At 40.5% G+C, this 63,598-nt stretch overlaps 1 long non-coding RNA gene across 1 annotated transcript; it reads left to right on the top strand.

Annotated features, from left to right (window-relative positions):
• Positions 1–40,244: 40,244 nt before the first annotated feature.
• Positions 40,245–60,995, top strand: LOC123453774. Its single transcript, XR_006632969.1, has 3 exons — positions 40,245–40,314; positions 47,619–47,714; positions 60,803–60,995. It is a non-coding gene; the product is annotated as an uncharacterized LOC123453774 (long non-coding RNA).
• Positions 60,996–63,598: the final 2,603 nt, after the last annotated feature.

The raw sequence follows: 63,598 nt of genomic DNA, 5'->3' as shown, positions 1-63,598 counted from the left end.
TTGAGCAGACATTACATGTCCTTTTTGTTTAATATTCACTGTTAATGTCAGTCTTGGTTTGATTAATTGTCCAAATCTAACTTAACCCCTTTACTTTCCTTGCTTTTAAGTTTTGAAATTTGCAACCTTGATGAGTTATTGGATTGTTTTCCTGGCATAATGAATCTCTTTCCTTTTGAGCACTATTCATTACATGACCTAATTGCACAAAGGCAGAAACACCACAGAGACATTTGTTTCCTCAGACATTTGTTTTTATCCTCCTAGCTGTGGTAAACCTTCTGAATATTCTCTTTTTGGTCTGGAACTGGCCATTTGCTCACTTTGTTTTTGAAAGCTTTCCTTGCTACCGCTTCCATCCAAGAGATCAATGCTGTCTGTCTTATAATCTTTGCTCCTAAATTCTCCCACTACACTCACTCTCATTGATACAAGAATGGAGTGCGTAAAAACGCCTTCCTAATTCTGGCTACATATGAACTCACCTCAAGGCCAGCTCCTACCTGTCAGAGAATCTGATTATATTGCCTAGGTAGAGGCTTGGACCATGGTTGTTTTCATAGCCTCAAGCGAGTCTTCACAGTCAGATTTGAGTCTGAGGAGACCTCCCTTGCTCTTTTCTTAGAACTCACATTTTCATGGGATTTAATGCCCTGCTAAAGCTATGTGTTAAAGGCTTAGTTGCCAGCCTGATGTTATTGGGAGCTGGTACGCCTTTAACACGTGGGGGTCTCATGGGAGAAGATTTGGTTTGGGTTTGTTTGGATTTTTGGCATCTCTCTCACTCTCTCTCTTTCTCTTCTTCCCCTCCCTCTCTATGCTCCTCTCTGCTTGCCTCCTGTCCTCCACGCAGGAGTTGCTTTCCTTCACCATGCATCCCCAGCCATGCAGTCATGACCTCATCTCAGGCCCAGAGCAGCAGAGCCAAGAGACTGTTGACTGAAACCTCTGAAACCATGAGCCAAAATACACCTTTCTGTTGTAAGTTATTTATCTCAGGCATTTCCTCACAGTGATGGGAAGCTGATAACGTACACCTCGAAGAGGGCAACATTCCATCAATTTTCCTTGTTCTCTCATCCTTCTGTTTCCTTTAGACTAAAAATTTGTGCAAATACTTCACTCAAGCAGAACCATGTTCCCACATCACCCTTCTCTTCTTGGAGCCACTGTTTCATCTCTGTCATTCCTTTTCTTGTTCAAGTAAAAGAAATACATCCTCACCACCACCTACTGACTCGGCTTACGAAGTACTTCACACTGGCATAGTAAACACCCTCCCTCAGGGTTTCTGAACACCATTTTAATAATCTTGGATGAACTGTTTTTTTCCTTAATCCTTATTCATATCTGAAATCTTCTGAACCTTGTATTAAACATTCTTCCTTGATTTCTTTATTCATTCTGACTTCATTCATTTCATTTTGTACCTTTATCTTACAAAATGAGTTCACTCAAGACCTGCTACCAATAGCTATGGTGAAAATCTCCTGGAATAATCCAATAGCAATACTTATACTTCAGCCTCAGTGGGAAAGAAAACTCTGGTTCTAAGGAGCAATCAATACTCTTGAGAGGTGGCTTTGCCAAGAAGCCAAATCTTTGTTCCCTGTAATTACTTTCCATCTAGAGGAAGCCATCTCTTCTCTCAGATGCAAATGAGGGAATCTAAATCAAATTAGCTGAGAGCAGTAATGAGTTTGTTGAACCATGTGAGTTAAAAGTCAAGGTGTGCAATAATTTTAGACATAGGTAGAGTCGGGGATGCAGTCAGGGAATATGAGTGGCTATCAGCAGAGGCACTCCTCGGCTGTGCCAGCTCAGCCGCCCAGGAGAACTGAGAGTGGCTCTCCATAAATACCAGTCCACATTCCACACATGATTCTTACTGCTGTGGCCTAGGGTCTTTTTCCCACTTGAGCCACATGAAGGACTATTTGCAAAGGGAGAACTCTGATTGCCTCTAACAAGATAAAATGGACAGGAGAGAGAGAGAGAGGGAGAGGAAGAAAACATACACACAACAGATATAGCTAAACCACAGTGGGTAGCAAGGCTTCACAGGTGAGATGTGTATGCAGACTGGCAAAAGCCCCCAACTGTCTTCAGCTATTTGGCCTTAGTATGATGAAACATTTGTCTTATTTGGACATGATCTGATCACTTAGCTGCCTGAATTATACTGTGTGTGATTGGTTGAAACCTGTGTATTTGTTCCAGGAAATGTCCTGGTTAGGTTTGTGGTTATTTATGTACGGATGTTCAGTTTGTTGAAAAATAAAATAAAATAAAAGAAACCCCTAATAATAAAGTAGGGAAAAGCCTTGAGTTAATGGCCATCTTATTAATTCAGTTTAAAATACTTACTGAAGACATGTAAAAGAGACCTTCTAACCCATAAATCATCAGATGTAAGGGCTAAAGAAAATGAGAAAGCCAATTAGCAAAGGAACCAAATGGAAAACCGTAAGTAAAATGAAATGTTCCGTAGAAGCTGGATTCACTGGATAATTAAATTAATCCTCCAAATCCTTGACACATGAACACATGTAATAGTAATTTGTAGTTATTCTCCCTTCATATGTATCTTTTAACCTGGTTAAGTGTATCTAGTTTTCCTTTCAAGTACAACCCACCACAAAATAGACCTTTGGACCATAAGCACTATCTATTAGAGTAAAATGAGCACCAGCTTACGTGCCATCAACACTGAATATTGCCACACCATATTAAAAGATTTCTAATTCTGCTGATCTCCGACAGCTTACCATGTCTGTCTTACTGTTTTATTTGTGTGTGTGTGTGTGTGTGTGTGTGTGTGTGTGTGTGTGCATGCTTATATCCGTGGGGAGCATGCATCTGTGCAGGTGACTGTGCACATTTGTGCAGTGCATGTAGAGCCTACAGAGTGACGTTTGGCATGTTTTTCAATCTTCCACTTTATTTTGGGCATCTCACTCAACCTGGAGCACACCAATTCAGCTAGAGTAGCTGGCCAACAAGCTCTGGGGTCCTCCTAGCTCCGTTTTCTCAGTGCTGGGATTACAGGAGTGAACCACCACACCCAGCGTTGTATGTCTCACTGCTTAGTAATATGGCCATCTTGTCACATTGTAATAGTGATGGGTAGCTATTCCTTCATGAGTGTCTTTTAATCTCATCTCGATTTTCTTCATATGTAGAAACTTTCTAGAATCTAGGTAAAACGTTTTACTCTATCGCTGTGCATGTTGCAAATGTTTCCTCTCCTTCTGTGGTCTTCATGTAGTATGTCATTAGTTATGACATTTTTCTTTTTGTGATGATATGAGGCTCTTCATACTAAAAGCTTTTCCCCTTTTATCCTTCCCTTCTCTTCTTCCCTTCCTCCCTCCTTCCCATCCCCTTCTCCTTCCTCCCTCCCTCCCTCCCTCCCTCCCTCCCTCCCTCCCTCCCTCCCTCCCTTCCTTCCTTCCTTCCTTCCTTCTTTGTCTCATGTAGCCCAGGATGGCCTCACACTTAACTATGTGGCCAAGAATGACTTTGAACTGATCTTCCTGCATCCCTTCCTCAGTGCTAGGGTTCTATACATGTCCCACTCTGCCCATGTCTGTGCCATGCTGGACATCAGACCCAGAGCCTCATGCCTGGTAGGCAAGCACTCTAACCACTGAGCTATATCTCCAGCCCTCCATGCTCTAGCTTGGAGATCTGACCTTCATTGTAAAGTAAGTTCTCATCTATACACACGTCAGTTTTGGAACTTTATTCCATACCACTGATCTGTTTATCTGTCCCTCAGAAGACACCACATTTCATTATTATTAAATCCACACAAAGTATGCTATTGGGTAGGGCAAGTGCCACAATTTTTACTTTTTCAAAATGACATCTTACCTGTTCTCTCATGTCATTCTCACGCCTGCATTTTATAGTCAACTTGGTGAGTTCCTGGAACAACTTTAGGGATTTGGATCTATTAAACCTATAATTAGCAGAAAATGAACACTATAATATTAAATCATACCATTCATGGTATATTTTTTCTCCTTCTCTTTCTTCCTCCTCTTCCTTCTTTTAGTAAACGTTTACAATTTTTTCCACAAAGATGTACATGTCTGTCCGTTTTTTCCCTAGATATTATATACTCTTTTTACTGTTGGGATTGACACTTAAAAACCTGTTTTATTTCCAGATGGGCTCAAGGCTTCATTTTGATGTTGGCTTATATTCTGTCTCATCTGTAGCTAACAGCTGTTCTAGTTCTGCAGTTTCACATCGTAGGTGAGCAGATCTGAATGCTTAAGCTACTGGACACTTCTACTCTATCAACTTTGGCCAAAGGCATTGTAGATTACTATTTAATTTTGAAATGTGCAAAACAGACACATAATAAGTTTCCATTTGTGGACTATGAATGTTAACAATGTATAAACTAGCATATTCATAGAAAATAATTTGAATGAGTGAATATATCAAACTGTTCACAGTAACCATCTCTGGGGATATGGAAAACTTTGAGTTTATAAAGTATGGATTCCAGGGGCTTGTGAAATGGCTTAGTGATTAAGACATTTGCCTGTGAAGCCTAAGAACCCTGGTTCAACTCCCCAGGACCCACGTAAGCCAGATGCACAAGGGGGCTCATGTGTCTGGAGTTCATTTGCAGTGGCTAAAGGCTCCAGCGTACCCATTCTCTCTTTCTCTCTATCTGCCTCTCTCTCTCTTTCTCTTTTAAATAAATAAATAAATAAATAAATAAATAAATAAATAAATAAAATAGTTTAAAAAAAACAAATAAAGTATGTATTCCAGGATTGGAATGTCTACTTTTCTTGAAAACACTATTATACATAATTAAAAAGTAAATTAAATATGAAAGCTATCAATAAAAAGTTAAATATTTTATGTTTTAACAAACTTAGTATATGGTTGGAATTAATTAGAATGTTCACATTGTGAGTATACAATCTAACACTGGGCATTTCAAATATTGTTATCACCACTAAAACTTTTGTGGACCTTTATAATTCCTTCCTCTCATTTCTCCCACCTGGTCCAATTCCTAATTGAACAATTTTTTTAAATTCATTTTTTTGTTTTAATTTATTTGATATAGAGAAAAAAAATTGTATATGCCAAAGCCTTGAGTCACTGTAAAAGAACTCCAGATGAGCCACCTTGTGCATCTGGCTTATGTGGGTGCTGGGGAATAGAACCTTGGTCCTTTGGCTTTGCAGGAAAACACCTTAACTGCTAAGCCATTTCTCCAGCTCCCAATTTCTGTTTCTATTTCTGCTTTCTAATTCTACTTACATTAGCTTGAACTTTGTAGAATTTTGTATAAATGGAGTCCAGTGGAAACCAGCATTATGAGCTCTTCTGTTCTCTGGCTTCTTTCATTCACCCAAGTTATTTTGAGATTGAGCAATGTGGTGTGTATACAAGCAGTTTGCCACTTTTTAGTTATTAAGTAGTATTCCATTACCTAGATGTACCAGAACTTTCCTGTTACTCCACATTCTCCTACTTGGTTGTTTCCAGTTTGGACCTAAAGTTACTTTGGAATCTCAGTCTGTGGGTTATTCTTTCATTTCTTTGTAGTAAATTTCTGTGAGTGGCACAACATTATTGGTTCATGTTCCATTCAATAACATTTTATTTATTTATGTATTTGAGAGAGAGAGAGTAAAATGGATGGGAGAGAGAGAGAATGGATGTGCCAGAGACTCTAGCCACTGCAAACAAACTCCAGACACATGTACCGCCTTCTGCATCTGGCTAACGTGGGTACTGGGGAATTGAACTTGGGGTCCCTAGGTTTCACAGGCAAGCATCTTACTGCTAAGCTACCTATACAGTCCATGTTCCTTTGTTCGTTTTGTTTTTGTTTTTGTTTTTCTTTGTTTTGTTTTGTTTTACAAGATAGCATCTCACTCTAGTTCAGGGTGACCTGGAATTCACTATGTAGTCTCAGGGTGGCCTCAAACTCATGGCAATCCTTCTACCTCTGCCTCCTGTGTGCTGGGATGAATGGCGTGTGCCATCACGCCCAGCCTTATGTTCCATTTTTTCAAGCACTGTCAGACGACTTCCAAAATGACTGTACCATATTCCTACTGGAAGGCGTACAACAGTTGCAGTGGCACCACCTGCTTGGCACAGTAAGTTCAGCCAGTCTTATGAACATTAAGAACCTAAGTATCGTGCTGTTCCCTACTATGACCTTTGTCATTTTTAACCTCATGACTGCTTTGATCTCTGGTTTTTCACTTCAAGATTGTGTTAATACAAAAGTTTAAATATGGGCTGGAGAGATGGCTTAGTGGTTAAGCGCTTGCCTGTGAAGCCTAAGGACTCTGGATCGAGGCTTGATTCCCCAGGTCCCACGTTAGCCAGATGAACGAGGGGGCGCACGCGTCTGGAGTTCGTTTGCAGTGGCTGGAGGCCCTAGCGTGCCCATTCTCTCTCTCTCTCTCTCTATCTCTTTCTCTGTGCCTCTTTATCTCGCTGTGTCTGTTGCATGACCCATATACATCAACAAGGAGGGGCCATTGGGAGGGGGTAGGTCACGGATGAGCCTAATAATGGTACCAAACTGCCTGTATTTGCTGAATAGAAAACTAATAATAAATAAATAAATAAAATTAAAAGAAAAAACTGTTACTCAAAAAAAGTTTAAATACTTAGCATGAATACTATTGACACATATTTGTAAGTAAAGTGTTCTTTGAAACAAACCATTAGATTATTTAAAATATGTACTACAGATCAAACATATACATAAATAGCATATGAATTTATTTTATTTTGTTGAAATTATTTTCACTGCTATCAATTCTTTCTCTTTTCTATCTTACAATGGGTTTATCTATTCATTACTTTTTGGTCACACAAAGTCTTTAAGCTTCTACTGTAGCAATTTCTTAGGTAACTTGAAAAGAAAGAGAAAAAGACAAAGGGGAGGAGATCAGGACTGATGTACTCTAGGAGGAAATGAGGTAGGTCCAACAGAAACAAGGAAAACAGAATGGCCAGAAGACGGCGTGCAGCTGGTCTGACGCATTGACCATGAACATTTAAATGCACAGTGGACATGGCATTAAAGTCTTAAATCAGCAGGTGTTTCTCTGGAGAGCCCAACAGACAAGGTCAGCTGGAGAAGGAACCAAAGAGTAGAGAGACTAGTAGTGTTGAAACAAGAAAGGAATTTATTTCAGCATGGCCAATTCCAGGAACGACATAAGTGTAGGAATGCAAGCCTTCTCCCTGACGTGCTATGGCTCCAATATTACCTGGGAGAAAGGGCCAGAGCTAAGAAGTGTCTGTGGTTAGCAGGAAGGTCATGTCATGGTTGAGTTGATCATTATCTCAGATCTGGTCATGTGGAGTCCAGGGTGGCGTCAGGGAAGTTGTTACTCTCTGGAAGAAACTTTGTTTTTCTTCATGGGATATCTACTTGAAAAGCTCATTGTTTTCTGGAATTTGAGATAAGCTAGGGAGGAGAAGTAACTCGAGAAGAGATTAGAAGCACTGAATTGAGTTTGTTGTGGCAATGAATGGCCCTCTTTGAAGGTGTGGCTTTGGTTTAGCAAAAGGCTTAGAGGTGGATAGCCAAAGCATTTCAGGTCCTCATACACATCAGTCTTTAGGAGCGGACCTGCTCTCCATCTAGACCCCAGCAATCGTCCCTTGTAATCTGTTGTGCAATGATGGGATTCCATAACATTTTATAAGGTGCATTTGTGTCTGCACAGGGAGTAATTTCTCTTATAAAAGTCTGTAGTTGAGCTGGAGAGATGGCTTAGCCGTTCAAGCTCTTGGCTATGAAGCCTAATGACCCAGGTTTGATTATCCAGGCTCCACGTAAGCCACATGCACAAGGTGGCATATGCGTCTGGAGTTTGTTTGCAGTGGCTAGAGGCCTTGGTGCACCCATTTTCTCTCTCTCTCTCTCTCTCTCTCTCTCTCTCCCTCTCACTCTTGTCTCAAATAAATAAATAAATAAATATATTTTTTTTAAAGGCTATGATTGAGCACAATCACAGATTTATACTGCCAATAAAATCGTGTGATACTGGTTCAGAAAAACAGTGGCTACACCCAAGACAGAAGGTGCTGAAAGACAAACCCAGGACTGAATGAAGTGAAATGCATTAAGGACTTACAGACAGAAGTATATATTGTGTGGCAGAATGACAAGCGGGGTAAGGAGTTAGCATGATAAATGACACAAATATACTCTGTGCCCAACCCTAACAGTATATGCCTAGATTTCTCAAAAACTATAACATATCAAGCATCAGTCAGAAATAAAGCATAGTAAGAAAGAACTGGTTGATTATTTTAATTGTTTTGCTAATCTTACGGAGATTGGGATATGTACCAGGGTCACTTGGCAGGTAAAAAGGTAGCCACAAACAAGATGTCTGTAGTCATGTCTGGCTGGATGCCTACAGAAACTATGATCTTGAAGATATATAGTAAGCCTAAAGAAATGCGAAAGTGCTATCTAAGGTTATGCATGGTGGGACTGTGGGTATTTCCATTTTTATTCTTTAGTTTTGTTTTTATTTTTATTTTTATTTTTGAGGTAGGGTCTCACTCTAGCTTGGACAGACCTGGAATTTATTATGTCATCTCAGGGCAGCCTTGAACTCAGTGATCCGCTTACCCCTGCCTACCAAGTGCTGGGATTAAAGTCATGTGCCGTCATACTCAGCTTTTCACTCTGTTTTTTTTTTTTTTTTTGTTTTGTTTTTTGTTTTTTGTAAACGAAAACTTCCATATTTACAGGCAATAAACCATGATAATTCCTTCCCCTCCCCCACCTTTCCCTTCACAACTCCACTCTCCATCATGTCCCCTCTCCCTCTCTATTAGTTTCTCTTTTATTTTAATGTCATCATCTTTTCCTCTTATTATGAGGGTCTTGTGAAGTTAGTGCTAGGCACTGTAAGGTCATGGATATTGAGGACAATTTCTGTCTGGAAGATTGCATTGTAAGCAGTCCTACTTTTCCTTTGGTTCTTACATTCTTTCCACCATCTCTTCCACAACGGACCCTGAGCCTTGGAGGCTGTGATAGAGATGCTTCAATGCTGAAAACTCCTCCATCACTTTTTCTCACCATTATGGTTATCCATATTTTTGACACTTTTGCATCATCCCATTGGTCACTACCATCTAAAAAGAGAAGCTTCCCTAACCAAAAGCAATTGTTTGTATTTTCAAAAATGATTTCTATTACCTTGTTAGTTAATAAATGCATGAGAAAATAGTATTCAATGAACACACACACACATACACACACACATTTATTTAGGAAAATGACTGTAAGTAAACAAAACAATGTGCTAACAGTAGTTTTTAATTATACTAGGCATATGGGCCATTAATTTCATCAATAATGTGTATTTCATCATGATAAATAATAATGTATAGCTCTCCCTTGCTTTCAGAGATGGTTCAGTGATCTGAACCTGGTCTTCAAGCTCTTCCATGGCTACTCTGCATGACACTGTCCTTCCGTCCTCTTGGGCACCCTTACATTGTTGCCCATCTGACCAACTAGGCACTTCTTGTCAGCAACCATGGTGGAGTGGAGATTGTTGGATCATTTCTTATGTTCTTTCCATCTAGAATGCTCCTTCCTTCTCACCTCTGCATTTTTTGAAGAAAATCCCAAGATCAGGTTGGTATCATGGGCTCAAAGCCCCAATCATCTAAGCCCATAGCTGGTCCTTCTGGGTCCTACAGACGCTTCTCATTCCCATGATCTCAGGAATGAACCAAGGTGCTCATGAAAAAGAGACACATCTGTTGCTGAGAATATTATGAGGTGTGGCAGCTGGTTTAAAAGTTCCATACCAGGAACCTGGGACAAAGACCAAACCCCAGCTCAGATGCCTTCCCCCCATCTGACATTCCCAAGGCACCCCCTCAGGTTTCATGGTGTCCTCCTGTGTGCCGCAATCTGTCTGTTGTATGGTAGCTCCTGTACTTTCCCTTGTTCCCCAGAAGCCTCTAGCTCTTGGAGGACAGAAGATAAAACTTAGTAAGCATTCTAGTCCCCTCAACGAGAGCATAGTTGGACAGTTTTTTTGTAATGAATTCGATGAGTGGCTTTATTTCTCACAGAAATGTTTCCTTCTCTTTGAAACCAATGTTATGACCTCATATGCAGATTCACATGTCTAGTGGTGGAGCGACCAACAGATTATCCCATCCCCTTCACTTACTTGAGGACTCCCTGGGAACAGAACCATTTTAAATCATAGTATATTGGCTATTAAATTAGGTATGCATCAAGAGCTGTAATCCAGTGTAGCTGAGGTGGTTCTTTTGTTTCTCTCTGAAGGAATCAGCTTCACAATAGTACCATTCCCATTTCAATGCCTTTTGAGGTTTTCTTGATTCTTCCATTTTGGGTAGCCGATTATTTAAGACTCTTGGCTGAATTCCTGGACTTCTTGTAAAGAATCACAGGGGAAGAAAAAAAAAATAATATTCTATATAATGTGTACCCATTCTGCCATCATTTCTTTGTTTCACTAAAAATCAAATAAGATATTGCTTCTAGAATAACAAACTTGAGCTTTGAGGTGTCTCCAAGGAAACTGCATTCCATGTCTTCTCCCATTTCCTGTGAGGTGATGTCAGTGGGTAGAAGACAGTGGGCTCAGTAACAGTAGAACTAAAATGGAGTGGGGTGTTTGAACTCTGGCCCCCACTTTCATTTAACTTTAAGATCTCGGGGGCTCAGTTAACACTACTAGTTGTGCAGCACAGCACACACATGTCATCTCAGTGCTGGGAAGGCAGAGACAGGGGTCCTAGGACTTATGGATCATTGGTCTAGCTCAATCAGTCAGCTTTAGGTTTGATGTAAGATACTAGCTCAAAAATAAGGTGAGAGTGACGTGCATCCTCACACCCATGCAGGCATGCATACACACTTGTGCACATGCCACATGTATGTGCATAGGCAAATATGCATATATATATATGATTATGTGCCAGGAAAGTAGGGGCAGAACACAATGTTACACCCCCACGTTGAGGTCTGCTTCTTCCCTTCCTACTCAGGCTGTGGGGAAGCAGGAAGGGGGAAGGAGGAGGCTTTCACTGTACTTAGGCCTCATCATTGGCATTTCTTCATCTACAAGAACTTGTCACATGTGATGAAAACGTAGAAATCCCTGTGCTTGCAACCAGATTGATTTTTATGCTCAAGACAGGATGAGTCAATGTGACTTGCTGGAAGGGCAGGAAGTAATGTGGATGACAGGTAACGCCCAGGGTAGGACGGCGGAGGGTGGTGGGCTGGGGAGGAGGTGATGCTCTGTATCTAGTGAAGAGCACTCCCACACCTCACCTTCCCTTCACTGGAGCACATGGGAAGAAATGCCCAGCCTGGCTTCATCTTCTTATACTTCAAAAGTGTTCAAATTCAGATGAGGGGTAAATTTTTGAATTTTTAAAGATCCTGTGTGGGCTAAACTAAAAGTCTGGAGGCAGAACTGACCTCAGTTTCTAACCTTGGATTTTAGCCTCATCTCTTCATCTTTGATAAAACTTGTGAAGCTGATCATAATTTAAATGTTTAAATAGACTCTAGTGTGAAATCTTGTAAGATATTTTTTACAAACTTGAATATATTAAGTGTACTCTTCTCCCATTGTCCTCAATATAGCTTTTAAAATTCTAAAGAGATGAAATTATCTTTATAGAAACAATATTTAGTAGCGTATACAGCTTTAGATTTTTTAATTAATTAATTAACTAATTTTTATTTGAGACAGAGAGAAAGAGAGAGAGAATGAATAAGTGCCAGGGCCTTTAGTCATTGCAAACAAACTCCAGACACATGCGTCACCTTGTGCATGTGGCTTACATGGGACCTGGAGAAATGAACCTGGGTCACGAGACTTTGCAGGCAAGAGCCTTAACTGTTAAGCAATCTCTCCAACCCTCTTGATGTTTTAAAGATTTTTTTTTTTTTAAAGAGCTCTCTGCTTCTTCTTTTTTTTTTTTTAATTTTACTTATTTATTTATTTGAGAGTGACAGACACAGAGAGAAAGACAGATAGAGGGAGAGAGAGAGAATGGGCGCGCCAGGGCTTCCAACCTCTGCAAACGAACTCCATACGCGTGCGCCCCCTTGTGCATCTGGCTAACGAACGGAGCCTCGAACCGGGGTCCTTAGGCTTCACAGGCAAGCGCTTAACCGCTAAGCCATCTCTCCAGCCCAGTTTTAAAGATTTTTAAAAGGATGTGACCTCCCCTGAGTAGCAACCTGTTAATAATAAGATTATATTTCCCACGAATAGCACACATGTAACAGAGAGAGGTTATCTAAGAAGGTGTGAGACATGCTCACAAGCATTCTTACCCCAGCATGATGGATTATGAGTTATATAAGGGGCAGGTAGTGGAAGGGAGTGCCTGGGATGACCGGTCATTTCATGAGATTTAATGAAGTCAAGGGTTTTTTAGACTTCATAGCACTAGTAGATGTTTCGTGGGCCATTGCTCAATCTACGGTTCCACAACTCAAGGCTGCAAACCATTCTGTGTAACCAAGATAACCAGGTTCTAACCAAGATAACCAGGTTCCCTGCTGAGAGTCTTCGGAAAAGGAACCGATTCTTGTGAGTTTGGCAGAGGAAATAATGTGCTCCATCCGGTTTTCTTTAATGTTAGTCAGAGAGGAAAATGGCTCAAGCTTCTTATGAGTGTAAACAAATATTTTATTTTCTGTCCTTTTCTTCCCCTTCTTCCTTTCCTTCCTGATTTACTTCCTTGTTTTCTTCCTACCTCCTACCTTCTTTCTTCCCCTCCTCTCTCTCCCTCCTTCCCTCCCTTTCTCCCTCTCTTTGTGTGGTTGAAAATCCAGTCTAGGGATTTTCAAATGCTAGGCGAATGTTCTACAACTGAGCTACATTCCTATTCCCTAAATGTATTCATTCTTTATGGAGGCTTGGTTATTAGCCAAGGAAAGGTCTAGAAACTTTCAGTATAAAAGGCTGTATAATACAAATATGGTTGTAGAGATATTTGAATGTCATTTTACCCAATTGGCTAATGAAAATGAATAGCTATGAATCAATGTCTAATGGGAGGTGTCTGAGTTATAGCGACATATTCTATGATCATCCCACTTAAAAATTATAGGCCCATAAATAACTGTTTTCAATATTTTTCATATGTGATTAAGAGTATGAAAATCATTTGGTGCAAGTCATTTAAATTTTTAGCCAAGAAACTTCAAGTCCCAAGGGGGAGAACTGGTTTATCAACATAGCACCATGCACTGCTAAGATCAGAGCTGAAATCAGACTAGAATCCATGCTTCCTTTCCCCTTATACATACATTTTTATACAACAAAGTTTGTATAAAATAACCTGTCATTAATAATTTTATGAAGCTGATAGATATGATAACTTGAATCCTTCACTGAATATTCTAACCCTATATTATTTCATCTAAGATTTTATATTCAAATGGAAGATGTTAGGATTTCCTTATTCCATAGTCTAGGAATTAGGAATATGAGGAAGTGTAGGCCCTGGTAATTCCCCAGCCTTTTCTGCTCTGAAAATCAGTTAAGAGAAAGCAGGTACTTCTTTTAATAGAATGATGTCAGTGTTCCTAAGTCAAGATTCTTTTCGTTGCCAGCTCTTCCAGTACCCAGAATGGATTTCATGTAGTGCTTTCAGCTTATTTTGCACTGTCATACTGCCCTTGGCGAGTGGTGATGTGGACCTGAACTGGTGGCTTCAAGGGCACTGTGACATGAAAGAGAAACCCACAGGTTGATTCAGAGGCACTGAGTGGAATGCCAGCCAAGACCCTCCTTTGTCCTAGATAATTGCTAGTTTCATGAGGTAACGTCAGAGGGGACGAAATGTAAATGTGTAAAAATCGTATTTGTTGAGATGCACAATTTCCTTAAGGGTGCCTGAGATATTGGAAAGCAGAGTCTCTGCAAGTGTGACATAAAAAATGTTTAAGGGCAATTGCAAACAGGGAGTTGGGTTTCAGTTTTCTTTATTGGGTAGATATAATCCATATGCTTCATATGTTTCAGTTCCTCTACCTCTCAAGCCCACTTTCCAGCATGCAACATTGCACTTTCATTTTTCTGTCACCTGTGGTAAATGAAAAAAAGAGTCAAAGCGACATTGCATTGGTTCAGGGCGTGTCAGCAGAGGTGAGAGGCCACTGGTAATCCGATCAAAGCTTCTATGGCTGAAGCGCTGAATGGGCTGCCGATGGGACCCGCACCCTACCAAACACCGCTCATGATAGCTGACCATTAGGCTAAGCCAAGTCACACATCACTGAAAAATGGTTAATCTCTGTTTGGTACACTGAAACCCTTCCCTAAAACTAAAAAAATAAATAAATAAATAAAAATAAATAAATCTGGGCCCTTTCCCGGCACCAGTCATAATTCCTAACAAATGATGTAATTTCTAACCCCTTGTGGATTAAAGCTATAAATGCAGCTACCATTGTTGTATAATCTTTCAAACTCTTTTTAGAGCTGGAGATATAGATTAGTGGCAGAGTAATTGCTTAGTATATGCAAAGCCACAGGTTCAATTCCTGAGCATTACAAAACAAAATACACTTAACCCCAGTGCAAGGGAATTTCCCTTGTTTTTGACTAGGATTTTATTTCCAGTAAACAATCTCAAAATTCGTGTATAGGATTCAAGCTTTATACCTAATTTAGTTTCTTAGAGTCTCTATTCTTTCCTCAATGTGGCTATTCATGTGTGAGTGGGTGCACAAGTGTATGCAGGTGCACACGCATGTGTGTGTGTGTGTGTGTGTATATACATGTGGATACCACAGGACAACCTCAGACGTGAGTTTCATCCTCAGGAACAATACTTTATATCCATAGTGAGACTGGGTCTCTCATTGGCTGGGATCTCATCAACTGGACTAGCTTAGCTCCAGGGATCCTTCCATCTCCGCCACGCTGATACTAGAATTATAGGCATACATCATCACAGCAGAATTTTTATGTGGATACTGGGAATTGAATTCATGTCTTCATACTGTGAGTCAAGCGCTTTACCAACTGACTTAGTTCCCCAGCACCCCAGGGATCTATGTTCTAATAGAACTGCAGGTACACATGGCGTTCAGAATGGCTTTGAGAGGGACATGACCTTTCTCTTGGCAGCAGTGTGACTTGATCTGTGTGGTGGTTTGATTCAGGTGTCCCCCATAAACTTAGGTGTTGTGAATGCTAGCTTCCCAGCTGATGGAGATTTGGGAATTAATGCCTCCTGGAGTGAGTGTATTGTTGGGGGCGGGCTTATGGGCTTTATAGCCAGTTTCCCCAAGCTAGTGTTTGGCACACTCTCCTGTTGCTATGGTCCACCTTATGTTGGCCAGCGGGTGATGTCCACCCTCTGCTCATGTCATCGTTTTCCCCTGCCATCGTGGAGCTTCCCCTCAAGCCTGTAAGCCAAAATAAAACTCTTTTGCCCAGAAGCTGCTCTTGGTTGGGTGATTTCTACCAGCAATGTGAACCGGACTGCAACAATCTGTGTTTTAACTTATGAAGTGACTTTTCTTGCCTGACCCTGAGCTTTCCCAGTGATACTCTGCCTCACATCACACTTATAGTAAGGCAGCCAAACAATCATGGATGAAATCCTTTGAAACCAGGTTGTTTATCACATATATATTTGCCACAGAGATCGAGTGCTCACTAACAAGGCTATTTACTAGCTCTCTGATCCGTCCAGACTATGTCTCAGGACTTTTCCATGTCTCAGTTTCCACATGTGTAAAGTGTCTATAATTAGAGCATATATTTAACATGACCATTGTAAGGAATGGCTTGGTTTCTGTTTGTAATGTGCTGAGAATAGTGCTAACCACGAAGAAAGGATGTATAGAAACTTATTAAGAAGCAGAAAACAGCTGGGCATGGTGGCACAAGCCTTTAATCCCAGCACTCAGGAGGCAGAGGTAGGAGAATTGCTGTGAGTTCGAGGCCACCTTTAGACTACATAGTGAATTCCAGGACAGCCTGAGCTACAGCAAGATCATACCTCAAAAAAACAAAAAGAATCAAAAAGCATTTCCAAAGTCTCAGTCAGAACATTATTATTATTTTTTTGGAAAAATAGTAATTTCAACCTTTCTGTTACCCTCATACCAGAGGTTTGCACATTGTAAATTAGAACTCAGATTCTGTCAATTTAAGAGACCAAGGTCAGGTCCCTGTTGCCTATAAAAAGCCATGTGTGCTGATAAGGTACATTAGGTTATGTTAGTTCCTCTGTGTTTTGATAAGACCTAGGACTTCCCTAGCAGGACATATATTCTGCACTGATATTAGCTGCTCACTTTCCCATGGCTTCTACTGTTCTATCAGAAAAATGCATCAATTCCCAGTGCCTAGAAAGGTATACAGCCTATTCAGCCAATCCATAAATATTTCCTGAGCGAACTAATATATCATCAGCTCAGCAATAACTTATGTGTATCTTCTATAGACTAATATATACTTATTATGTCATGTCCAATTACTGCTAGGAATGTTGTAACTAAATATAATAAGAATTAAAAAAAAACTAGTATAGATGGAAACTTGAAGAACTTTATTAGTTATGACTAATACATTCTGTTGCCATAAAAAAAGAAAAAGAAACACAGTAACCTAATCCAACTTGACTAGTGGCAGGGAAGGTGGTAGTTCACTGGGTCATGTACCCGAGCAGCCCATTGATGGCTGAAGCGAGGCCCCAGAACCCAGCTGCTGTGCGTCTCTGAATGATGTTTACTGCTTCAAGGACTTCTCTGTTCAGGATTAATGTGCTATTTCCAGCAGCAGAAGAATCACGCCCTCCTTGTACCAGCTAAAAAGAACAAATTACTCTTGTCTGTAGACTCAGTGAACAGATAGATGATAGGTAGGGAACGGATAGATCGAAAACAGATGGATTGATGATAGATAAATAGATGACAGGTACACTCATTAGTCGTTGATAGCTACCTCTGCTTCAGTCATGTATCACCCCTGCACTAATAACCATAGCTAGGAAGATGGGATGTTCCTACTAAAAAGTGGAGTATTACACACACACACACACACACACAAAGCTGCTTGCTTATTAGCCAACCCAGAACACTCACCCACCAGCAAGTTCTGTTTCTCAGGGCTTGCCTGTGGTTCCTGCTTACTAGCCTCCACATGATAACTAGGATTCAGGCCTGGGCTAGTGACCCTGGCTAAGTTCCCCACAGTTAACCTTCTCATGATGTCTCTGACCTAATATTGAGGAGAGTCTCTTCTATGTTCGTTCTTCCTTGAGACATTCTCTCAAAGCCTCAATATATCTTTAGAGTTTTCTTTTGTGTCTTCTTAGTAGTTAATCTCCATCCCATTAACAGTTAATTTTTAAAGTCATTCTAAAATGTATACATGGGAGTAAGTTAATTTAAAAATTAAAACCAAAAGTATTGTGTCCTATAATAGATTGAAATACATTTTATTGTTGTTTATTTTTATTTATTTATTTGAAAATGACAGAGAAAGAGGCAGAGAGAGAGAGAGAGAGAATGGGTGTGCCAGGGCCTCCAGCCATTGCAAATGAAATCCAGATGCGTGTGCCCCTCGTGCATCTGGCTAATGTGGGTCCTGAGGAATCAAGCCTTGTACTGAGGTCCTTAGGCTTCACAGGCAAGCGCTTAACTGCTAAACCATCTCTCCAGCCCCTGAGATACATTTTAAAGCAATGACAAGGAAACCAGGTTTCATACTGGAATAAAAAACATGAAAATATCAATCCAATAAAATAGAACAGTGAGGAAATTGTATATGGAAAAAACTTGCTTTGTGATAAAAAGAAGTTGCCACAAGCTAATGAGAAATAGATAGATTATTATTTGGTATTACTGTAGAAAACAGAGCTTGTTTCAAACAATAAAATTTGATTATTTTACACCATATGTAATAGGCAATTTCAAGATGGATGATAATAAACCATTGAAGAATGGTTTTATTATTTAAGGGCATGGTATATATTTCAAAAATAGGACTGAAAATCAAAAAAAAAAACATGAAAAAATAATTAATTTGATTGCATCAAGGAAAATAAAAAGGATTTTCATTCCAGGGTTGATGGCATAGACAACAGCTTGAGGAAAGATTATTTCTCGTTCTAAAACTTAAAATAATACTTATAATACAGAAGTAATTCTTACAAACCAAAAAACGTGGTTGTAGAGCACCTTGCCTGGCATGCACGAGGCCCGAGGTTCAAGCCCCACAGCAACCTTGTAGTAAGCAGAGTAAGCAGAGACTCCAGGAGATAAATCGTCAAGATAGCTGAATAGTCAGTTTACAAGAGGAAGAAGAGGAGAGAAGGAAAAGGGAGGAGGGGGAGGGGAGGAGGAAGGGGAAGGGAGGAGGAGGGGGAGGGGAGGAGGAGGAGGGGAGGAGGAGGAGATGACAACGTTAGCAGCAGCAGCTTGGGTTATTATTGCCTCCATTAGAAGACATTCAAACCAGTTGGCAACTAGAGAAATGTGAAATTAAATAATAAAATGTCACTTTGTAGCTGGAGAGATTTCTCAGGGGTTAAGGACACTTACTTGCAAAGCCTGATGGCCTGGGTTTCATGCCTTAGCACCCACATAAAACCAGCTCTACAAAGTGGCATGTGCATCTGGAGTTTGAAGTGGCAGGAGGGTCTGGCATGCCCATACTTTCTCTCTGTGTGCCTGCCTCTTTCTCTCTTGCTCTTGTAAATAAACAAACAAATAAAAATTAAAACATTACTCTGTACCTATCAGCGATAATATAATAAATAAATTAAATAAAAAAATCTTAATTTGTAAAAATGCAAAGAAGCAAGAATCTCCGTGTGCTTTTGCAGAGTCTTGCTTGATGCAATGTCCTGGAGAACAACCTGGATAAAGTTAGTCACATCAAGTCCTTTACATCCTGTGCCTTAGGATTCCCAGCATGGGTCTTACCCACAGACCTTTCAAAGATGGCTGCAAAGAAACTGTAGGAGGGACTTGTTCTATCATTTAGCTTGCACTGGAGGCAAACAACCTCTTATCTACAAATGTGGGTCAATGAAGATGAAAAAGTATAACGGCCTAGAACGTGCACGCTGGAGGCATATGCAACAAGTAGAAACAAGACAGCATTTAGCAAGACTAAAGTTGTTACCATAGCATTGATAAACTGAAACATGGAACAAAGTCCAAGTGAACAGTGTCTCTTGAATAAGACAGGACAGAGAACAGAATTTAAATGAATGCTATGCACACACACCTAATAGCATGTATATTACAAGGACATGTCAAAAGCCTTAGAGTGATGGTCTATAAAAGCTAAGGAAGGGGGGCTGGAGAGATGGCTTAGCGGTTAAGCGCTTGCCTGTGAAGCCTAAGGACCCTGGTTCGAGACTCGGTTCCCCAGGTCCCACGTTAACCAGATGCACAAGGGGGAGCACGCGTCTGGAGTTCGTTTGCAGAGGCTGGAAGCCCTGGCGTGCCCATTCTTTCTCTCCCTCTATCTGACTTTCTCTCTGTGTCTGTCGCTCTCAAATAAATAAATTTAAAAAAAAAAAAAAAAGCTAAGGAAGGGGATGGAATTAATGAGCAAAAAAAATAAATTAGTATGAAAGTTTGGGGTCATACATGGATCAAAGATGTTTGCAAATTATTAGTTAAGTAAAATTAATTCAACATGAGAATTTTTAGAAAGTGACCCTTTTTGTCTTCATTTATCTATAACTCAATATGTCTTCCTTTTTAGTTAAGATTAATTTAAAAGCAGCATTCCCCATTATTCCAGTTGCTCTTTAAAGCTGGTCATTTGTCATTGGTGGTAGCTGAGAAGTTTAGTGTTTGTAGAATTGATTTTTGCCCTGGATGTAAACAAATCTAAAATATTTGCTGAATTGAGACTTGTGCTTCATCCCCTGGAGCATACCTCTCCTTCTGCCCAAGAACCCTAAATGGCCCTACTCTTCCCGCGTGGTGTTTGCCCTCAGAGTCTCCTACATCTGACTGTGTAACGAAAAATAATGAGCCATAGTGAAAACGCAATGTCATGGGAAGAGCACTAAAACTGACATGTTTGTATTTTTTAATATCCAGGATCCAAAACATGTAAGTGTGTGTGTGCATGCATGCATGTATGTGCATATGTGTATGCATATGTATGGAGGTACATGAATGTGTGCATGTGTGTTTGCATATTCATGCATGTGTGCATGTGTGCGTGTATGTGTGTGCATGGGTTCACATGTGTATGTGTGTGTGTGTGAATGTGTACATGTGTGCATGTGTGAAAGCATGCATGTGTGTACGTAAATGCACGCATGTGTGTGTGTTCATGTGGCTGAAGTTGATCATGACTGCCCTTACTTTCATTTTGTTGTAAAATCAACTATGTTCCTTTACTCTTTGCCTGCCCATTATTGTATGTTCTTCGCCGACGAAGCCTTCCTAAGATGGCCGGGATGAGCTTTGCACGGAGTGATGGATGTGTTTCTTATAAGTCCTTCTTTCCTCCGGTCTCCTGTGACTTGATGTACTGATTTTCTTCTACCTGACTTCATCTGTGAATTAATCCTATGACTCCAGCATAGCTGACCAGAAATCATCTTTTAGTTCTCTAGTTGTTCATGCCAGTCGACAACAATACCTATATTCCTGTGAAATTTTCAAGGTTTGGATAAATCAGTGTGGACTTGCAGTTTAAATTCTTTTAAATAATGAACGAATTTTCTTAATTCAAAGTTGTTAAAATTTGAGTCTTAGTTTTTCATCATTTAAATTTTCAATTTATTTGTGAGCAGACACAGAGAAGGAGGGAGGGAGACAGAAGAGAGGGGAGGAAAAGAAAGAGGGCCTCTTGTTACTAAAAAGGAACTCCAGATGAATGTACCCATTTTTGCACCAAACCTGGGCCGGCAGGCTTTGCCAACACCTTTTACCACTGCATCATCTCACCAGCCCCACCAGTATCATAAAACAGAAAATCCAGACTTCTTGCATGGAATGAGTTATTTCAGTTAGCTCCTCGTTTCTGGGCAAACACCTGACCAAAAGCAGATTGTGAGACGGAAGGGTTTACTTTAGCTTACAGGCTTGAAGGGAAACTCCAAGATGACCCAGGAAAATGTGGCATGAGCAGAGGTTGGAAATCTACCTGGCCAACATCAGGGGCCAACACTAGGACTAGAGTGTGCCAGACGCTGGCAAGGGCGTTGGCTACACACCACATGAGTGCTCCAATCACAAACCTCCTCCAGGGGCCTGTGACTTCCAAATTGCAACCAGCTGGAGACCCAGCGCTCAAAGCACACGATTATATGGGGGACACCTAATTCAAATCAACTACAGGATAATGTGGATTACACCCATGAGTTTCTCACTGGAGTTTTTTTTTTTTTTTTAATTTAAGGTAACTATCTTAGAAATCTAATTGTAATTATTTCTCAGAGGAGAAATTCTTCCACTTTGTTATGTGAATAATCTGGATTCTACATTACCAAATATATTGCAAATTAGCTTTATCAAAATGATATTAATATTTTCATATTTTGTAGTTTCGATTAGGTATTTTTTTTAAATTTATTTGAGAGAAAGAACAAGAGGCAGATAGACAGAGAGAAAATGGACATGCCAGGGCCTTCAGCAACTGCAAATGAATTCCAGATGCCTGCACCATCTTGTACATCTGGCTTACATGGGTCCTGGGGAATTGAACCTGGGTCCTTTGGCTTTGCAGGCAAGCACCTTAACTGCTAAGCCATCTCTCCAACCTTCTGTTAAGTACTTATGCATAAATATTTATCAGTTTATGGGCCAGATAATTCTAGTTTCAATACTAAAGGAAAAAACATTAATTATTTTATAATACATATATGCACACATTCAAATATATAGTGTGTGTTTACAAAATTAAATTATTTTCTCAGAGAAATTTTGTTTGTTTATATTTTAAAGGCTTGCTATCATCATACCACAAATTTATGAAATAACTAGTAATCTCATTTATTGTATTTTGAATTTATTTGTTTATTTAATTTGACAGAGAAAGGAGACAGATATAGGAAGATAGATAGATAGATAGATAGATAGATAGATAGATAGATAGATAGATAGGGACAGAAAGAGAGAGAGAGAATGAGTGCATCAGGGCTTCTAGCCCATGCAAATGAACTCCAGATGTATGCTCTGCCTAGTGCATCTGGCTTACTTGGGTCCTGGGGAATTGAATCTGGGTCCTTTGGCTTCACAGGCAAATGTCTTAATGGCTTAGCCATCTGTCCTGCCCTAAGTTTTTTATATTTGAACTCGCTTTGGTATTATAACCCATTTGACTTGGGCTATTAAGTCCACTGTGCCTTCTGCCATAAGCTTATCAGCATCTGCTTTGTAAGCTTGGGGCTGTATGGTCCTAGAAGTTGGAGATGGAGGATGGCTGGAGGTGGTTTTTTAGAGGGGATCAGAAGATCAAATCACTAGCTTCAAGAAGCCATGGGCTACTTGAATTTGCCTAAGTGAAACAAGAAAGATATTCTGGTGGTTTGAATTAAAAAAAAAAAAAAGTCCCCCATAGAACATGTGTTTTTGATTAAGCCTCATCCTTAATACCCAGTTGATGAAGTCTTTGGGAGGTAGAACCTTGCTGGAGGAGGTACGTTACTGGGACAGGCTTTGGGATTTTATACTCTAGCCCCACTTGCCAGTGCTTGGAGCTCGGTGCTTGGAGCTTGCTCACTCTCTCCTTCCTCCTCCCTGATGTGGTGAAATGATGATCAGCTCTCAGCTTGTTCCATACTTTCCTTGCACTGATGAAACTCCCCTTCGAAACTGTAAGCCAGAAGTAAACATACTCCATAATATGCTTCTGGTTGAGTGTTTTGTCCCAGCACCAAGAAGGTAACAGCCATAGAAGTCCTGAATGATCATCTGGGTATTGGTAGTAGGATTTTCTTCATGAGGCCGTGTTAGATTCAGGGACAAATGAGGGGTGTTCTAGTAGTAAATCAATGAACCATGTGATGAAGCTGGATTATTAAGTATTCCTAACCAAGGGTAGTTGTACATTTTTTTTTTTTTTTGAGGTTGGGTCTCACTGTAGCTCAGGATGACTTGGAGTTCACTCTGTAGCCCCAGATTGGCCTTGAATTCACATCTTTCTTTGTACCTCAGCCTCCCAAGTGCTAGGATTAAAGGTATGAACCACCATACCTTGCCTAATTGTACTTTGATGTCAAATGGCCTCATTCTGAGAATGATGTGAAGCCAACTCGATAACTCTGCAGATCAGCCTCACAGCTTCCAAACCTTGGACGCATCATATAGTCATCATACCCTTGCTTCCTAGGTAATAGCAGATTTGAAGGCTTGTAACATCCACTCTATGAATGTTATGGGTAGGTAGTAGAAGGTTTACCATGGTTCCCATGGTGACAAGTGGGTGCTTTTGTTACCATACTTTCTTCTAATATCCACATCCCTGTCAGGTTACATGACTGGTGGACAGATTATTTTTTAAATATTTTTATTTATTTATTTGCAAGTAGAGAGAGATGGAGAGATGAGACATAGAAAAAAAAGAGAGAGAGAGAGACAGAATTAGTACTCCATGGGATTGAGCCACTGTAAACAAATGTCAGATGCATGTGCTACCTTGTGCATCTGGCCTTATGTGGGTACTGGGGAATAAAACCCAGGTCATAAAACTGTGCAGACAAGCACCTTAGTCACTGAGACGTCTTTTGAGCCCCAGATTCCTAATAATCACTACTCAGGGCCCTGGCCTCCTGGTGTGGATCTTGGACCAGAAAACACAAGCTGATCTGGTTAGCTGCCTGTTTTACTCCCATGGTTATCTTGGTTAGCTACTCATTTTGCCTACATGTTTTCCCCCTCTCCCAACTTCCATTTCTTTCTCCTTCCTCTTCAATCTCTTTTTAGTCTAGGTAATGGAAATGTGCAGGAGAACACATTAAATAGAAGCATCTGGATGGCAGGATATTTGTGATTTTGTGTTCCTTAGTGCTGACACAATGGTGGAACTTCAGAAAGCGAATACTTAGCTTATTTAACAAGCACCTGCGGAGGAGTGTCTTTGGAGGTGACATTGAGAAGAAGCATTGATTTGGAAATGTACTGAGAACACGTGGAATCCAAGTGAAGGCATCATAGTAATGGTGATTTGTGGTATGAGTCCAGGAAACAAATTTATCAAATAGTGCTTTTGGGGGCCTAGGAAGATGGCCCAGTTAGTGAAGTATTTGCCATGCATCTATGAGGACCTGAGTTTGAATCCCCAGGATATAAAAGCTGGGCATGGTTGTGAGTACTAGTAATCCCAGTGCTGGGGAGGCAGAAGATCCCTGGGGCTTACTGGGCTGAACTGGTGAGCTTCAGGTTTGTCTCAAAAAAAAAAAAAAAAAAAAAGATGGTGTGAAGGAAGATTGAAGAATCAGATTGAGGACAACTCTTTTAACCTCTGGCCAACACACACACACACACACACACACACACACACAAACCACTACAAATATACCCCCATGCATATGTATGTATACCACATATATAAACACACACAAAAAAAGCCCACCATACTTTCTTAGGCTGTTGTGAGAACTTTGAGTGTAAAAAATTAGGTGTGAGCGTGACTGTCTGGATATTTAGCTGAACTGTGTCCTGGATATTGCTATGAAATTTTGAATGAGTTTTACATTTCAATTGGTGGACCTTAAATAAATTGGATTACCCTCCACGGAGTGGGTGGGCCTCATCAACCAAGGCTGATCAGGACAAAAATGACACAGCAAAAGAGAATTTCTAGTCTGCATTCAGACTTACCCAGAAACAATGGTTCTTCTTGGTTCTATTGCAAACTGCCTTTGAATTTGAACTGTAATATTTGTTCACTTGAGTCTCCACCCAGAAGATTTCAGCATTATCAGCCTTGACAATTATATTAGCAAATTTCTCATGATAAATCTCAATCTCTCTCTCTCTCTCTCTCTCTCTCTCTCTCCATATATATATATATATATATATATATATATATATATATATGTATATGTATGTATATATATAAATTTATAATAATAACCTTATCCATGTTTCACAGATAAGGAAAATGAGGCAATAGAAAGGACACCTCTAGTCTGACCATTCATTTAGTTTTATCTTCAGTTTCTAGAGAAAAAGAAGCAGAAGAAAAAGAAAAGTCCACAATTATGAGAACAATAAATCCTGTCATTGAGTTCTAACTTCCAGTGGCTTTGACATCTCTGTCACGTCTCACAATGTCCCTTTGTCCTTACTTTCAGTTAAGAGACATTGGAGAATTACGGCTTTGGCATGGACAGGCACAACAGAGTGTCGCAGACCATCCAATCCTACCCTCCCTGGCAATGGGTGAAGGGCTGCAGCCTGGAAAGAAGCTACCTCCACTTCGTTTCGGGAACACAGCAGACATCACTGCCAGGCGTCTCGGCCGCTTGTGTGGTCGCTGCATGGTGATCAGCTTAACAGCGTCTTTAGCTTTCGAGTGGAGGCATTTGACATACCCAGTTTGTCAGACTAATAAATTCAACTCTGAGTCACAAAGCCCTGCAAGAGGACTGGAGCTCTGGAGTCTTATTTTTAAACATTTCATCTGTAGCCTTGAAAGGAAAAGCCCTTTCCACCCCCTCGAGGGTAAGATATCTCATCGTGCTGATTCACATTCATCCTTCAAAATACAAGTTCTCATAGTTCTTTTCCTGTTGCAAGTGGGCGTTTTTTAAAAAATCTTAAATCTGAACAATACCTTCATATCTTCAGTGTCTGACTGTTTCTAGAAACCTATTTAATTTCACAAAACAAGTTACCAAAGCATGCAGACTTGTATAATTCTCATTTTAATATCTCTACCTGAAGTTTGGATTTAGATAAATATAATCCAAAGCTTAGAATATTATGAATTTTTAACACTATTCTTGTGGAAGGAATATCTATTTGACCAAAATACTTTTTAAAAGAAATTCAGGCTTATTTTTGAGAATATGAAGGGGAAGCATAAATCTTGAAAATTACCCACTTACCCAATGCCTTGGGTCTGTTTAGAAAAAAAATAGATGAACAAGAACACAAATTACCTAAGCTAAAGAAACAAGGAAGCCAGACATGGTGGCGCATGCCTTTAATCCCAGCACTAAGGGAGGCAGAGGTAGGAGGATTGCCCAGAGTTCAAGGCTACCCTGAGACTACAGAGTTAATTCCAGGTTAGCCTGAGCTAGAGTGAGATCTTACCTCGAAAAATCAAAAAAAGAAAAAAGAAACAAGAAGTTCATTTTTGGTGAAGATTTATGAGCCCAGCGAACACTCGCGGAAGTTGCTGAAGACCATCAGTCACCTCTGGGTCTGGGGTTTTTCTCCTTCCACAGCCGCTTGGCTTACAGTTCTGATGAGTTACATCTTCACCCCAACCACATGTGCTTCGGGATTTAGTTCTTCATTTCCTTACAGAAAACGAGGCACTGTTGCTGGTAGGTAAGCTCTTTTACTTTGCTAGGGAGTTGTTTATTCCCTGGTTTCAAAGGAGGGTGGGATTTGTACTCAGTTCAGTGGCTGAGCAACTTCAGGCTTCGTTCTTGTTCAGAAGCACAACAGCAGCTCCCATGCAGACCAGAAAGAATTAATAAATTGGTACCTGCAAAGTACTTAGTCCAATACCTGACATAAGAAGAAAGGAACTTAATACTCTGGAAAACTTTGATGCGCATCACCCCACTTTACATCTCCAGCATCCCCGTAACTGCCTTCTGCCAATCTTCCCTCCCGCTCCTCCCTCCCGCCCTCCCGCCCCGTCTCAAAGTTCAAGGTGGGAGTTTAATGCAGGAGGGCTGTGAGAAAATATTGACAGCAAGCTGCACTTTTCATCGCACCATTTGAATTACCAATAAAACCTGTGCACTGAATTTACCCTTCTGTAAATACAAACATGGAATAAATAGACAATATAGCCAATACAAGTACAAAGGTTAGAGGCTTTATTGCCATAGTAAACAAAGAGTGATTTTGTTAGAAGCAGCTGTAAACCCCAAGGCAAAATCACAATATATTTGTGCAGATTCTGATATGATTGGTCCTTCTTAGTTTATTTCTGTGAGTTATCTCTTTCTGAGTACTTTAATGAGGGCAGGGTTTGGGTCCACTGAAGGAAAAATTATCATGTTTTTATTCTCATTATCCAAAGAAGAAATTGGCTTTATCCATAGAGGGAAACACCAACAGACAGGAGTTAATTATGAAATGGAGCTAGCTTCAAAGGTCTTAAATGTTCATTCATCTTGGGTTTTCCCCGGGATTTCACCCATAACCAGCTAAATTTTACTTTTCAGCTTTCTTTCCTCAGATTGTTTCTGTGCCCACATTTTTCTGTGTCTCCTTTTGTGTGTAGGTTTAAATCTCCATGAAAATAAATTTTCTGTAACTCTTCTGTTCCCCCCCCCCCTTTTTTAATGAAGCACGTTCTCATGTATCCCAGGCAGGCCTTAGACTTTGTGGTCAGTGATGACCTTGGATTCCTGATCCTCTTGCTGCCACCTCCCAAATTCTCCTCGTTTTTTTGGTCTGTCTTTGATACAAAAAATAGACTAAAAAGTATTCATGAACTAAGCAATGGGTGGATTGATAATTTTTAAGATCAAGAAGGCAATAAGGAGAAGATTTGGGAAAGGGAAAATGTAATGAGAGATGGGACACTTGTGCTCGGGGTGACTAAAATCTAGTTATAGTCCTTCCATTCCCTTGTAGTTTGGTGACTGGGATCAGTCCCAAAAAACCTAAAGTCATGAAGTCATGTTTGGTCCTTTATTAAATAAACTAGTCATTCCTAGATTGGGCCAAGGAAACATGAAGCATAGTTGTGTCCATGAGGACTTTACCATTTAGATAGAACAGTATCTTGAAATGGCAGGTAAGAGAATTAAAAGTGGTTCCAGCCTCCAAAGAATTTGAGGATCAATGAATGACTCAATTTAATGAACACACGCTGGGTGTACATTACATGAGAGAGGTGTTTGAGGGTATTGAGGAAGCTAGATGGCCTTCAGAATCCTAATTTTATTTATTTTTGAGGGGAGACAACATGCTCAAGAAGGGTAACGTGGTGAAACAAACAGCACAAGGCCAGGGGAACCTTTCCAAGACAGAAGCCACAGCTGCTCCAGATGTGAGAGTAAAGAATGAACATGCAGCCCCTTAAACTGGTGTTTTCTGGGGAGAATCATTAGTGTGGTTCTTTTAAAAATGTGAGTGTCATGCAACAGGCCTTCAGAAAAAGATATGGCAAGCATGTAAACGGCAACTCTATAAGTTCTGCTTTTCAAAAAATATAGCCTTTTGGGGATTGGGGAAATGGCCTAGCTGTTATGGCATTTGCCTGTGAAGCCTCAGGACCCAGGTTTGATTCCCCAGGACCCACATAAGCCAGATGCACAAGGTGTGTCTGGAGTTCCTATGCAGTGGCTGGAGGCCCTGGTGTGCCCATTCTCTCTTTTTCTCTATCTGTCTCTTTATCTCTCATAAATACATAAATTAAATACTTTTTTTAAAAGTAGCCTTTTGGCAGATATTGGTATTCTGGGAAATCAGATTGACAATTTGCCTGGTAACTGAACATTTCTTGAAGAATAGGGTACAGAACTTAAATTCCAAATCTGTAATTAAAATAAATGACATTTGCATTCTTGATTGGGGAGTTTCTTTAATGGCAAATGCTAGAAAGGGACCTCAAAGACCCCAAAAGATGAAACGGGGAATATGCGTTGGTGATTCAGACACAGCCAGGCCTGAAGGTCCCTGGAGAAGGAATTGTTCGGTTACACAAGGGCTGATGTTCAAAGCACCTGTGATTTTGCCCTGCAGAACTGAGAATGAGCAAGAGACTGTGAACCAAAATGCAATTATACCCTTTGGGCTCCTTGCAGCCCATGACTGCCACCTGGGTAGAGAACTGAGTTCCCGTGAAGAGACCTAGCAGTTGCCGGGTACACGTGACCTTAAAGATGTCGTATCTTTCTATGAACCTCTCTTTCTTCATTTTAGAATGCATACAGCACTTTAGCCCTTATTCACTTACTGGAATTATTTCATTTACTTTTTGATATATGCCCAAAAATGGGACTGTCAGAGCTGGTAGTCCTATTTAAATGATTCTTTGCATATGTACGTGTGTGTGTGATGTACATATGTGTTTGCATGTATGCCTGTGTACAGGCATTCATGTGGTCACACACATGTATGCAGGTGCTCCTGACCCATGTATGCATGAGGGTGGAGGCCATAGTTTAAGGTTGGGTGCCTTTTTTGATTGATTATCACATTATTTTTTGAAGCAAGGTCTCAAGATAAACCTAGCACTCATCTTGTAGGCCACACTAGCTAGTCAGTAAGTCCGGCAGGTTCTTTTTCTCCATCTGCCCGCTGCTCTGAGCACAGGTGGACCCCAACATGCCTGTTTGGCATGCATCATGAGAATCTAAACTCAGGTCCTCATGCTTACTTGAGAAGCATTTATCCCACTGAGCCATCTCCCCAGCCTTCCGGTATTTTATTTTATTTTATTTGTGTGTGTGTGTGTGTGTGTATTTTACTTTTTGAGAAATTTCCACAATGATATACAGAAGATTATATAATATATATTATATTACATAATTTGTATATACATCATATATATACACATCATATATATATATATATATATATATATATATATATATATACACATATATATGGTGTATATAAAACTTACTACTCACTTAGTGGTGTACAAAGGTTCCTCTTTTGGCCACATCCTTACAAATGCTTATTTTCTTGTGTGTGTGTTTTTTATGCTGTCCTTTTAAATACGTGTGAAGTAATATCTCATGTTGCTTTCAATTTGCAGTTTCTCAGTGATTAATGATATTGGGGATTTTTTCATAAAATTGTTGAACATTTGTATGACTTCTTTTGAGAAATATCTACTCTAGTTCTTTGCCTATTTTAACTAGATTGCTATTATTTTTAATGTTGAATATTTGAGACATATGCACATTCTGGAAATTAATCCTTTATCAAATGGGTGCATGTTTTTTTACGTATTTGGGGTTATTAAATGATCTAATAAAATAATTTCCCAAAAGTCATTGTAATCTGTCCACTATAGTCAGGAGCAAAACATAAACATATTGTTAATCTATTTATTCAAAATCAATTGGAAATGAGGGAGAGAATAACTGTAGCTTAAAGTGGGCATGCTCTGCTCTCCGACTCAAATCATGTGCGTAGACAAGACTTTCTTTATAAAAAAATTTTTTTTGGTTTATTTTTATTTATTTATTCGAGAGCCACAGACACACAGAAAGAAAGAGAGCGAGAGGGAGAATGGGCGCACCAGGGCTCCAGCCACTGCAAACAAACTACAGATGTGTGCGCCCCCTTGTGCATCTGGCTAACACGGGTCCTGGGGAATTGAGCCTCAAACCAGGGTCCTTAGGCTTCACAGGCAAGCACTTAACCGCTAAGCCATCTCTCCAGCCCAACAAGACCTTCTTTGAAGTGAATTATCCTGCCATTCAGCTTGTTTGTGGAGGTTACCAAGAGTTTTGAGTTAAACAATATTCCTTTGTTTCTAATATATTCATTTCTTTCTTTCCTTCATATTTTTCTTTCCTGGTTATCGAATAATTGCTTTCTGAAGGGGAAATGTCAAAGAGTATTAAAGGATGAAAGTTTGATTGCTGGATGATTTGAGTGATGTAATACCTATAAGAAATGCTACTATATTAAAAAAAATCTCTAGGGAGCCCTTTCACCTTCAATGGCCTTTATCAAAACAAGGGATGGAAAGGTCTTACATGATCAAACTACATCTCTCAGAGTGAATCACAGCTATAAGAAATGTACTCCTATATTGTAGAAAGAGAATATCATAGGATGAGAAGATAAAATTGAAATAATACTAGGATGTGGAAATTAGATGAAAAGAATGTAAAATATTTTGTGTGGTTTCATCCCATAGACTCCTTCCCCATGATCAGAGGTTTGTCTGACTCTGATGTGAAATCTGAGCATGATGGTGTTCTCATTAGGACCAAGTAACCTGACTAACTCTAAAAGGGCTGCAAACTTAGTAAGACAAATATTGATTTTTCCATCACCATGTTATCTTCACTCATCTATGTAACTACATAATTGGCCCTGACCTTAGATCAATGATTTGAAAATGTCATACTTTCTAATAGTCCTGGTAAGGTTATGGTTTGAAAAGAATCCAAGGAACTTTACCAATAATATGTCATGTTCACCATGGCTTGACATTTTCTCTCTCCTTACACAGGAGAAACAATTTTCTGTTTCCCCTTTTTTTGTCATAAAGCCTTATTTCTCACTTCATTTTTCCTTCCTATACATATCATAGACTGGAATTCCCAACAATAAGAAAAAAATTTGTTGTCAGGAAAGTTATTTTAGTTAAGAAGTAGGGAAAAACACCTTTATAGACATGAATAGATCTTTAGGAAAATTTTTAGCATTACAATTAAATAAGGCACTTAGGATTCTCTTAGTTATAAATAATAGAAAATCCTATTCCTTTGACAAAACAGGCATGCTAGACATTACAAAATCTCCAAAATTGATGAGTCATGGTTAAAAAGGTAAACATTCATTCCCTCCCCCCTTTTTTCCAATCTTGTGCCCAAAGCATTAGCTTTATTTTAGTGCTGGACACTTTACTGTTAAGATTACCTCAAAAATAAGCACAGTCAATATGTTTCCTTCTTCATAACTAAGAGAAGTAAGAAAATAATAACCCAAGCTTGAGGGAAAGTCTGATTCACTTTAGGCAGATATCCACCCTAGCTAAAAAACAGTGGGTAGGGAAATGACTTACAATTAATGATTCCATTGGATGAAAACAGCTCCTCTTTAAATTGGATATAATAAGGTTAAGAATAGAAAGTCAAATTTCTACTAGAAAGGACAAAAATGAATATTAGCTTGGCACAAGTCCATTACAGAGGGTGTTTGCTAACAAAACTCACCAAGTTATTCTGACAATTACAATAACACACATGTCAAATAAGTGTTATTCCCACCAGTGCTGAGGACAGAGCTGTTTGCTTACAAAAGCTTATACAGAGCATTCAGGTGTCAGACGCACTCCTAGGAGCTCAGGACACATAGGGAATAAGGCAGCCCCTCTTCTAAAGGAACTCATTGTTAAGAATTCCCACTAGAATATGGGTTTCTGTCTCCCCACCTGAGTGACTAGTTTCATGTGGCCAGGCTACAGAGAATGCAGACCTATTATGTAGTGTGAAAACTGACATTTGAGGATTACTTAGGAAGAAAGGATTTGATGCTTGAACAGTAAGATTTCCAGGTGTGTGATTTGCTCCATGGCGAGGTGAAGGTATTGGGTTTGGTGTTCTTTTCTGGCAGGTAGATGTACGTGTGTATATATGTGTATGTAACCCTATCAGTAGTCATGTGGGGAAACTTACGTGAGGCTGTATGTATGTATGCGCGCACACGCGCTAGCAAATGTGCGTGCTTGTTTGTGGACGCCAGAGGTTGACCTAAGGTAACTTCCTCAGACTCTTTCCATCTTAATTTTTTTTTTTTTGGGGACAAGCCCAACAAACTGGCCTTTTTTATGCATGAGAGAGAAAAGGGTGTTAGAGAAAGAGATGGAGAGAGAGAGAGAATTGGCGTGCTAGGGCCTCAGCCACTGCAATAAAACTCTAGACGTGTGCGCCCCCTAGTGTGCATGCGTGGCCTTGCGCTTGTGTCACTGTGTTCGGCTTATGCGCAGAACCCGGGTCCTTAGGCCTTGTCGGCAAGTACCTTAACTGCTAAGCCATCTCTCCAGCCCTCCACCTTAATTTTTTTGTTTATTTTTATTTATTTATTTGAGAGTGACAGACAGAGAAAGAGGCAGATAGAAAGAGAGAATGGGCGCATCAGGGCCTTCAGCCACTGAAAATGAACTCCAGATGTGGGCGCCCCCTTGTGCATCTGGCTAACATGGGTCCTGAGGAAGCGAGCCTTGAACCAGGGTCCTTAGGCTTCACAGGCAAGCGCTTAACCACTAAGCCATCTCTCCAGTCCTCCACCTTAACTTTTGAGACAGGGTCTGTGACTAAACCCAAAGCTCACCACCAATTCAGCTAGAGCAGGTATCCAGCAAACTCTAGGGATCCTCCTGTCTTTGCCTCTCAGTGCTGGGATTGTAGGTGAGAGTCACCACACTTGACTTTTTGCATGTGTACTGGGGTCAAAACTCAAGTGCTCATGCTTGAATGGAAAGCACTGTGACAACTGAGCCCTCCCTCCTGCTCCCAAGGTTTGCTGTTTGGCCTGCTGGATTTCAGTCTCTCTTGGGTCTAATACATATATATATGTGTGTGTGTACACACACACACACACACACACACACACACAATGCTTCTATCTCTCTCGTTTGAAATGAGAATCTTTACTTTGTTCCATTAAATGCTAGAGATACAAGACATATTTTGATATTACAGAGGATCACAGTTAAGATATCATCCTGAGTCTTAGAACAGGCTTTGAGCATTGGAATGATAAGACGTGGGGACTTTTGAAGTTGGATCTAGTACATTTTGCATGATGAGCATTCCATGATGTCAAGAGGCGGATGTTATGATTTTCATGTAAAGCGGCCACCCTCAGGATCATGTGTGAACACTTGGTCCCCAGTTGGTAGTACTGTGTTGGTAGGTTGAGGAAACATTGGAATGTGGGGCCCTCCTAGAGTCAGGGTGTCCTGGGCTGTATATAGCCTGACCCTACTTCTAGCTGAGCTCTGCTTTCTGATTAGAAAAATGTTGTAACCAGCTATCTTGTGATATGGAACCATTTCTATCACCATGTTTTTCTCAGTGCCAGGGGTTCTACCCCTGGGTCCATGAGCCGGAATAGATTCTTATCCCCTCAAGTTGCTTCTCTTAGATACACTATCACATGGTATGAACATAAGCAGTTGAGGTTCTCTGTCATTATTGCATGTAGGGTACACTAATGACTCAAATATGATGGACAGGAATGGGTGGAAGGGTCATTAGTACTAAAAGGATTTCTGCAGAGATAATGACAGTTGCATGTGAGTGTCCCTGTCATTGTCACCGAACTGTGAAAGGAAGAAACTACTGAGCCGAGGGACTATGGAACCACAGAGACATTCGACTTCTTTTGGTCAGGGATTCTGGCTATTCCTTTGCTGAACTTAAGTTTCATGCCATCTTTTATGCTCCTTTGAGGGGGGTAATCTGGGGTGGTACTATGTAAAATGCAGTTCTTGGGTTCTTTAATGGTCGTTTTCCTGGTCAGAATCACCAGTGGAGGTGTTAACAAGGACTTCACTCAAAAAATGGACTGGAGAGATGGCACAGTGGTTAAAGTACCTTCCTGCAAAGCCTAATGACCTGGGCTTGATTCCCAAACACCCACATAAAGCCAGATGCACAAAGTGGCACATGCATTTGGAGTTCATTTGCAGTGGCTGGAGGCTCTAGCATGCCCATTCTTTCCCCCCTCCCTCCCTCCTTGCAAATAAATAAATAAAAATATTTTTTTTAAAAAAGATGGGCAGAACATGAGTTCTCGCTTTCTCTTTTACTTCTATGTCTCACCCCTTCACTCTCTCTAAGCATTTCCTCTGAGCTCCAAGCTCTTTTCCTCACTCACCTCTAACCAGCCCTAAGGATGATTTTCTCTGGGTGACCTCTTCATCCCTCTTTAAGGCTTCCAGTCTTCCAGGTAAAGAGAAAGAGTCAGAGAATAATGGGCAGCTGGTGCATAGGTTAACTTAAGAATGACTCCAATTCCCAATGCAAGGAAGAGGGATCATGCTTACCATAACAGGTCGAAATGACAGTAATGATTGTGCAATAAATCTAGGGGTAATTTACCAATAATATGATTTCCCTACTCTCTTTTTTTCTCATTTCTAAAGTTCTAGTTTAAAAGTCCATTTAGATACTTGCAAAGACAGTAACAGTAAAGAAGCAGTAATTGAATGGGAGTTCTTGAGTGTGCTTGAATTGCCTGCATGAAAGTATAACCTTGTTCTCTGATAGTGGGTGTGACTTACATTTAAATAAATTAGATTATTTGTTCTCTTTGGCTCACGGTGATGTTATAAAAGATGATCACATTACTAAACTCTACGTGCTTAACTTTGTACCCAATAACCATGGAAATTAGATACATTTTCACAAAATGGGAATAACAGTAATAATTATTATAGGGTTCACTGATATTTTCAGAATTAATAAACATCATTCCCTTATGCATATAGAAAGAAAACACAATCCCTAAAATGTGATTTCTATAAAATTTACAAATGGAGTCTCTCTAAAATAGTTACATAGAAGAGAGGCAAACTAGGACATACACACAGGCGTGAACCACGCCTCATTACTCAGTCAGGCGTGGCTTCGCATGTGGCTATGATCACCTGCAAAGCATTGAGGAGAAGTAGAAAGATGTGTAGTCTGGAAAGTCCTCTCACAAAGCTCCTCATCACCTGATCCCCGGCATCCAGGCACGTGCTCAGGCATACCCTCTATTCCAGCAGTTTCCAAACATTGGCAGTGTTGACATTTTGGTGTGAGAGTCAAACTTGAACATTGTGGAACGTTTGCAACACAGGAAAGGCAAGAGCCGAACGAGGCAGGCTGTGGAGGACAAGAGGACCACCACCCATCCTGAACTAAAGTGCACGGCACGAGCGCACCATCCGTCCTGCAGACAGGCAGCTCACTGGTGACGGAAGCTTCCTGGGACACATCCAAGACAACACTCCGCTGTCCGTGGTGGGAGTTACGGCACCTGTGCATAACCTTGGCTCTTTTGGGTGGCTCTCTTACTGGTTCAGGTGGTGATATACCACAGGAGATGCCATCACATTACCAGAGCCGAGCTGACCTGGTTTCAAATCTCCACACATCCACTTCGTAACTGTGCCATCCTCATGCTTGGTTTGCTGCCATGTAAAGTGGAAGAGCTAGCTGTATGCACTGTTTGCCATAGCAAATGCCCTGAAGTCTGGGTGGCTTAAGCAGAAATTTATGTGCTGACAGTTCTAAAGTCTGGACGTCCCAGATCCAGGCCTAGCAGGGTTAGCTTGTGGGACGGCTGCCATCTTGCTGAATTCTCATGGCCTTCTGTTGAAGTGTGCATGCGTGGGTTCCTGTAAGGACACTTATCACGTAGGATCAGATCCTCATGCCCACACTGTTTACACCAACTCACCTGCAAATACAGGCATACAGGAGTTAGTTCTGTAGCAGTTTGTGGGACAAGATAAACAAATACATTTAGTTTATAACATCAGCTTCATAAGTCTTGATATAATTCAGTGGTTTGATACATGCCAGCCCATAGAACAGTGTCTACAATGTGGCAAGCATTGACTGTTATTTGGCTTCGTGGTTTTGTTGGTTCATTGCGGTCCCTACTGAAGTGTGGGCAGCATGAGGATCTGACACAGCACCTAATGTATGAGGCAGGTGAGGCAGGAACCAAATGGCTCTCTTCAAACAATGTCAGGAGTGATGTTGGGGGCTTGGCTCTGTTGAGGGGAGAGATGTTTCTTCATGGAGAAAGGGAAAAATGTCTGGAAACAAAAGGAAAGAGCGTTGAACATTAATTTTCTGTGCTTGACTTGATCATAATGCTGTATGACACATAAAACTTTCATAAGAGACAAGTATACGTTTATTTATTTATTTGTTTTGTTTTGTTTTGTTTTTTGAGGTAGGGTCTCACTCTGGTCCAAGCTGACCTGGAATTAACTCTGTCATCTCAGGGTGGCCTTGAACTCATGGCAATCCTCCTACCTCTGCCTCCCGAGTGCTGGGATTAAAGGCGTGTGCCATCACGCCCGGCATTTGATTTCTTTTATGGTATCTATATCTTGTCCAGGTACAAGAAAGACTGGCAGAATTCTGTTACTGAGGCACATGAATGATGAAAAGACTCTGGAAAAGACAAGTATCTCAGAGGTCACCCGCTGGTGCACTTTGGTGAATAAGGCTATTCCACTGAGAAGACTTCCGCTGGAAGCTATGTGCCTGGAAATACTGTTGTCAGTGATTTGTTGCTTTTGGAAGGAATGTCTCTATCTCAGACATGCAAAAATTCTCCCGAGTTCAATCTCAAGTTCTAAAACCTAGTGTGATTTCCAGGTTCCTCCTTTACTGAGTCAGTCAGGATGCTGGAGAAACAAGGGCCCCTGAAGACAGGGAGAGGAAGAATGGAGGGGCCATGTCTGCAGTAGGTAGGCCAGCTTTCCCAGAGCCAACTTTGGCCTGGGGCTGTGTTCTGGTTCGTGTCCCCACCTTCCACTAAAGAACATTTTGCGCTGTCACTTGCATTGTTTGAGTGGTTCTCATCCCTGCCACGTGGATCCCTCCCGACGCTCCTGCACTGAAGGCCACAGCGACGGTGGGTCCAGGGTGTGGGGTTTCCTCCTCCTTGGGCACACAGTCACCTCTGTGGCTTCAGTGGACCAGACTGAGGGGTTGAGGCCACGGGTCTGGTTGGCTTAAAACTGGGCATGTCACATAGTGAGTGTGGAGGATGGCGAATGGAGGTCCAAAAGCTAGTGCAATCCTCTCTGACTCTCCCTTTTGCAATAGGAATATTGACTTTATATCTGTCCTGTTGTGGGGCCAACTTTCCTGGTTTTACTGCATATAGTTAGAGAGGAATCTTGCCTCAGAATGAACATATCACTAATCTCACCTACATCTGATTTAGAAAGCATTTAGATGAGACTTGGGACTTACATTAGATGCTGGAATGTGCCTAAGATGCCATAGCAGTGAGAAGCAGGCCAATTCTTGTTACGCAAATGATGGGCACGAATCTGGAAGACCAGAGACCAGAATGTTACAGGGTGCATTATGACCCCCTCAACTTCATATTCCAAAATCTTAATGTATTTGGAGATAGGGCCTTCAAATAAATAACTAAAGTAAAATCACGTGGCATTTTTGGACTGTATTTCAATATGATTTTTTTTTCCTTGGAAGAAAAGGCTAGGCCACAGCAACACAGACAGACAGCAGTGACAAGAAGCACAGAGAATAACAGGTCGTCTGACAACTGCGGAGAGGGATCTCAGGAGAAATAAAACCTATCAACACTTTCATCTTCTACTTCAAGCCTCCAGAACTATGCAAAAAAAAAAAAAAAATCCTTGTTAGCCACCCACTGTGTGCTATTTAATGGTAGCCACTGAATAGAAGACTATTATTTAAAATAGCCTCTGGGTGTGGATTATTAGAGCAATACTACTGAGGACAGAGAGCTTGGCTTGTCTTAAATTTAGAGTCTTACAATGTCACTTGGGCCCTGAAGCTACTATTGATGTCCACATTATTCATGAAAACAGCCCACCAGCTTTGGGTCTTTGGTCTTCTCTCAAGACTGGGACAGAAGTCCTCAGAGGGTGCCCTGGTTTTACACTGTCATCCCCAAGTTTCTCTGCTTAGAGAACTGCATAGCAAAACAAACAAGAAACAATTTCGTCTTCCGAAGAAGCTTTGCCTCGCCTTTGTGAAAGTGTGAGGTCCTGGGAGGCTGTTTATGATTTATGACACGGCATGACAAAGCTGCCTCCAGACAGTCTTGAAGCCTCAGCTTGTTGGGGGAGGTGGTAGGATGGAGGCAAAGCCGGCCGGGAATTGGTCCAGGGAACCTGCTGCCACAGTGCTTTCCATCAATAGAACATCTCACAATTTGAAAACTCAGTTTTGGACAGGCATGGGATTATCATCTCATGGTCTGGTAGAAGAATCTAGCATTTCTTTATTTGCTATAAAGAAGAGAAACAATCCAAAAGCTGAAAAGGCAAGCAAGCCCTGGGCCTAGCCAATGCCAAAATAAACTAACTCCCATGAGGGAAGAATAACCAAGTGATTCCTTGGAGGGGGAAAGGGGTCAAGAGATTTTATGACAAGGAAGCAGAATTTGGCATTGGCTGTGAACAAGGTTTTGGCCCTTTATGGCTGGCTGGAACCAAATAAGGACAGGGATTTTCATTTTGTGGGTTATAGCAAGTTCCTCTGTTTACAGTTTAGGAAAGAGTGTTTAATTAACCCCGCTGGGGTGTATGCCTTGCAGGTAGATCGAATGGTTTTGAAGTTTTCCAGTTTTGGAAGAGTTCATAGTTGTTTATATCATTGGCTGATGAGAAGCACCCATGTGAAATAGCTGTTTTATCAGAGGCTTATCAACTGATTTCATTGTACAATTTGATAATTTTAGGGAAATTAATTATATAATTACTTCTCAATTTAGTGTTTGGTTTCTCTCACTTAGCATAATGTTTTAAAGTTCATCCGTGGTATACTTGGGATACACCATTTCTTTTAATTGAGGAATTGAGCAATTCATGATACATTTCCTTTTGTCAGAGTGAAAGACACGTAGTTGGTTCATTGTAGTGCCATCACTCTTTGGTGCCTGCCCAGGGGACTGTCTCTTTAGTAACCCACTTCTGGAAGTTGATGGGGGAAATGATATACATTTACAGTGACCCCATTTTCCCAGTTATTTCCCAAAGACCAGAGGGAGCATATTCAAATGTAACAAGAGGGATTGTTACAGACACTGCCCATGGCTTCCTACGGTTAGAGAGGAAAATAAAATTATAGTCTTGGCTTTACCATGAGGATATAAGGACTTGAAATACACATTCATTAACCTCAACCTTTCCCGATACTTCTGGGATTCTGGTTTCTACCTTATTGGTTTTTTACATCCTAACAGAACATATCTCTTCCCAATTTGCAGAGGAGAACCAAAAGAAGCAACAGCATTTTAGGTAAGCACAAAACATGGAGAGTGAAGAGGTACCTATTACCTGTTAGCCAGATAGATTGTTGAACCATTTCTCCTTTCATCACTTAGATGTCACTCAATGCATGTTAATGCCATACACTGAGGGCTCAGCTCTTCAATCTGACAGTTAAATTTTATGTCTGCAAGTTCTCTCAAGATATTTTGTTTTCCTTTCTCTATATGGCTCATGTATGCATTGAGTTCCAGTTATTCACTGTGTGAGGACTTCTAACATATATTTTGCAAAGCTGCATCATATTCTATAATATTCTATCTATCTAATGATTGTGGTTTTGTGCCACTAGCCTGGTCTAGGTCAGGATGTGTGAAGACTTTTTCTGTTCAAGAGAACCAGAGCAACCTGCCATTCCCAGAGAGAGCGCTTGGAGGAGGAGGTAAAGTGACATTTACTTAAGCATAATTGCTCAGGTCAGGTTGCTTGCATACCTCTGTCTCCTTAGGACATCCATACCAACCAACATCTCATAATTAATCCTTCAGTATGTAAAACATCTACGTGGAACCCTCATCTATTCTCTCAATGAACAGTTATCTTTCCTATTTATTTGATTCACCACAAATGGAAGAGGGATAAGGTTCTCAGACAGGCTGGAGAGATTGCTTACTAGTTTAGGAGCCTGATTACAAAGTCTAAGGACCCAAGTTAAATTGCCCAGTACCCATGTAAGCCAGATGTACAAGGTGGCATATGCATATGGAGTTTGTTTGCAGTGGCTAGAGGCCCTGGCACACCCATTCTCTCCCCCTATCTCTCTCAAATAAACAAAATATTAAGAAAAAAGATTCCCAGAACAAGTGTGCGCTTTAATTATAGTCCTATACTCCACCCACAAACATTTGAGCCAGATGTTGTTGGTTATTGAGTGTTTGGTGTCAATATTTCATTAAGGATGGGACCAGAGTATTACAGTGAGATACCAATTTCAAGCTATAGAAATATAAAGCAGGATGGTTGGAGAACTACTATTATGTTTGCTACTGTCCAAAATCACTGAATTGTTCATTCAACCATATAACATGTTATTTATTATGAAGTTATTCTGAAGTTGGTTGTAAAATATGTACTATCTCATTTTACCTGTGGGGAATCCTAGCTACAGACATCAATTTCTTCAGTGTTCACAGTATGTGAACTCAGATACCCACAGAGAAACTCATGTGTTTTCTTTTATAACAAAGTGTGAAAGAAACTTCAATAGTACAATTAGCAGATAAGAAAAGGGAATGGAAGAAAACTACTTTATAGAAACTTCACCTAGACTCATGATATGTTAACTCTTCCTAACAAAAACTGACTCACATTATGTTTGTCAATTATATACTTTGAACACTATAATTTCCCTCTGATTTATTGCATTCTGCCTTAAATCATAGGGAATTTTGTAAATGTATCTTTGAGTATTTTCTGGGTGATTACAATTTTTGCACTATACACTTTATCTACCATTGCAAACTTATGAATTCAACAATATATCAATGTTGAAGGTATTCTAATATAAATCACTATGATTATCAAGCTAAACATAGCATAATTAAAACAACTTTATTATGTCTAGGTTGGAAACAGTGAGTGACTATACTTCTATTTTTTAATTATTTTATTTATTTATTTGAAAGTGACAGACAAAAAAAGAAAGAGGCAGATATATATATATATATATATATGTATATATATATATATATATGTATGTATATATGGAGAGAGAAAGAGAGAGAGAGAGAGAGAGAGAGAGAGAGAGAGGGAGAATGGGCTCGCCAGGGCCTTCAGCCACTGCAAAGGAACTCCAGATGTGTGCGCCCCCTTGTGCATCTGGCTAACGTGGGTCCTGGGGAATTGAGCCTCAAACCAGGGTCCTTAGGCTTCACTGGCAAGCGCTTAGCCGCTAAGCCATCTCTCTAGTCCTGATTATATTTCTTTAAAGTCATAAAATTATTTAAGTGATCAGTTTTACAGGTAAAATGATGTGCTGTCTAGGATTGTCTTAACATAAAGCAAGAGGAGAGAAGTCAGTCATCAGTGAGCTATGTTATGATTACACAAGGGCTTATGATTCTATTATCTAGCTATTATCTAGTTTTGTACACTTGAATTTTTATAATGAATGATCAGTACCTGTAGTAACATTAAAGATCATTTTTCCTTTCTCACTCTAGATAGCAAAATGCTGGTAATTATGTTTGGGTATGTATTTTTTTTTCTCTAGAAAAATACCAAACATAGTTTTAGTATTTAATTTTATTTTTCTCCTTCAGAGTCTTAAACCATACCATACCTACATTATCTTTATAATTAAATTTCTTATAAGTTAAACTGGTAGTCACTGAACCATGAACTCCTTCTGAGGTCTGCACAGAGAAAAAAATGATGTTTTCATCAGCACAGAAGTTGGAGTGCCTGAAGGGTTTCATTTTCAGCTTCAAACTCTTCCACTCTCGAAGGTTTAAGAGTGATGGTGTTGAGTTTTCAGAATGTGTTGTTCTTGAGGTCACAATCAATACATTCTTCACTGGGAATATATTGCTATCTTCTGATCTGGTCCAAATACCAGGTTCCATTTCTCTTAAGTGGAAGATGGCAGGCGCCTGAGGCCAATCTTTCCCAGAGATTAATTCGTGGTGCCCACATCTTGTAGGAGCATCCAAATATGCCATCCACAATGTGCTGGTGGTCACTGATTGATGGTCATCTGCACAAGAAGGTGAATCATGGCACTTCTGTATTTGTAGGTTGAAGGCATATAAACACATCCTCTTACCATGCTCTCCCAGTCCACTGTGGTCAGAACTCAGTGGGGAAGGTGATTCGTCTGGAGATAAACCCCACCCCAATTCCTCTTTGCAATTTGATCAAACATGGCCTCTAAGTCTAGCTCCATGGTTTCTTGTCACTGGATATTAAGGTTGTCAAAGAGAACAGCTTTGATATGATGTTGAAGAATGTCAGTTAGCGTTTCCAAGTGCAGTTTGTTCCCAGAGTTCTTATAACCAATTCTTTCAAAATAGGCTTCAAGATCCATGGTTTCCTAAAGATAAGGAAAACAAAAGCATGAACTATTATGGCACTTGCACTTGGATTTCTTAGTATAGGCCATTTGTAGCTATAACTTATCTAAGATACAATTAAAAACATAAATACAAATATTGGCTTTAAATATCTGTGATAATAAATACGTTAAACTGCTTTATGGGCTACCTGAACATGCATGCTTTCACGTAACCATTTCATTGAACCTAGAAGAAATGCAGTATTATTTCTTCTGTCTTTCAAGTAGCAGACATTGGAAATTTCAATTCAATGACAAACCAAAAGCCAAGACTATAGGTTTAGATGTGGCTTTCTTGGTTTGAATGAAAAGGAACTTTCACCTGGTGTCCATCAACACACGCTTCTAAATCATTTCTGAAAGAGATAGGAGCATTATTAGATTTATTTATTAGTATTATTAGGAGCACATGGCACTCATAGTGCCTGACCCATTCAATTTAGCTACACCTCACCTTACATAAAATGTTCCACTTAATGCCTAATGAGTGGTTGATACATTCAACAATTTACTGGATGCTCACTAAGTATTTGCCACTAATGTAGTTCTCTTTGTCTTCCCAAAGCCATCATTTCAGTGGTCATCAGAATGGGTCAAGCAGTGTACGAGGTACACAGATAAATCATGTGCCTGTGGGACTGCCATAGCGTGCTGCAGGGAACCCAAGCAAAGGAGCCTGAGCCAGAGTGAGACCCAACCTCGAAAAACCAGAAAAAAAAATAATAAATAAAAATCTCTGAATGAAGTCAGTTTTTGTTAGGGTCCTTGCTAACAGTATTGCAGCCAAGTATTCTTGGATTTAACATGTTTAAATTCTATATTGATAAAGCCTTAGCTTTCAGGATAAAATGTTGAAAGTATTTGCCAGCAAAAGAGTTAAGGGGAAGTACTGTGAGCATTGCAGGCTGGTGGACAGCATCTCCGTGTAGACATAGGTCCCATCCTTTCAACATGACCATCAACATGAGGGAGGCAGAGAGGCATACGGAGCGATCCCATCAAGGCCTCTAGAAAGACACTGTGCACCTCTTTCAATTAGTCTAATATAGGTTAATTGTTAGCTTTAATTCCAAAGTCTTGGGATAATTTCTTCCTGATACAAATTATAGAAATGGTAGGGAAGATAATTTTAGGAAAAAAAATGATTTTTCTTGAAAAAAAAATAGTGTATTTGAAGACCATAAATTACAAGTACTCCCAAATGATGAAACGGGAATTGACACAGCAGTTAGGTGATCATCTAATTTTTCTAGGGGGATGTGTAAAAAGGATAAAAATGGGAGGTGTTAATACCACCAAGGCCTCTTAAGTCTGGAAGTTCCATAAGCCACCAGGAGGAGTGTGAGAAGCAGTCAAGATGATTAATTACCATGGAAACAGCCAGAAGGGGTGAATCTTGCCCTGTGTCTTTGATACAGATTCATTCCAAACAAAGCAATGGCCAGTAATTAGTGCTAGCACCTGAGGTACTGACCCGGAAAAACAAAGTAATGCGTGATGGCACCAGAAAAGAATATATATATGTAAACATATCTATATACATACACACCTTGTTCACATATATTCTTCAAAGGAGCTTTGTATATTAGAACATGTAAAATGGGATCCAATTAAAGAACTAAAAAATATGGTTATGAAGCTACATACTTGAGGAAGATTTCAGAGCAGAAAGTAAAGCAAGGACAGAGACACAGCACCTGCGTGATCAGTGACAGGCAGGGAGCTATAGTGAGAGCACCGTGTCACATCGCTCACGTAGACAGCCAGCTGGAGGCTCACGGTGAAGAATCATGTAGAGATGGTGCCATGCTGCGCATCACCTAGGGAGTCACCATACAGAAGGTTTAAGATAAGCCACCTAGTTCTTCTGAAGGGGAGTACTTTTTAAATGTAAAAGAAACTTGTTGTAAGATTAAGGAAATGTATTCCTCAAATAAAATAAAACAGAAAACAAATTGGATAAGCCAGATAGATAAAGTCCTGGGAAAGTCTGAGCCTGTAAGCTTGATATCAGAATATTTTTTAAATTATTGCAATTAAAAATCACACAGAAAGTAATAGAATATTAAAAAGAATATATCGAGCTAGCAATAGAATATTCCACAGAAATACTCATGTGAAATATCCAAAGGTGTATATGTTTCTGCAAAGTTTTAGAAAAACGTTATACCCAAACTATCATACTGTTAGTATCTCATAGAGTAAAGAAAGAAGACACACAAAATAAACAGGGGCCAGGCATGGTGATGTACAACTTTAATCCCAACACTCAGGAGGAAGAGGTAGGAGGATCACTGTGGGTTCGAGGTCACCCTGAGACTAAATAGTGAATTCCCGGTCAACCTCGAAAACTAATAAAGTAAAATCAAACAAAACAAAACAAGAGAGAGAAGTGTGACATAGGATGCCTGCGAGTCTTGGCTTCTGCCACACAGAATGAAGCCAAGCAAGCTTGGAGAGGAGGAGCATCATGGGTACTGGGACTTAATGGACCCATAATCTGAAGATCCAGGAAGACCAGATTCGCCCTGGTTCAGAGTTGCCAGCAGTGGAATATGACCAGCTGCACTTGGGGCTTGGGGATGACTCAGCTCTTAGACACTCTTGCTTGCAAAGGCTGCAGGCCCAGGTTCAGGGCCACAGCCATGCATGTAAACCTGGACAGGTGTTAATTTGCAGTGGCAAGAGATCCTGGCATACACACAAGTGCACACGTACACACACACCCACACACAAATAAATAATTATTCTTTATTAAATCCAAACTTGGGGCTAGAAAGATGGCTTGACAGTTAAGGCATTTGCCTGCAAAGCCAAAGGACACTGGCTTGATTCCCCAGGACCCATATAAGTCAGATGCACAAGGTGGTGCATGCACCTGGAGTTCATTTGCAGTGGCTGGAGGCCCTGGCAAGCCCATTCTCTCTTTCTCTCTCTCTGCCTCTTTCTCTCAAGTAAATAAATTAAAAAAAAATTAAACAAGGACATTCAAATGTTGAAAAGTTTTTTTGAACCTGAGAGATTCAAGAATCAAATCCAGAGCCTTTCAGTCAGTGGGACTGGGGCTGGAGAGAAGTTTTATAGAAATTTGGTTGGGTGTGGTAGTGTGTACGCCCTGAATCCCAGCACTCGGGAGGCTGAGGAAGCAGGAGCACCATGAGGTCAAGGCCAGCCTGGGGTACAAGAAGAAGTGACGGGGAACAGAGTCGAGTGTGTGGAAAGCGAGGCAGTGAGAGGGGAGGCCTAGGAAAGGGCAGCAGCTGTTTCAGAAGAAATCCAGGCAGTGTGTTGCTGTGGGCATCCTGCCAGAGCCTGGAGCAAAGTCTCGCACACAGCTCCTGGATTCTTTGCCTAGGCTGGTAGCTTACTGTCATATAGAGTCATGCACCATGGTCAGGGGTGATGCCGTAAACTCACAGAAAGCCACAGTTGATTTTTGTCATTAAGGGTCCCTGGAGGAATCTCCTTCCAGGATGAGAAAGTTTCCCCCAGTAGTCTTTGTAGATATTACAGATATGCAATCCAACCATGCAGGACTGAGAAGGGATTTCAGATCAGCTACCTTAAGTGGAGCAGAACCAACTTACTTCTTGCAGGATTAACTGTGATCTTTGGGAGAGTGGATGGTAGATGTTATTGTTAAAAGTACTCCAAGTAGAAATCCATCCAAGGATTTCCCTGAACACAGCTGTTACCACTGATCCTCACAAGACCTTTTTAAAGAATTTTTTAAAAACATTATTTACTTATTTATGAGAGAGGTGGGGGGTGGGGATCGGTGTGCCAGGGCCTCCAGCCACTATAAATGTACACTTTAAATGAACTCCAGATGCATGTGTCCCCTTGTCATCTAGCTTACATGGGTCTTGGGAATCAAACCTGGGTTCTTTGGTTGTGCAAGCAAATGGCTTAACCACTAAACCATTTCTCAAACCCTACAACAACAAGACTTTTAAGTAGGCTCCACTTACTGGGTTATCAGGGTCTGCAATCAGCAGGCAGGCTGAATGCTGTTTTCTCTCTTTCCAAGTCTTCAGGATTCTAAAATTGCTGTAGGATTTATCTCTGTTCCATGCTCTGCTTAGAATCAACCCAGAGGTCTTCATAAATGTAGTTGTGGGGACTCAGGTTGCTGGTGGATTTCTTTTTTATTAAAAAAAAAAAGTGGAATTTAGCCAGGCATGGTAGCACATGCCTTTAATCCCAGAACTTGGGAGATAGGAGGATCACTGTGAGTTTGAGACCACCCTGAGACTACATAATGAATTCCAGGTCAGCTAGAGTGAAATGCTTCCTTGAAAAACAAAAACAAAAACAAAACAAAACAAAAGGCATGGGGGCGTGTCTTCATATTTCATATCATTCTTGCTGCCTGGGAGCCAGAGGCCAAACTTTCTCATTTTTCCATGGGTGACCTGGAGGGTTGGAGCAGATCTAGGAACTAAACAGAGGCAAAAGAAGAACTAAATATGATCCTCTTGCCTCAGCCCCCCAAGTGCTGCAATTATGGGCATGAACCATAACGTCTGGCCAGACAGAGAGCTTTAGCCCCATTCCCAGTTTTTGTGAGCTCTGTTCAATGGTTCTTTACCACCTCTTACTTTCACTTTTCTTTCCTTCGTTGCTGACTTCAGGTGATTCTGAAGATCAACATGAAACATTCATCCCTGATAGCAGATGAAACACCTGACAGGTGTTTGGGGAAAGAAAGTGAGGGTGCCAGAAAAGAGGTGAGTTGGTGTCTAGACCCCCTTTCTACTTCTCTGGGGGCCTGCGGAGCATAATCTGGAGGGGCTGCATGGGAGAGTCGGCACTGTTCCCAGAACCTGAGCTACAGCCTCTGGTGCAAACCAACGATGACGACCTGCTTGTTATGACAGGGTCTTTATCTCGAGGACAAAACATTCCTTTATTATATTTTTTCCTGGCCAAGTTTTCCCCCCAACCTTTCATTCCTAAAATCAGTAGGAATAAAAGATCTCAGGACTGTGGAGTGACAGCAAGAGTCTGAGTCTAAGAAAGGCAACAGTAAGAAAGCCAGAGGGGCGCTGGTGGAAGCAGACTGCTGCTCCTGAATACGCCATCCTCTCCCGTTCACCTCTCTGCCTAAGGGCAGTATGCCATGTCTGAAATCGTCTACATGTGTGGTAGGATCATGTTGTGTCTCATATGGTTTTGTTCAGCTCATTGTTTAAAATATTTCATTATTAGTTTATGTGGGAGAGAAAGAGAGAGGAATAGGCAGGAGAAGAGAGAGAGAGAGCACACCAGGGCCTCCAGCTACCGTAAACCAGCTCCAGACTCATGCGCCCCCCCACTTTGTGCATCCGGCTTATGTGGGTCCTGGGGAATCAAACTTGAGTTCTTTGGCTTTGTAAGCAAGAGCATTAACCACTAAGCCATCTCTCCAGCCCCATCTTTTTTTTTTTTTTTTTTGATTACCTATAATGACATTGCTCTCTGATGCTTGTTAGGTCTTAGCTATTTCTCTCTGCTATGTTATGTAAGTTGTCTTCACGACACTTGATGCCTTACGTCAGCCCTTTGGCACTACTGTTCTATTACGTCTCTCTGTTTCCCTGCTGCATAGCCTGGGACTCTTTACATGAAGGACTCCATTGGCTTGTGCTTGGGTGAGGCAGATAATATTCAAATGAAGGTCCCTGGGATAGCACCTCAGCCTCAGTTGGGCTGTACCAAGTGGGGTTGTATGAGGCATACTCATAACAGCCACCAAAGGTGGTCCAAGGTATTACTCATGACCTCTTTGTGGATTCCCAAACTGCCTTTATACCCCTAGTCCATCCTTTTTACTTGAATGAGGTATTTTATCTCCTTCCCCTGAAAAACTTCCCCTCACCAATATTGCCCAACTATTACATCACTACATCAAATAACTCATGTTGAAAAGTAATATTTTCTCTTAATAAATTAATTACTTTATTCCATTCCTGTTTTATTGTTCACAATTTTCTGATGACTACAGGTTGTAGAGGGGGGAAAAAAAACATTTGAAAACAAGTCTATATTTTAAATTATATCCTTGATACAGGTTCCACAAACAGAAAATTTGAGTCACAGATAAGCAACAAATCAGATTCTGAGGCACAAGCTATGCTCTTAGATGGTGTGAATTTCATGTCTTATCAAAATTCAATCAAGGATGAATCAGAAAAAATAATAGTGGACTCAGAATTTCAAGCTCAAGGGAAATAAAGCAAGATGGAAGAGGGTTTTGAATAAATCCTCACCTACTACCAAGATCATTACTGGCATTGTTCATTCATCCTTGGAACCTATATCCAATGAGAGTTTATTCTAGATCTGACATTGAATTATATAGGTAATAACCCTCATTACCTCTGAAGAATTAGGGACACGGATTTATCCCATAAAATACCTGGTAGCCACTGTGTTTGAACTAAGATGAGCATCATCATGTATTTTCTCCTGTAGAAAAATGTGGAAAGAAGAGATTATCACTTGAAGATAAGAGAGAGGACATTGGGGAATTTAAATTTAACTCTTTTCCCTGTTTAACTTCATATTTTTAGTCTATCAAGTAAATGAGAATAGGTGTCTCAGCAAAAGAACACAGAAAATGCATTTGATGCCTATAGCATGACGGCATTAGAATAAGGACTAAGCAGGGGATCTGACTTGTACACAGTCTAAAGGTATTGGAGCTTGGGCTTTTAATGAGGAAGAATCGGGACATTTCCTCTAAGATGGGGGAGGGAGCGCACAGAAAGCAAAAGTGATTGCTGAACAAGAAGATTCCCTGGCAACAACCTTCGTTTCTCTGTCTTGGCCAAATGTCAATTTGGCCCCCTCTCAATTATCTTTGGTGTAGAAAGATTCCAGATATGTAAAAGGGAAGGCAAAATATCAGATAATCATGTCTCTGTCTCTCTATAGAGTAGAGGGAGTTGAAAGTGGAACCAGGCCCCCTGGGCATCAGGAAATCCAAATGAGGCAAGTAATGTCAAAACCCTCTGATAGTTGAATTATCAGGATGAGAACATGGAATTGACCAGGAGGGGGCTGGAGAGATGGCTTAGCAGTTAAGGCATTTGCCTGCAAAGCCAAAGAATACCAGTTCGATTCTCCAGGGCCCAGATGCACAAGGTAGCACATGCATTTGGAATTTGTTTGCAGTGGCTGGAGTCCCTGGCATGCCCATTCTCTCTCTCTATTTCTAATAAGTAATAGTATAATATAATATAATATAATATAAATAATAATAAATTACAAAAAATAAAAGAATTGACCAGGAGGTGAAAGGTAGTGGAGTTTAAAGGTGCCTGTAGAATTTCTGACTGTGGGTGACTGTGAGAAGATGCTATTGGAGGAAGTTTTATTAGAAGAAAAGCTGGCTTGGAGAACTGGGTTTTAGGCATGACCGTGTGGATACGCTTGGCTTTAGATATCTGGCAGGCATTTGTAAGTCATAAATTAGGGGGCTGGAGAGATGCTCAGCTGGTAAGTGCTTACAATACAGTTGTGAGGACCTGATTACAGCACACAAACACCCATATAGAAGCAGGACACAGTGAGATGGGCCTGTAATGCCAGCATGGGTGGGGTGAAGGGACTGACAGGATGATCCCGGGGCTTGCTTGTTGGCCAGGCAATCGGGTTGAGTAAGTGAGCTCCAGGCTCAGTGAGAGGCCTTGCCTCATAAACTAAGGTGGAGAGTTGTGGAAGAAGGCACCCAGCATTGACCTCTGGCCTCTACGTGCCCATGCCTGTGTGTTCACATACACAAGCCGCCACAAAATAAGTTATGCATCAGAATTAGGGATAAATTCAAAGCTTGGGATATAGATTTGACGTTCATCTTTTTCAAAGTCATTGTTTAAGTTGTGGGAGAGAGTGACATGGTGAGATTGCACATCAAGAACAGGAGGGGAAAGGGGCTTCTAGAAATAGTCGTCTGGTGGGAATTTGTGAGTGATGGACCCAATGGCACAAAACTAGGGTTGCACCATCTGCATGTCATTGTCAACATTACAATGAGCTAGATATTTTATTCTCCTTGGTCCACCATGATGGAAAATGATAACATCTGAGTCTTAGTATACTCCACATGCTTAACTCGGTACCAAATACCCATGCAAAGTTATGTACCATTTCACAAAATGATACTAACCTTATATTAATCTTAGTAATTTTAGGGTTCAGTGATATTTTTAGAAAAAAAATTCCCTGTGCATATAGAAAATTAAATAGTGACAGAAATTTGGTACTATGTCAAAATTCAAATGGTCCCTCTCCCAAACATGACTTAGAGAAAAACAAAGATATGTTCAAGCATAAAATGTGTATTAGAGTTGGAGAACACTTTGGGTTTGGCTATAGCCAGCTGCAAAGCAGTGGGGAGAAGGAGAAAGGGATGTACTTGACTCCCCAGCCTTGCTCATTACAAGATCACTGGTGTCCTAGCCTGTGCTGAACACATGCCCTTCTTTGTAGATGTTTTTAACCCTTGACTATATTGACACTGTGGCTTGGATAATTCATCCGGAGTAGAGCACCTGTACATTGTAGGATGATGTGATCAGACCTGACATCTACTCTGTATACCAGCCACACATGCTTCTCCCTGTGACCTGTGACAAATGAAAATGTCTGACTGTATTACTAATGTCCCCTTGGAGACTAAATTGACCTCTTGTGAGGACCACAGCCTTAGAGCTGACTTTCATGGTGAGCTGACATCAGACTCTTTGTGAAAGAAAGAACCAAGGGCAACTGCATTGACTCATGTTATGGGGAAGATTAAACAACAGACAGTGACGGCTCCCAGGAGTTTCCAAAGTCACCTCACGGAGAAGGCAAGGAGGAAGAAGAGCCAGGACGGCTGGAAAGGACGAGGATCTATTGAGCCTTGGGCCATCACTCATCCTACAGAGATTGTAGCTTAATCATGCGAGGGTTTCCTGCAACACAGTTTCATACAATGCTGTCTTGTGTGTGGTAGATGGACTGGGTTTCCTTGTTACACTCTTGGCTTCCCCTGGGAGAACTGGTGGAAATTTCTTGCCTTTATGTGGGTGGCTCCTTCATGTAGCACACCCATGAAAACTAAAAAAAGGGAATTGAGTATATATACCAGAGTTGTCCCATTATGATCCCAGCTCTGCCCTCCTTCCTGCGTCCTTCCCACCCTTAGTTTTTCACTTGCCTAGTACATAACGCTTGAAGGTTATATTAGCACTTCCCTCACTGTTTTTTTCTTAAACACTCCTCCTCATAGCAGGGTCCGTAAATCTTCCTGAGACGTTCGTTAGTTCTTTGTCCTCTTGTAAGGGCGAAGTGAGTTGCTGTGGGCAAGGCAGGCGCAGGAGTGCTGACAGTCCACAGGGGAACGGTTCTGCCCCTGGCAGCTGCAGTCATTGTACACTTGTAATAGCTATAAAACTTTAGCAAAAATACCTAGAAACCTCAAACGATTTCTTATAGTTCATCACTACTCAGTGTTATTACATGAATTCCATCTTCCCTAAACTCACACGCTGATAGCTAGAGCACCAAAATCCAACGAAGTGGAAGTGTCTTTAAAAGTAGGTAATGATGGGCTGGGGAAGTGGCTTAGTGGCTAATGTATTTGCCCGCAAAGGCTAATGACCCTGGTTTGATTCCCCAGGACTCATGTAAGCCAGCTGCACAACGGGGTGCATGAGTTTGGAATTTGTTTGCAGTGGCTGGAGGCTCTGGTTTGCCCATTCTCTTTATCTGCCTCTCTCTTTCTGTCTTTCTCTCTCTCTCTCTCCCAAAAACCAATAAATAAAATATATTTTTTAAAAGTGGGTAATGGGTAGGAGTTAGAAGAGTATGTATTAGGAAAAAATATTCCTAGTTCCTTAAAGACTGCTGGCAGAACTATGAACAAATTTCTGCAGAAGTTTCAGACAATGGAGTAGCGGCAAGGTATACAAGGTGGCCAGGAACTTAGCTGAACTGTATTTAAGAGAACTGTGCAAGGGAAAGCTAGTGGGAGATGAGCTTAGATAGTTACTAGACAAAGGCTATCAGCCTGTCCATATTTAAAATGAGGAAAATGGCCGGGCATGATGGCGCACACCTTTAAATCCAGTACTCGGGAGGCAGAAGTAGGAGGATCATCATGAGTTGGAGGCCACCTGGTGACTACACAGTGAATTCCAGGTCAGCCTGAGCTAGAGTGAGACCCTACCTCAAAAAACCAAATACTACTACTAATAATAATAAAATGAGGAAAATGTATTGTCTGTAGAGAACATTCATAGTATGCCTAGATTACTGTGTGATAAAGAAAATATGAGTGTTGCTCATAGAGGCAATCAACCACCTCAGCAGGATTATTGTCAGCTTGGACTGCAGGGTGAGGGACAGGGCAAAATGACGCGAGTCTCTCTGATTCCTGGGATGTCTACAGGATGGACCTAGAGAGTTGAGGTGGGATTGGAGTACTGGAAGGGATTAGAGCTCTATAACAATGCAGAAGATACTTACACCTATGAACCCTAACTTCAGGTCCTTGTCCAAGTCATTGAGGATGAAAACAGACTCAGAGAAGTGTACAACGTGAATTGTGAGATTTGTTTTAGGGAGGGTTAGGATTAGGAGGGGAAGAAAAGCAGGAAAGCCCAAGTGGACAGAAATTGATCCCTAACCCTTCCCAGTCCTTAGAGAGAGGGGTCAGAGGATAAAAGGCTCACAAACACATTTCAGGCCCCTTTATATGAATCACACATCCAATTAGAATGAGCTTCATTATCAGGTTCAAGTGTGTGAGGGAGAGAACTGATTGGTTGTTGGACCAAAGAGAAACACCAATTCAGGGAGTCCTCTCTCCTCCACTCCCACCACCACCCTTTACAGGGGCCAAGCCAACAAAAAGTTCATGGAGAAGCAGGAAGCTTGCTAGATTTGATGCTTGTAGCCATCTTGGATGAGACTGAGTCAGACTCAAGTTCTAGAGTTACCAGAGCAGACAAGGTGGCATTCGTGTTTGCATAAGGCAGTCTAGCTAACTATCAGAGAAAAAGGCTGCCTTGCTCCTAATCTGTATCATAGTCACCTGGCTACGCCCGTCAAGTCCTAAAGGTAATTCAGTGATCAATAAGGCTATTGTTGATGCCAGGAGCCAAAGGGCTCAAACTGGGAGGGCAGAGCTGCTTCCTTCTTGGGTCTAGCGTGGGATTTCTTCCTCTATGGTCCCAGACTCACCACCTTTTTGCTACTTCAGGATGAAGGGGTGGGACTGTTGTCCTGGTGGGTCCAGAGGTAGAGATGCCACCACAGTGAGTGTGGAGGGAGGCGTGTGGAGGCAGGAGAGCCGTTCTTAAGGCCTAAGAGGTAGAGGGGTCTGTGTTGGCTTTCAGGCTTTCTGGGGACGCCTATCTTTTTTCTCATTCCTCTCTTTTGGAATGAGCATGTCCAATGTTTCATTGCTGTCTGTAGGAAGCAAATTACACATCTAGCTTTATTAATTTATATATGGAGTGGAATTTTACCTTGGAATGAATCCTATCTGACTTACATGGTTTTTAGATGACGCTTTAGAATTAGTTTTTTTTTAAATTTTTAAAAATTTTTTTTGTTCATTTTTTATTTATCTATTTGAGAGCGACAGACACAGAGAGAAAGGCAGAGATTGAGAGAGAGAGGTAATGGGCACACCAGGACCTCCAGCCCATGCAAATGAACTCCAGACACGTGCGTCCCCTTGTGTATCTGGCTAACGTGGGTCCTGGAGAATCGAGCCTCGAACCGGGGTCCTTAGGCTTCACAGGCAAGCGCTTCACCACTATGCCATCTCTCCAGCCCTAGACTTAGTTTTGATCTTGGAATGAGTTTAAACTTTTATGTTGAAACTATCAGAATGGAATAAATGCATTTTTTTTTGGACAAAAACCATGAATTTTGGGAGCCAGAGGGCTAAATTATGTGGCCCCCAGTCCACATCCTAACCAATTCTACCTCAAAATGTGATGGTTTGTAGACATAGATAAAATTAGGTGACATTTATGATGTTAACAAGATATTAATCAAATATGACTCTTGTTCTTAGAGGAAGAGACCGGGACACAGACAACAAACAGATTGATAAAGATAGGCTAAGGGCACATTGAGAAAGTGGCCTTCAGCAAGCCAAATGAAAAAGACCTTGGTAAAAATCAAGCCTGGATGTTGGATTTCCAGACTAGTGAAATGTGTTGTAATAAACTTATTTCCTTTTTAAAACACCATCCAGTGTGTGGTATTTGGCTGTATAAGATGAATATAATCACTTAGAAAATGTGACATGACACCATCATTTAAAACAGGACAGTATTGTGGGTGATCAGAGCCATGTTGCTAAGGGCAGAGAACAAGGCTTGTCCTGAATCCTGGGCCTTGTACTGTCACTTGGATGCTGATGTCTAACTATTCATGACAGTAGTCAGTTGATTGTTATTTGATCTTTGCTCCTGTCTCAAAAGAGGCTCAGGGCTCCTCTGAGTGGCCTCCAACTTTTATACTGTCATCTTGAAGCTGTTGTCCTTAGGGAACGGCATTCCAGAAATCTGTCACTGGAAAACTGCGTTGTCTCACACTTGTGAAACTACAAAGACCTTTGAATGATTTTTCCCTCAAACCACATTGGACAGCTACTCTGACTAACTTCTGAAGCCTTACCATTTACAGGTATGGCAAGAGTGAGGGTGAAAACACCTCTGAGATTGCTTTGGGATGCTATAGACTCTTTTATAAGTCCATAGTCATACATTTTAGCATCTGATTTTTGAGAAGGCTTTTGATCGTGGTGGCATGGGCACTTCATTGTGTGATGAGAAATGCAAGGATTCCGATGTATCTCATACTACTGTGTCTTATGTATAAGGATATAGCCTTTCATTTTCTATGAGGGAAAGATAAAATCTAAAGGTTTAAAAAGCAAGACAAGGGCTGGAGAGATGGCTTAGCGGTTAAGCGCTTGCCTGTGAAGCCTAAGGACCCCGGTTTGAGGCTCGGTTCCCCAGGTCCCACGTTAGCCAGATGCACAAGGGGGCGCACGCGTCTGGAGTTCGTTTGCAGAGGCTGGAAGCCCTGGCGCGCCCATTCTCTCTCTCCCTCTATCTGTCTTTCTCTCTGTGTCTGTCGCTCTCAAATAAATAAATAAAAAAAACAAACAAAAAAAATTTAAAAAAAAAAAAAAAAAAGCAAGACAAGCACTGAGCATATTTGATTTCCAGGTAAAGAAACGCACACAGGGCCAGAGAGATGGCTTATCTGTTAATGCACTTGCCTACAAAGCTTAAGGGTCCAGGTTCAATTCCCCAGTACTCATGTAAGCCAGATGTACATGCTGGCACATTCATCTGGAGTTCATTTGCAGTGGCTGGAGGCCCTGGAGCAACCATTCTCTTTCTTGCTCTCTCCATCTTCCGCTGTCTCTCAAATAAACAAAAATAAATAAAATATATTTAATAAGAAACTCACACAGGTGAAAGATTTACCAAGTGGCTCTGAGGAGGAAGAAAAATATAGAGCTTTTATGACTAGGAAAGGAGAGTTTGGTGTTTAATATGAAATATGTTTTGACCCTCTCTAGCTGACTGGAGTTAAATAACTTCAGTTTGAATTGTATCAATTTAGGAAGATTCCTCCATTTATTTTTCAAGAAAGTCTTTAGCTAGTTGCATCTTGGTGCTCATTTAGCTAAGTTATATTCAACCTTGATTAGAGTTCACAATTGTTTATTAATGTACAGGGTGTGTTTAAACATATATTTATCACTTGTTTTGGGTAAGTTAATTATAGGATTTTTGCATACATCACCACAATTCTATTCTAGGACATTTTCATCTCCCCAGAAGAAACTCCCCTTTCTGATCCCCAGTCACTTGCAGCCACAAACCCACTTTATCTCATATAGGTGTAGCTTCTCTAAGCATTTCAGACCAATGGAATTATCATTACCTTTTGTGTTTAGTATCACTTAGTATGATGTTCTGAAGTCCATCCATGGTGAACCTAGAGCACACCATTCCTTTCAATTAAGAAATCAATCATAGGCCGGGCGTGGTGGTGCAAGCCTTTAATCCTAGCACTCGGGAGGCAGAGGTAGGAGGATCGCCGTGAGTTCAAGGCCACCCTGAGACTACAGAGTTAATTCCAGGTCAGCCTGGACCAGAGTGAGACCCTACCTCAAAAAAAAAAAAAAAAAAAGAAAGAAATCAATCATAATCCGGACATGGTGTGATGCACGCCTTTAATCCCAGTACTCAGGTGGCAGAGGTAGGAGGATTGCTATTGAGTTCGAGTGTCACACTGAGACTCCATAGTGAATTCCAGGTCAGCCTGGGCTAGAGTGAGACCCTACTTCAAAAAAGAAAAAAACCCTCCCCCAAAAGAAATCAATCATCATATGAGTTGTCCATATTTACTAGTGTCATTATCAAACCAAAATGCATTATTCTAATCCTTTTTGTCAGAGTGTTGGTTGCGTGGTTAATGTTCAGTAAATGCCTGATTCTATACACACTCCCACCCTGCCCTCAAGAGACCAGCTCTGTAAGTAACAACACAATTCTGGGAGCTAATGAAGGCACAGCTATAAATTCAACATAAATGAACCTCCTTTCGGCAGCCCTGTCCTCAGAATTAGTGGTTACATACTAAATGTGTTCACAGAGATTGTTACAAACCCTCTCCCTGGCTTAGATAGATTAAGAACAAATGCCAATATTTGGCTTTACTATGAGGACTAAAGGAACTGAAATGTGCACTCTTTTCTACCCCAACTTTTCTAGATTCATCTGAAGAACTGGTTTCTACTGTCTTGGTCTTGAGGTCCTGAAATGATACCACATTTCCTCATCTCTAGGGGACCACCAAAAATAAAGGCAGCCCTTAGAATAAACACAAAGAATTGAGAGGTACCTCAATTCTGTGGCTAGATTGTTAAAAATCCTTCTTTATTTAGATTTCATTCAGTAAAAATTAACATTGTATGCCAGTGATAAATTCCAATGTGATAACAGTATTGTGTCTCTGAATCACTTTTGACATATTTGGGTTACCCCTTCACCCCACTGTGCAGTAGAAATCTTTAAAGAAAAGCAATTGAATTGGGTTCCAGAGGACGTCTCTGATATATTGTTACACAGCTGTTTACTTCCCTATAATCTTATTTTTTCATTACTTTGGGATGTTCTTTTCAAGATTACTAGAAATAACTTGACATTGCTAAAGAGTACCAGAGGCAAATAGCCAATCTAGTAAAGAAATGAAGGTGGCAAAGTTTCATTGACCAAAATATGTTCTATCCTTCCTTCCCACTCAACAGAGTGTTCTTTTCTACCGTTCCCTGTTGTTAGACCCAGAAGGTCTCCACGTCTGGACTCTGACTGCTATGTCCCTGTAACTCTCTGTTTCCCAAGAGTGACCCAAACACCCCTCCCAACTGTCACTCTCCTGGAATAGTCCAAACCACCTGTCTGATTATCACCTCCCTGAAGTTGCCCAAGCCCTGAAGCAAGGTGAGTCACCTTGCAATCAAAGAATTCCAGTGATCCCAATTCCCTGTGAGTATTCCTTAGTCTATAAGGAAAGTTGCTCCTGACCTGCCTGGCCAGAGCCCTTCTCAGGATTTCCAAAGCCTATCTCTGAGGTTGAGTATCATCTTTCCTGCTTTTTCATAACACCTGTGATATTGTAGGTGACTCAGGAGAAAGCTAGCTTCTATTAGGCAGTCTCAGGAACAGAAGCCCAATGAGAAAACAAAGGTGTCACCCTCCTTATATCAATTCAGCATTTTAAACTATACCCCTGCCTTCAATCCATAAATTTTAAATCTGAGTTATACATACATAATGATTGAGAGTCTCAGACATACCCATGATATAAATCTTGGGATATCTGATACCAACATTTCATCAAGGGTGAAACTGGAAGATGACATTGGGACCAAGATTCCAAATTAAAAGAGTACCAAAGGGAAAAAATGGGAAACTTATTAACTTCCATCTATTACCTAAAATTACTGACATTGCTCATTCACCTAAATAGCAAGTATGTGTTGGGCTGGAGAGATGCCATAGTGGTTAAGGCACTTGCCTGCAAAGCAAAAGGACCCAGGTTTGATTCCCCCAGGACCCATGTAAGCCAGATGCACAAGGTGACACATGTGTCTGGAGTTTGTGTGTATCAGCTAAAGACCCTGTTGTGTTCATCCTTTCTCTATCCGCCTTTGCTCTCCCTCTCCCTCTCTTTGCAATAAATCAACTAAATTAAAAATGTAAATCAGTGCTTTAATTCATCTTGTGTTAGTCAACAATCTTTAGTAGACATTGTTGACAATATGTATTTCTATAATTTATAGTATTGATTAATTTTATATATAAATTACTTAATCATGGATGTAGACAACTTTAAATATGAATGCTATTGCTACTAAGTTTAGAAACATCATATGTGAAGTATTATGGCTACAAGACAACCCTGGGAGAAATGATTATCTGTAACCTGCCATTTGTCCTTATCACACACACTATGTAGTGATGTCATTTCATTTGAAAAATTATTAGATTATTAATAACCAATACCATATCTCATTCTTTGTTTCATTCCTCCATAAGCCATACAAGTGGTATTTTGTGGTCATAGAATTCAGTTTGTTGGGTGAATTTAATGGAAATAATTCCTGAACTATATTCTTCATCCAACTACTATTAAAAGCATTTTTTGAATTCAGTAATTAAGATATATTGAAAGCTTTTGTGTCATAAATCATTATAGTTCCCAAAAAAACCACAACATCATAAAAAACACTTGTGTTATGATTTAATATGAAACTAAGTGTTATTATATTTCTTTAAAAGTAGTTTAATTACACCAGAGAAGGGTCAAACGAGAACAAAGAATAATGACATATGTGTAAAGATGTCACAGTGACATCCATTTCTTTGTATGTTAGCTGAAAAAATAAGTTAAAAAGTTAAAACACAGCATACGATTACAGAAACTGCTAGTGTCACAGATGAAACAATTAATGTGTAGGGTGTTCTGAAAACAATGTTGGGGGTGTGATAGGACATCAGTTTATCATCGGTAAGCTGGGTAATTATTACAGAGGATATCTTATTATATTCTCTACTTTCTTACATATTCAAAATTTTATAATAAAAGAATAGGTACTTACAGTATCATTAAAGAATATGTTTGTTTCTTATCTTAAAGACTAAAACACTGAGCACCAAATTTGCTGACAAACTTTCTCTCCAAAGAGATGCTAAATGCGTTTTCAGTACTATGCCTCTGTCTATCTCATCCATAGTCTTAAACTTCACAAGCTCTACGTTGTCTTTATAATTGAATTTCCTATACCTGAGTGTAGTGCCCACTGAACGGTGAACCTGTTCTGGGGTCTGCTAGGAACAAAATAATTTTCTTGCGCTGGGGAGATTGCTCAATGGTCTAAGTCAACCCTGGTTCGATTCCCCAGTACATATATAAGGCCAGATGCACAAAGTGGTACATGCGTCTGGAGTTCATTTGCTGGAGGCCCTGATGTGCTCATTCTCTCTGTCTGTCTTCTCTCGATCTCTGTCTGCTTGTGAATAAATAAATAAACATTTTTCAATGATTTGTTTATAAATACAGATGCTAGAGATGACTGGAAGTATGTATTCACAGACCCAGATCCCTCAGTTGTTAGATCTGAAAGTAAAGAAGTTGAGTTGTTGGGATTTCTTGTTTTCAAAAAAGAGGTGCTTATCAGTTCTTTGCTTTGATATACACTGCTCTCGTTTTACTTGGTCCAAGTATTGGGTTCTTTATTCTTCAGAAAACAGAAAATGGAAGGCATCCGAGGCTGATCCTATCCAAAAATGAACTCCAGAGGGTCCTAAAGCTGGCAGGGACATTGCTACGCAGCATCAACAGCATGGTCCTTGCTACTGATGGTCACCAGAAGCAGGAGATGAATCCATGGCACTACTGTACTACTGGTTGGAGGGACATACGCCCATCCTCACCACTGTGTGGTCTCAAAACTTACATGGTCAAAATTCAGCAGCAAAAGGCTGGAGAGATGGCTTAGAGGTTAAGCACTTGCCTGTGAAGCCTAAGGACCCAAGTTTGAGGCTCGATTCTCCAGGACCCACGTTAGCCAGATGCACAAGGGGGTGCATGAATCTGGAGTTCGTTTGCAGTGGCTGGAAGCCCTGGCACACCCATTCTCTCTCTCTCTCTCTGCCTCTTTCTCTCTGTCTGTTGCTCTCAAATAAATAAATAAAAATAAACAAAAAAATTAATAAAAAAATTCAGCAGAGAAAAGTACATGATCTATAGACACTATCCACCATGTTTTGTGATTAAAGTTGATAAAATATGATTTGCAAGCCCAGCTTCATGGCTTTCTTACAATATATGTCAAGGTTTATGAAGGGAATTATTATATATGATGTTTAAGAATGCCAGTTAATGTTTTTATGTCCATTTTTTTCCCTAGAGTTCTTATAACCAGTAGTTCAAACATATGCTTCAATAACATGGTCCCCTGAGGCAAGGAAAATAAACAAACATTATTACTACATTTGCATTCAAATTTCTTAGTATAGGCTAGCTTATAATAGCAGTGCATTTTAAATACATAAATACGAACTTGATTTAAATATCTGTAGTAACAATTTGCATCATGAATAGCTTTATATGCATATTTCACTTTTCAGGGTCAGTCAACCTGGAAAGAAACTATAATAGTTTCTTTTATGTCAGAAATGACAACTTAGATTGAGGGATGAGCCAAATATTAAGATGTAGTTTCACATGTGGTTTTCCTGGTGATTAATGAAAAAGAAATTCCAATTATGGACCATTAAAATACATCTCCAAATGCTTCCTGATAAACTCAGGAGAATTATGCAGTAAATTACATGGCACTTATGGCCCCTGACAGCCTCAGTGTTGCCTTTCTGGCTAAATCTTACTTTATATAAATAGTCCCATTCAAAGTTTAATATTTACTCACATGTTAGTTGAATGATTGGTATCTTCAAAAATAGTTGAATATTCATGAACTATTGGTTCCTGATGTAATGCTGACTTGATTTCTAAAACCATATCTTTTAGAGGGCTGTAGAATAGCATAGATTAACTGAGTAAACAAATAAAACATGAGCTGGGCGTGGTGGCGCACACCTTTAATCCCAGCACTTGGGAGGCAAAGGTAGGAAGATTGCCGTGAATTCAAGGCCACCCAGAGACTACATACATAGAGAATTCCAGGTCAGCCTGAGCTATAGTGAGGCCCTATCTCAAAAAACAACAACAACAACAACAACAAAATGAAATTGTTACAAGTGTCCTATAGAAAATGAAAGCAAATGAGGCAGAAAATTCACAGGGAGAGTTTCCATGTCAAATGATCTTATTAAGAAGGCCTCACTGTGACTAAAGAGGCTAGACAATGAGCGTTGGGGACAAATGCAGGGAAGTTTGTTGCTGGCAGAAGAACAGAAAGGCAAAAGGCTCCATGCTGGAAGTGGCCTGAGTGTCAGGTAGCACCCAGGAAACTAGGGTAGCCGGCTGAGTGAGAAGAGTGGGTTGAGATTAGGTTGAACCCAGAATCTGCACTGATTATATGCAGAATAAAATGGACAGGTGATTCAAAGTGTTTTTATGACAAGATATTCGATTACAACTTAGACCATCACTTTCTTTCTATTAAGAAATTAATTTGTGTTTATTTTGAAATGCTATAGTTGGTTTCAAAGTTGACTGCACCATCCCTTCTCAGTATTTCTCCACTGACATCTCTTCTATTCTTTCTCCTATCAGTGTTACCTTTTTTCAAAAAAATTAAATGCTACATTGGAATTGGAAACATGTCAATTCTAATCAACTTAGTTTTTGCCTTGCTATGAGCAACATATAACCAAATCATAATTGGGTATTCTGTAAACAATATATATAATTCTATATTACTAAAGCTGGGATTGAAAGTAAAATGCTAAAAACATGCAAATTGCCAAGTAAAGAGATGAGTGATCTATATTATCTCTGTGAGTGACAGGTGGCGTCCTTTCAGCCGGATCATCAATGTAAAATAAGAAATACAGGAGGAATAGTGAACGCTGGGCGTGCGTTCAGAAGCTACAGAGAGGCTCTGCATACCTATCTTAGCAAATTGGACACAGGTTGATTGCCAGATTTAATTCAGAATTCTTAAGATGTTTCTTGTCCAGATAGAAACCTTAAAATTATAATAATTGGAAAACAAAACAAAACACATGACTCGCCCTAAATACCAAATAGTACTTTTGTGGGCCAGAAATTATTAAGTATTCCTAATGTAATGAAAAGGGGACTTTACAAAACAGTACCAGACGAACATCTGAGTTGCTCAGGGAAGGTGTGGGTAATGGTGAAGTGAGGAGTCTAGTGGGCTCTAAGTCTGGAGGTCTGGGAAGCACCAGGAGGTGGCACAGAAGAAGCCAACCAGACAATGAATTCCATGGGAATACCAAGAAGACACAAACCCAGGTATATTGCTAGCATTTATATCATGACATGGCACACACAACAAAGATCCATTTGTGGAGGTAACTTAGTGGTCTTGCCTTGGATGGCAGTTATATTT

Source organism: Jaculus jaculus, chromosome 12, assembly GCF_020740685.1.
Source record: "Jaculus jaculus isolate mJacJac1 chromosome 12, mJacJac1.mat.Y.cur, whole genome shotgun sequence".
Lineage (NCBI taxonomy): Eukaryota > Metazoa > Chordata > Mammalia > Rodentia > Dipodidae > Jaculus > Jaculus jaculus.
This window is presented reverse-complemented; position numbering and strand designations above follow the sequence as displayed.